Source organism: Cajanus cajan, chromosome 4, assembly GCF_000230855.2.
Source record: "Cajanus cajan strain Asha chromosome 4, NIPB_CcT2T_4, whole genome shotgun sequence".
In the NCBI taxonomy this organism is placed as follows: Eukaryota; Viridiplantae; Streptophyta; class Magnoliopsida; order Fabales; family Fabaceae; genus Cajanus; species Cajanus cajan.
The window spans coordinates 60,604,231-60,676,319 of record NC_138520.1 but is presented as its reverse complement, the minus strand read 5'-3'; the positions used below and the strand labels follow the sequence as shown (position 1 = coordinate 60,676,319).

Sequence of the window (72,089 nt, the reverse complement as noted above, 5' to 3'; positions counted from 1 at the left end):
GTTATCCTTATTCGGGTATCTCTTTTTGATTTTCTGATTTTTACTGCCTCTGTGTAGGCTGTTATCCGCTGGGGATTCTGTCATTGGTTGTGATTGGCCTCTTCTGTTAGGCGTATCAGCTTGACGTTCAATGATTGGCTGAAAAGCCAAATTCCGCTTGGGGAATTGTTATTGATTTTTTCGATTTTTCTCTTTTTTGAAAGAGTGCCTCTGAGTAGGCGAATTATCTTGATGTTTGATGATTGGCTGAATGCCGAATTCCGCTTGGGGAATGATTATTGATTTCTTTTTTGGGTTTTTCCTTTTTGAAGGAGTGCCTCTTGAGTAGGCGACTGGGGATTTAGGGATCTTATGTATCCCAGAGTATTATTTAGGAAGCCTCTGCAGGCTTAGCCTCACTCAGCGCTTGAGTCAGAGAGCTATCTTCCACTGAGGAAGTTTCAAGTCCTTTGACTGAATATTTTGCTTGGATGATCGCGCTTCCATTGGGGATTTTGACGATCTTGCTTTGATAGCTCTCGCTGGGGATTTGTTCCATGAGCTTAAGCTGAGGTTTCTCTGGGGAGTATTATTTCTGCGAGCCTCTCCAGGCTCATTTATTCTGTACAGTTGGGGAGTATTATTTCAGCAAGCCTCTCCAAGCTCAATTATTCTGAGAGAGTATTATTTCGGCGAGCCTCTCCAGGCTCAGTTATTCTGAAAGAGTATTATTTCGGCGAGCCTCTCCAGGCTCAGTTATTCTGAAAGATGTGAAATCTTTGTCTTTTTTTTGTCGACTTTTGACTTTTTCTGTATTTTTGCCTTTTTTGTCATTTTTTGGCTTTTTCTGTATTTTTGCCTTTTTTGTTGTTTTTCGGCTTTTTCTGTACAGAAATGTCTCAGTTATTCTGAGAGAGTATTATTTCGGCGAGCCTCTCCAGGCTCAGTTATTTTGAGAGTATTATTTCGGCGAGCCTCTCCAGGCTCAGTTATTCTGAAAGAGTATTATTTCGGCAAGCCTCTCCAGGCTCAGTTATTTTGAGAGAGTATTATTTCGACAAGCCTCTCCAGGCTCAGTTATTCTGTGGGAGTATTGTTTCGGCAAGCCTCTCCAGGCTCAGTTATTCTGAGAGTATTCTTTCGGCAAGCCTCTCCAGGCTCAGTTATTCTGTATGACGCTGTTGATTTTCTGAATCTTTGCATTTTGTTTGCTGCTGTCATACACAAGCAATTTTTCTATTTTTTCTATTTTATGCAATTGCCTCATGATAAGGTCTTTAAATGTGCAATTAATATGTGTGATGCATGCAATACAATTTTTTATTTTTGTTCATTTATTTAGAAAAGTGAGTGACTCTCCCTATCCTCTTCTTCTTGGAGGACTTTCTGTCATTGACGCGAGGGAGTATTTTTATGAGCCTTTATGCAGGAGATTTATGGATTTTATAGGAACCCCTCCAATTTTCTTTATTTGACCGATTATTAAGAGAGTTTCGTACAATTTTTGAAACATCAATTTAGAGGCATAATCACATGGTCAAGAGAGAAAAGAAATGAATAGATATTTTATTGATATTCGCAAGTGTTTTTACAGAAAGATATACAGAAGGAAATTTCTGAAGAATGGCTGGCCAGGGTAGGCTATATACATTGGGCTTAACAATTATATCTGTAATTGTTGCTCTTTACGTTCCCCTAATTGCTTCGGCCTGAGCCAGGAGTGTAGATGCTGCAAGATGCTTGCTTCTAGAAGATAATCACTTGAATCGCCTTTCGGTTTTCGATTCAAGCGATCGTTGCTTGCTTTGCTTTTACATCTTATTCTTTTGCCCCTAACTTTTGCCTAGGACGTATCCTAGCGGGGATGATTTTGCCGTTGTTTTGCCTAGTACCCTTGTACTGGCAGGCTTTTTATTTTGCCCTAACTTTTGCCTAGGACGCCCTTTTTGGGTTTTCATCCTAGCGGGCCTATGCAAGCAACGTCTTCAAGCATAGTACTTCTTTACCACGTCAGTGTTGACTAAGTATCGAAGTTCTTCTCCATCCATGTTTGTGAGGATCAATGCTCCTCCTGAGAAAGCTCGTTTTACCATGTACGGTCCTTCGTGATTTAGGGCCCACTTTCCGATTTTGTCCTTTTGAGTTGGTAGTAATTTCTTCATTGCCAACTCTCCCTCATGGTAGACTCGAGGGTGGACTTTCTTGTCAAAAGCCTTCTTGATCTTCCTCTGATAGGCTTGACCATGGCATATGGCGTTCAGCCGTTTCTCTGGGATAAGGTTCAACCGGTCGTGTCGGCTTTGAACCCTTTCTGCCTCGGAAAGTTTTGCTTCCATGATTACCCTTATATAAGGTTTTTCGACTTCGACGTGTAGAATTGCCTCCTGAAGTCCTATAATCATGAAGAGCAAAGGGTAACATCTCGTGTCAGTCTTTAAATGAGACAACCATCTTTTGCACTATTTTCTTGATGTTCTTTTTGGTTGCCTCGACTGCCCCATTCATCTTTGGCCGATATGGGGAAGAGTTGTGGTGTTGGATCTTGAATTCTTGGCTCAGTTCTTCCACCATTTTATTATTCAGATTAGATCCATTTTCAGTGATGATTTATTTCTCCATGCTTCCACTAGATTATTCTAAAATCTTTTGGGACAAGAGAGAAAAGAAGGGAAAGATATTTTTGTTTTGAAGTTTGTGTTTTAGAGGGGATTTATTTTTCAAAAATGGTTTTTGTAAGAATGTTTGGCCAAGGTAGGCTTATGTGTTTAGGCTTGTTTGATTAAACACTTATGAAGTTAAGAAAATCTTTGTTTATTGACGTTGTGATTTTGACAACTTGGATAGCTGCTCTTGAACCTTTCTTTTTGAATTCGGTTCATGGTACCATCATGGATTTCTTTTGTTTTTTGATTGTCCTTATTTTTGCCTAAAACACCCTTTTGTGGCGTATTAGCGGACTTTTGTTTTTGTTCATTTTTGCAACCCTAACTTTTGCCTAGGTCACCCTTTTGTGGGATTCCTAGTGGGTCTTTTGCTCTTATTTTTGCGCAGACCCCTTTTTGGGTTTCCCGCCGAGCTTCTTTTATTTTAAAGGATTTCTTTTTATCCATGATGGCACTTATTGAGGCCAAGAAAAGGTGCTCCAAGTTGTCACACACACTTCCACATAAAAATGATGTGGGTTTATTATTATTAAGATGATTTTAACCTCATTCATGTTTATTCAAACAGGGTTAAAAAATGTGGTTTAGAATTTTATTATAAGCAAGAAAAGAAGCAATGAGAAAGAATGATTTTATTATAATCATAGTGGAAACATGTGTCCTTATTTCATCACTGATATGGGTCCCAATGTTGACCTCTTTCAATTCTTGACCCTGCCCCAAATTCACGGTCTCCAATTTCTCTTGACACGGTTGGAGTAGACGAGTTTCTTGATCCAGCAGTCTTTGCAGATCCGGAGAGATGGTCTCCTCATCACTGTCCAACTCAACCCTTTTATCCTCAACTTTTGGATCCCGGTCAGAGCGAACAATTACAGACATAATTATTTTATTGGTTCTGTTTAGGTTTAGAATTTATTAATGTTAATGAGAGAGAGAAAAGAACAAAATAAGAGAATAATGTGTGAAATATGCCTCTTTATTGATATGTGAAAAATGTACAAAAAAAAACCCTTATTTACATAAAAGGTCTCATGATCTTGGGTACTAATCATGAGTCCCTAAGAAAAAGAAAAATGCGGAGGGGCCCTATCGTGGCTTGCCCTTCTCTCTACTCCTGTTTTGGCAGAGGGTTCTTGCTCACGTCGGGCGCTGTCGAATCGAAAGTGACCCGTCCAGCATCAATAAGGTTTTGGACCTTGTGTTTAAGAGCTAAACAATTCTCCGTTGAATGCCCTGGTGCCCCCGAATGGTATAAACATTTGTCCTGTGGCTTGTACCAATCGGGGTAAGGTGGGTCGATCTTTCTTGGTGGAACATAAGCTAGAAGTTTGGCTTCTACTAGCTTCGGCAGGAGATCGCTGTAGGTGGTCGGAAGTTTATCAAACTTCCTCAAAGGGGTGAATTGCGATCTTCCTGACTTCGAAGTGGAAGAAGACGAAGAGATAGTTACAGCGTTGACTCCTCCCTCATTCTTCTTCCTGAAGGTCTTCTTAGCCTCGAATGATTGGGAAGGCTTAGCTAGCTTCCCACTTTTTAATCCTTGTTCCACCCTTTCTCCAATGGTGATGATGTCCGAGAAGAGCGTTGTCGTGTTCCCTATCATCTTGTCATAATAGGGACCGGTCAACGAGTTTATGAATAGGGACACCGTCTCCTTATCCGACAGCGGAGGTTCTATTTGTGCCGCCAACTCCCTCCATCGTTGGGCGTACGCCTTGAAAGATTCATCATTATTCTTGCTCAAGGCTTGAAGATCAGACCTATCGGGTGTTAGGTCGATGTTATACTTATAGCGCTTGAGAAAGGCGTCGGCCAACTGCCTCCATGTGCACACTTGATTTCCATCCAGCTGCATATACCAATTGAGTGCAGTTTCAGCCAAGCTCTCTTGAAAGCAATGAATTAAGAGCTTTTCATTGGTAGCATATGCAGCCATTTTTCGGCAATACATGGTGAGATGACTTTTGGGGCAAGTCGATCCCACATATTTTGGGAAATCTGGCACTTTAAATTTGGGAGGGAATTGGATGTCCCTCACCAAGCACATATCGGCGGCATCTTTGACATCAAAATCATGCCCCTCCATAGCCCTTAGCCGATCCTCAAGAGCATGGAATTGTTCTTTTGAAACCTCGGGCTCTTTGATTACAATTCCAGCCCTTATAGGTATAGCGTGTGGAGGTTCTTCCTCGTGCTCTTCCTCCTCATGATGATGGGACTCATGGTCACTGTGGTGAGACCCATGTACATTATGGTGACGCATGAGTTCCATCATTTGCGCCATTTGTTCTTTGAGCTGTGAGAGCTCGGCTGTAAGCTTCTTATTTTGGTCCTCCAGCGCTTCCATCTTCTTGATTTTCTGTGCGCGTGTGAGGACAGAGAGATGACCAGCCACTTTCTAAAAATGAATATTTAATCTAATTAATTTATGGAATGAATACGCTCTTGACATGAGCTTGATAACCCTCCATTTTTAAGGCGCTGCCTTTTTAAAACAGAGTGTTACCACCCTCCTTGTCTTATGATCTCTCCTCAACGGAGAATCTCTATAATTATGGGTCACTTTTACTCATGTCAAGAGGTATTGGTGAACCTAAAATGCATGGTCTATGAGGATGCATGATGTCTTATTGGTAATGATGTACATGCTCCTCACTTTTATTATATTTCCACACATGGTTTTTCCTCTCATGTCATGGTATTTTCATGCATGGGGATTATTCTTAGACCTTATCACGAGGTTTTTTCTTTATTAATGCACAAACAATACCACATAACGAATGCACAAACAATTCACTCATCCACGAACAGTCACGAGCGAATCACGAGGTAGGGGTCTCCTGCAGAAAAGTGCATATTCAAGGTGGTTCTAACTGTTCTCACCGGTCTGAGGCCCCCAAGGTGCCCCCATTATAGGGACCCAATTCCTCTCGTCGTAAGTCGATGGAAAGCTCCAACGCACTGTCGGACTCGAGTTCATGGTTATCACCTTGAGTGATGTTTTCCGACAACGGTCTACGGGCACCTATAGACCCATTCAACAACCGGCCGTACTAACATCCACTCCCTATGGTTAATCACTCATGCCCCCGGGTATAGAGGGAACTGTTGTGTGCAAAGGTTTGTGTACAGTTTGTATTTCAAACAATTGCGGAATTTTAAACATACAACAGTTATTTAAAGCCATATAATAAATCATGTTATCATACAAGCAAGGGGAAACGAAGTAATTTTTAACTATTATTTGTTAAAAACAATCTGTCACTAAATGGGACTGACTCTCGAAGCTTCCCCAGTGGAGTCGCCATCTGTCGCCACCGGCCCAAACGGGCTTTCGGCATTCGCGAAAGATGGTTGGACTCTTTTATTTGTTTGAAAATATGGATTGCTAGAATGACTTATTCTCAAACTGAGACCTTGTCAAACGAGCAATTTTATTAAAAGGCTCACCAATCCATGTTAATCCCAAGCGGGACCCTCCATGGATTAGTGGTTTTCGTAGTAAAAGGGTTCGTGGAGTCGCCACCAATGTTTTACTCAAAACATTGGAAAAAGGGATAAGGCAATTGATTTTATAAATCAACTTCGGCCATTACAACCAGAGTTGGGTAAGGGAGTCGGTTACGCGTGGGGAAGGTGTTAGCACCCCACAGCGCCCCTTTCGGGTTCCCTATGACAGATTATTTCTAAAAAAATAATAGTGCGAAATTACTAAATTACCCCTATTTATTCTAAGCAATTATAAATTAACTATCTACATGATGACAGTTTAATATGCACACAGAAAGCAGTAAAAGAAGGGATTTTTAGAAAAGAAACCTCTTGAAGCGTGCTTTTTATATATCAAGTAAAACTGGGAAGCTTTTTGGCGTTCCCTCGCTCTACAAGCCCGCTCGCTCCCTCCTAGAAAATTTTAACTATGGAAATCCGGAGGATTTCCCTTCGACTAGGATCGAGACTCAAGCAAATGGCTCGTGACTCAAGAACTTCGTCGGACCAACTCTCCGAGTGATTTCTAGGGCAGAACACTGCTCAAAAACCCCAGAATACTCAAGGAGAGGGTTAAACCTCAGTGTAAAAGTGTGGAATGACGTCCAATTGACGTCATATTTATAGGGAACAGGCCCAATACGGGCTACAGAATCAATACGGCCGTATTGAAATTTTTGAACTTCAATACGGCCGTATTGAGTTCAATACGGCCGTATTGAAGCTCAGAAATTTCAATACGGCCGTATTGAGTTCACTGCGGCTGTATTGAAGCTTCAATACGGCCGTATTGATTTCAGTACGGCCGTATTGAAGTTCAGAAACTTCAATACGGCCGTATTGAGTTCACTACGGCCGTATTGAAGCTTCAATACGGCCGTATTAAGTTCAGTACGGCCGTATTGGGCTTCATTCCCTCCACTCCCTTATTTTAAGCTATTCTAAGACCTCTAGACCTACAGAGAACCCTCCTAGGGCCTTCCAGGAGTCCTTCTGGCTGATCTTCCTTCAGTCTTCGAGAGTCTTCAAGCTTTATTTCCGACCCGGACAATTTTAGGGGTCTACAAAGTTAATTAAGCGATTTGTATTAAGATGTGATGTTTCAATGTTGGCTGATAATTCGTACAATATTTCTAGCAATAAGCATTATTATGGTTCCTTTCTAAATCGTGAGTTCAAAAGTGTTTTACAACATCATTCAATTCTAGGGGATCATGCATTGGGTAATCAAGTCAAAATAAGAATTAAGGAAATATAATTAACTAAATAAAATATGTTATTGAACAAATTGAAAGTTTATATGCAGTAAAGTTAGCTACATCAATCCCAAATATGGTAAAATTAGTCACTCATAACTAACAAGTAAGAAAAGAAAAATAAGTTCTTGAGGGTTCGATCATGATAACTTCTATGTTATTCTGGTCTTTTCAAGTTAACCTAATTTTCTCTCTCCACAAGTTTTGAATGAATTTATGTTTTAGGACCTTTTAGATGTCCTCAAATGTGAACCTTCAAGCTTTAGTTGTTTAAGAGACCAAGATGACTTTACAATTGAGCAAGAGAGTGAGCTTGCTTTAAGCAATTCTTCATGGTTGTGCCTTGGAGTTTTTTATTTCAATTTGATGTGAGGGGACCATTTTTGTCATATCTTTCTTAAGCGAGGCCCCATAAAAAAATGGACACTCATCAACTCTTAAATATTCCTATTCTTTTCATAATTTCTCTTTTCATGTTCCTCTTATATCTAACAATGCTAAAAACATTAAAAAAAATCTTATAAAGAGATATAGGTTTGTGAAATTACTTATTCAAATATTGTTACTTATTTTAGGTAAAAACATGATTCATAAGCATAAGACATGCCCAAGAAAGGCCTAATTGTTCTTTCAAACTTATTTTTTGTATCTTGTTATAAACCACCAACCTCACTATATCACCTAACTTCCTAGATAGTTGCAACATTATGTCATGGACCCTCATCTCCATTTGGTGTCTCACCACCACAAGAATAATCGTATGTGGTTTTCAACACAAATTCTGATGAGAGGTTATGGTTCAACTGGATTTGTTGTTGGAAGGAGAGAAATTGTTATCGTTGAAGTAGTTGTGTTACTCACAATTGTTACTATAATGACCCGAAAGGTCTATACATTTATTATTAGCGGTGTTCAAAACTAAACTACATCGAAAAGAAAATCAAGAACCGATCCAAACAAATCGAAAACAAAAAAAATTGATAAATTTTGGATTTTTTTGATGTATTTTTCAAAGAATCAATCGATTTGGTTCGATTTTCGATTTAGTCAACTGGAATCGAACCGAAACTAATTGAACCATAGTGTTGGTTGTGACTTCATCAGTGTGCGTGAATGTAGGTTAAACTCTAGGTCTCTCACCTCATTCCCAAATTAGAAGTCTTATCTATCAATGTCGCCTCTCTCCCTCTAACCTAAGTGTCCTCCTTCGCTCGTCCGCCATTCTCTCCCTCTCACTTAAGTGCCCTCCTCCATCAATCTCTTCCTCTGGCCTCTGCACCTTCGCCCGTCGCTGCCACTCTGTTTGCTTTTCTCTCACCTAAGTTCCCTCCTCTGTGGCTCTATCATTCTTTGTTTATTTCTCCCCCGACGTTCTCCTTCAACAGTGAGAGTCTCTCTCTTTTGATTCATTTCTTTTTCTTTTTATTTTGTTAAAAATTCTTTCTTTCTACTGTGTGGGTATTAGAGAATAGAACACAGCTGATAGTAGTTGGTTCCATTGTGTGGGTATCAGAGATAATCACAAGTTCACAACATTGACATCACTATGGAGTTAATTATCACTTTCTCTATAATCACAAGTTCACAATAATGCTATCTAATATTTATATATGAAAGTAACTTTCTGGTTCCTATTCTTTTGTGTTTATTATGTCCCTTATAGTAGATGTGTGAAATTTTTTATGTTTGGACAAATAACTTCTCTACATTCATGTTGGTCTTTCATTTATTTGCATTATTTGGGCACGTCACATTTGTATTTGTGCAATAAAGTGTTAAAGTTTATGTTTTGTCAATCTATTGCAGGCTGAAAACACACAAAGTATTGATAAAGAGCAAACTACAAATACTCAATCTGGCAATGCTTCAAATGATCCAATATTTGTGGAGGATCAACATGATGTCAACATATAGGGAAAGGCTTCAAATAAAAGTAAAGCTACAAATGAACCCGCTTCCAATAAAGTAGGAGATTCAAGTTGCAAAAAACCTAGTAGAGCTAGATCATTTAAAAAAAAATAAAGGAATTGATAGAGCTAAATGTAATTGGTGTGTGACACCCTCTATCCCACATACCATGACACATAAATAATAAAATTTGAATAACACAATCTTTCATAATTGAAATACCAAACGTGTTTAGATAGAGAGTACCACATCCATGACTTAAACAAATAACTTAATCAGTGGAAATTACAAAGAAATAATGCTAAGGTTTCCAAAATAATTTAATAAGAATAACATCCTAATCTAATTATATCTATGCCCTGATGTCACATGTGCTATCAGAGCAAAGCCTAACATAGAAGCCTAAGCTTTGACATCACCAACATCCTCAACCTCATGTTGATCACCTGTATAACAATCAAAGGAAAACACAAAAGAAAAGGGAGTGAGAAATATCTCACTCTGGCTCATGGTGTAGGAATACACACCAGGTAGCCAAACACAAACAAACATGTATATTCATACATAGCATAAATAGATTAACAACAATCACATTCCACTCATCAAAGGCATAAAAAAATCACTTTAACATATAACATTAAAATGAACATGTAATGGACACAAACTACATATTATCATGCATGTGGCGCCAGTAACACATATAACATGGGTATTGTCGCTAGCAATACACAAGAGTAGTCTAAGAGTACATGCCGAGTCACACCCTCTGCGCACTCTCACTAGAAGGACATACTACCAGGGTCTTGTCAGGATAGCTAAGCCACACAAGATACATTCCATGCACACAATGGGCAAGACTGAGACTTACAAACTGGGCTATCCCCAAGGACTAATCCCCAAGCTTTTACACAAGGGGGTCTTCCCTGGCGGTGTATTCCATATTGTACCCTTATAAACATTTATACAAATGATGCATGTCAATCACGACTTTATGCATTCTCATAACATATTATCATGTCTCATTATTCATATCACATCGTCATGTCTCATTATCATATCACATCGTCATGTAACATTATCACATATCCTCATATCTCATGTCTCATTCAAATTTCACATTATCTCATCATATTCACATAGTCTCCACAGAGTACTTTAATTCATATCAAAACTTGTCTATTTGCGAAAGTAAACACATATTCGTACATCTCATTCAACAAGGAATACAACAAAACAATCAGAAGGTAAAACAAAAAATATTAGAAATTTGTCTGTTTCTCACAGGATTCCCACAGAACCCACAGAGCACTCTAATTCATACAATAAACATTTAAAACAATACAATTTACTCATACAATTACCTTTTCAAATAATCTCCTCTTATTTTCCCATAGGAACCTATAAAGATCTCAAATCATACAGTTATTTACATAGAAGAGAAAATAGAAGAAACATATATAATTGAGAAAAACCCCTCATAAATGAGCATACAATAAACATAGGATTGGGGGCCAATCCCACTACTCAACATACATTCCCACACTCAAAGCAAGGTTTCTCACTCCCCCTTACTTGGATAAGCAAAAGACGAAGTTAGAGCGAAATCTGTTTGATCTCTTTCTCTTGGTTCTCCGTGGTCTTCAAAGAGTGTGTCTAGAAGTAGTGTCAGAGTCTACTATTTATAGATTTCAGGAGTGGCCAGAATGTCCCGTTTCGAATCCGGAACGACTCGTTCTGGATCCTTTCATCATGTGTAAAATTCACATCTGGAATGGCCCGTTCTAAAACTAGAATGGCCTGTTCTGGAGATGAGTTTTAACTCACAATGGTCATGTTTCGAACGACCCATTCTTCAAACAGAACGGCTTGTTCCCAACTATACTACTAGAAAAGTGTCATTTTCCTGCAAATTTTCTTGCATAAAAATATTTGCAGAAATTTTTTGCGAATTTTCCTGCAAAAAAAATATTCGCAAAATTTTTTTGCGAATTTATTTGCGAAAAATAATTTACAGATATTTCTTACAAATTTTGCTACAACTTTAATAATCATAGAAATTTTTTTCCATGGTAAAAATTTGCAGAAAATATTGTAAGAACTTTATTTTATTTCTTGTAGATTTTCTTGCAAAAATAAATTCGCAAGTAATGTTTACTAAATGGTAGAAAAATCTTGCAAGTAACTTTTCCTGCGAATTTTCCTGCAAATTTTAATCTGCAAGAAAAATAAAAACTTTATATTTAAATTTATAAGTTTAATATTTTATAAAAACGTCAAGTCCCACATCGATAGAAAATAAATCAATTAAAGAGTATATAAGTTGCGGCAACACTTACCTTACAAGTTGATTTGTATGGTTGAGTGTTAAGCTTATAATCTACAATCTTAGAATTCAAAAGATTATGTATCACATGTTGGAGGCATGGAAACAAATGCTTCGGATGAATTCATTGTAAGCATTTGAAAATTGAATAATTATTGATAGAATTTATAGTAATTTATTTAATTTTTTTCGTAAAAAATATTCCTGCAGAATTTCTTACGAAAAAATTCGCAGGAAACTTTCCTGCAATTTTTTTTTGCAGGAAACTTTCCTACAAATTTTTTTCGCAAGAAATTTCGCAGAAAAATTTCCAGCGAATTTTAAAATTCGTAAAAATATATTATTCATGAAGGTATTACCTGCAGATAAAATTTCGCAAAAAAATTTGTAGGAACGTTTTCTGCAAATTTTCATAAAAATTTGCAAGAAAAGTCGCATGTAATAAGAGAAATTATAGTGGTGCTAGAGTTATAGGCCTTTTTAGTAGTTTTGAACGGCTCATTCCAGTTGGGAACGTCCCGTTCTGGGCTACCAAAAAGTAGAGCTGTCAAAACGGGTAACCCGGCCCGGCCCGGCCCACCACGGGTTGAGCATTTAGTGGGCCAACCCAACCTGGCTCATTTATTAGTGAGCTCAAAAAAATTGAGCCCGGCCCGGCCCACCACGGGTTGGTGGGTTAAACGGGTTGACTCACCTAATTTAAAAAAAATATAATTTTTTTTAATATAAAACTAAAGCCCAAAATCATAATTAAATGATAATTCTAAATATAATCAAATAAAATCTAAATAATCTCATGTAAATAAATTAATTCAAAATCATCTCAAATACTCTTTTGGGCCTAATAATTCAAATATAATTCAAATCTTAATGCTCATTTGGGCAATTGGGCCCAATAAAATGAAAGCTAAAGCATAAGTTTTTTTTTTTTAACGGGTTGGTGGGTCAGCCCAGCTCACCCGGGTTGAACCGGGTGAGCCGGGTTGTTAGTGAGCCGGGTTCAAAATTGGCCCGTATTGAAATTTTCAAAATTTTTTTGGCCCAACCCGACTCGAACCCGTGGTGGGCCGGGTTGGCTCACCAGGCTGAGCCCATTTTGACAGCTCTACCAAAAATAAGTCTTTTTAGTAGTCTGAAACGACCCGTTCCAGTTTGGGAACGGCCCTTTCTATGCTACTAAATTACCCTTAATAAATTTTATAAAAATTACTAAATTACCCCCCATAAAAAGTATGAAATCTGGGATGTTACATGGTGCACAAAAGATTATGTTGCTGATTCTCATAAAAATGGCACTAGTAATCTTATAAGTCATTTATTATATAAATGTAAAAAGTTTTCCAAAGAGACACTTGATCCTTCTCGACAAAATCTTGTTTTTCATGCAAATGAAAAAAGAAGATTGGAAAGGAAGTGGTAGTGTTCTCACAGTCATTGTTGTTCATTTTGATGTTGATGCATGTAAACAAGCTTTGACTAGAATGATAATTGTAGATGAGTTGCCATTTAAGTTTGTTGAGGGAAAGGGATTTCATTTTTTTATTAGCCAATTGCAACCTAAATTCCCTATTCCAGGATGAATTACAATAGCTAGGGAATGTTGGAATTTTTACACCAATGAAAAAAATAAGTTGAAGAGTATGTTTACTCGCTCAAATCAGGGTGTAAGTCTTACAACTAATTATTGAACATTTGTTCAAAATTTGAGTTATCTTTGTTTGAATGCTCAATTCATTGATGATAACTAGAAATTACATAAAAGAATTCTCAATTTTTGTCCAATTACTAGTCACAAAGTTGAAACAATTGGTAGAAAAATTGAGAAATGTTTAGAAGGTTGGTTGATTGGTAGAGTTTTCAGCATCACTGTAGACAATGCTAGTGCAAATGACTTGGAAATATCTTACTTGAAAAGTAGAATGGAGGATTGGAATACACACCCATTAAAAGGAAAACACTTGTATGTTAGATGTTGTGCACATATTTTAAATCTGGTGGTTAATGATGAATTGAAGGACTGTATAGTGAATCAATAAGCAGAACTAGGAATGTTGTTAGGTATGTTCATGCATCACCTGCTCGCATGGATAGATTCAAAATTTGCATTAAGGAAGCTAGGCTAATTGACAAATCTATTGTGTAGTTGGATGTCTCCACTAGGTGGAACTCTACTACCTGTATAATGTTTGAAAGTGCACTAAAATTTCAAAAAAGCATTTAAGAGATTGAGTGAGAGATGTGCTGAATATGTGATGATGAGTGGTGGTGTTTTAAATAACAAGGATTGAGATAACGCAAGATGCTTTGTTAGGTTCTTGAAAATATTTTTTGATGTCACTCAAATTGTTTCAAGGACAAATTTTGTAACATTTCTGCAATATTTCAATGAACATTGCAAGATATTGCAAGCATTTCATAAATGGAAAGAGACTTCTGATCCATTATTTGGAATTATGGCTAAGAAAATGAAAGCTAAGTATGACAAATATTGGGAAAATGTTAAAAATATGAACATTTTGATTTTTGTTGCTATTTGTTGAGCTTAGGGGAGCTGAAGACTTTAAGAGTTTTGATGATCACAACAACTTGGAGACAACAAGTGTACAACAACAACATTGAACACAAAAACAAAGTCAAGAAAGAGTCAAGAAAAATACCTTGAAGTATAGCTATGTAATAGAGCTTAGGAAGCAAATTGTTATAAATGAATTGTTATATTTGTGTCTGTGTGTGCTTTGTGCATTGAGCAAATCTTGTCTAGAATCAAGTAGGGAGTAGATGATGATGAGTTAAACATTGGAAAATTATTTTGAGACTTAAAATGAAGTTTTAAGAACTGACTCAAAATAATCGATTATTGTTAAATATAATCGATTATTTTAGCAAGTGGGCTAAGTGGAATGCCTTGCTGTAATAATCGATTATTTGCCAAAATAATCGATTATTTCAGGAACAACTCTCTGGAATAATCGATTATCCAGCTAAATAATCGATTAAATTGTTCTTGATTGATTTCCAGAAATCTGAAGAACAAAATAATCGATTATTCTTTAAAATAATCGATTATCTGGGTTTGAATTTTTATAAATAGTTTGAACTCTTTTGAAACTTCATAACATTGAGTAAGAACTGATAATCAACTGGTAAAAACGTTTTAGAGAGTCTGTGTGACATCTTGGAGAGTTTTCTTTGTGAAATCCAAGAGAAAAACGTTTGTGAAAAGCTTGTGAGGAAATCATCATCATCATCATACTCTTGAAAGAGGAAGACAAAGATTTGTTCAAGAATTCCAAGTGAATTCGTTTCATTTTATTCTTTGTGAATCTTTGTGAAAAATCTTGAGAAGGGTTTCTCAAGTGGTGAAGTTTCTTGTAGTGGGTTCTACAAGGGTTACTTTCTTGGGGTCAAGAAAGTGGTTATCTTTTTGTAGTGAAGTATATGCATGTGTGTGTGCTTGTAAACCTTCTTGCTAAAAGATAGTGGAACAAATCTTAATCAGGTGGTGATTAAGGACTGGATGTAGGTCACATGTGGAGTGGCTGAACCAGTATAAAAGACTTGTGCAATCTTCTTCAACCTTATCTCTTATTTTGTAATTTCTTGGTTGTGCTTTAAAGAAGATAAAACTTGATTAACATGTGTATGTGAATTTTGATGGTTTAAATCTATAATTAGATATTATATTTGAACCTCATTGTCTTGTAATCAAGTTGCACATTGCATTCATATCATTGTAACAAGTCTTTAAGAGTGCTTCATTTGAAAATTCTGTCATAGAAAAGTTTTGATTGAATTTAAGATCCAAAAACTCTGATAAATTTTTAAAGGGTCATTGAATCCAATTCACCCCCCCTCTTGGATTGGGCCATTCTTTTCTAACAATTGGTATCTAGAGCAAGGTTCTTGAGAGTTATTCAAGATTTAAAAATGGCCAACAACAACCTACCCTATGGTGAGGGTGTCTCTATACATAGACCTCCTGTTTTCAATGGTGAAAATTATGTCTATTGGAAGATTAGGATGAGAATTTTCATTGAAGCTATTGATATTGCTGTATGGGATGCTATAGAAAATGGACCCTATATCCCTATGAAAAAGAATGATGATGGTGAGCTTAAGGAAAAACATTGGAGTGAGTGGAGTGATGAGGAAAAGAGAAGAGCCCAACATGACAAAAGAGCCAAAAACATCATAACATCTGCATTGTCTATTGATGAATTTTTCAGAATTTCACAATGCTTATCTGCTAAAGAAATGTGGGACACTTTGCAAGTCACTCATGAAGGAACAAGCGATGTAAAGAGATCAAGAAAGCATACTCTCATTAGAGAATATGAGCTGTTTAGAATGCAAAATGGTGAATCTATTTCTGATTTTCAAAAAAGATTTACACACTTGATAAATCACCTTGTTGACCTTGGCAGGAAATTTGAAAAGGAAGAGCTGAATCTAAAAGTGCTGCAATGCTTGGATAGATCATGGCAAGCAAAGGTGACAGCCATTGAAGAATCAAAGGATTTGACCTCCTTGACATTAGCTACTCTCTTTTGGAAATTAAGGGAGCATGAGAAAAAGCTGCACATATTTGATGAACATGAGCAGCAAGATAAGAAAGGCAAAGGAGTGTCATTGAAAGCCTTAAAATCTGCCAAAGGAAAAGAGGTGTGTGAAGAAACAAGCTCCGATGATTCCGAAACCGAAAATTTCAACTTGCTGGTAAAGAAATTCAGAAAGTTCATTAGGAGAAAGAAAAATTCCCCCTATAAGTTCAACAAAAAATCAAACAAGAAAGAGGAAGCAAGCACATCCTCCTTCAATTGCTTTGAATGCGGAAAGCCGGGACACATGAAAGCTGAGTGTCCAAATCTCTTGAAGAAGCAACAAGAGGAGAAGAAGTCTAAGAAAAATGCAAAAGGAAAGAGAGCCTATATTGCTTGGGAAGACAATGACTCAAGCACAACAACTGAAGAATCCGAATATGAGGAGAACAACTTGTGTTTGATGGCTGGAACTACACAAGACACAATTGTAAGTGACTCCGACCTTGAATCAAATCCGGATTATGACCAACTTCAAGAAGCTTTTATTCAAATTCATGAAGAGGCTGTCAAATTAGGTGCCTCAAATTTAAAGTTGAAAAACAAGCTGAAATGGTATGAAAATGCTTTAATTAAAGCTGAACAAGAACTTGAAGATTTGAAGCATGAGCATGAAAATCTTCAAACTATGTTTAACTTTAGTGAAGCTCTTTCCTCAAAAGATGTTTGTGAACATTGCAAAGTTTTTGAAAAAGAAAATGCTGATTTGAAATCCACACTTGCAAGGTTCACAAAGGGAAATGCAAATTTGAATATTCTTTTGGGAAAACAAAGAAACACTTTTGATAGGAGTGGACTTGGCTTTAATCCAAGTACAAGCATACCAATTGTGTCAAAGAAAGTAGCTTTTGTGAAAAGTCAAAATTTTAGAAAACTCAAAAGCAACTTTTCTAGACAAGCAACTTGTTTTTATTGTTGTAAAAAAGGTCATACAATTAGGAACTGCTATTCAAGAAAATATGGAGTTCCAAGTGGAAAAATGATTTGGGTTGAGAAGAGTCAAAGGCTGAGAACTAACCAACAAGGACCCTCCACATGGGTACCTAAATTTTTCCTCTAAGTTTATGTTGTAAGAATGCTTGAGGGCCAAAAATTTACTGTGGTATCTTGATAGTGGCTGCTCAAGGCACATGACCGGGGATCCCTCCAAATTCTCAAGTCTGAAATTGAAGAATGAAGGGTATGTTACCTATGGTGACAACAATAAAGGCAAAATTCTTGGCCATGGCAATGTTGGTAATTCCTCCTCTCAAACATTGATTGAAAATGTATTGCTTGTTGAAGGTTTGAAGCATAATTTGCTAAGTATAAGTCAACTAAGTGATAAAGGCTTTAAAATTGAATTTGATAACACATGTTGCTTGATTTGTGATAAAAAGAGTAAAGAAATCATATTCATAGGAAAAAGGATCGACAACATATACATGCTAGACTTAGAGCACTCTATATCAATGTCAAACACTAAATGTCTAATAACTCAAGAAGAAAATATATGGCTTTGGCATAGGAGAGCTGCACACATTCATATAGATCACTTGAATAAATTGAGTAGGAAAGAATTAGTGGTTGGTCTACCTAAACTCAAGTTTGGAAAAGACAAAATATGTGATGCTTGTCAAAAGGGCAAGCAAGTGAAGGCTAGCTTTAAAAGCAAAAATCAGATTTCAACATCTAGACCTTTGCAATTAATTCACATGGATTTGTTTGGTCCATCAAGAACAATGAACTTAGGCGGAAACTACTATGGCTTAGTGATTGTTGATGACTACTCAAGATATACATGGGTTATGTTTCTTGCAAATAAAAATGATGCTTTTAATGCCTTTAGAAAATTTGCTAAGCTTGTTCAAAATGAGAAGTGTTCAAACATCACCTCTATAAGAAGTGATCATGGAGGTGAATTCCAAAACATCATGTTTCAAAAATTCTGTGAGGAACATGGTATAAACCATAATTTCTCAGCACCTAGGACACCTCAACAAAATGGGGTTGTTGAGAGAAAGAATAGGTCCTTAGAAGAACTTGCAAGAACAATGTTGAATGAAACAAACTTACCAAAATACTTTTGGGCTGATGCTATTAACACAGCTTGTCATGTGTTAAATAAAGTTTTGATTCGGCCTATTTTAAAGAAAACACCCTATGAAATCTATAAAGGAAAGAAGCCTAACATTTCCTATTTTAGAGTGTTTGGTTGCAAGTGCTATGTGCTGAACAATGGGAAAGAACAACTTGGGAAGTTTGATGCAAAGGCTGATGAAGCAATATTTCCAGGATACTCTACAAATAGTATGTCTTATAGAATTTATAATAAGAGAACTCTAGTTGTAGAAGAATCTGTTCATGTAGTATTTGATGAATCAAATAAGCAAGAGACAAGGCAAACTGAAATTAAAGATTTAAATGAATTGCTTGATCAACCCCTATTGGAGAGTGAATCACATGAGAAACAAAAGGAAACATGTGAACAACTGCCAAAAGAGTGGAAGACTTCTAGAGACTTATCAATGGATAACATAATAGGAAATATTGGTAAGGGTGTTACAACTAGGAGTGCTATAAAAAATATTTGCAATACTATGGCATTTGTTTCACAAGTTGAACCTAAGAACATTGATGAAGCACTTAAAGATGAGCATTGGTTAATGGCTATGCAAGAGGAACTAAATCAGTTTGAAAGAAATGAAGTGTGGGATTTAGTGCCATTACCAAAAGATTATCCAATCATTAGAACCAAGTGGGTTTTCAGAAATAAGCTTGATGAATCTGGAATAATTCTTAGAAATAAGGCAAGACTAGTGGCTAAGGGGTATAATCAAGAAGAAGGAATTGACTATGATGAGACTTTTTCCCCTGTAGCAAGGATTGAAGCAATTAGACTACTTCTTGCTTATTCTACCATAAAGAATTTCAAGCTTTATCAAATGGACGTAAAAAGTGCTTTCCTTAATGGGCTGATACAAGAGGAAGTGTATGTGGAACAGCCACCTGGATTTGTGGATTTCAAAAATCCTAATCATGTGTACAAGTTCAAAAAGGCACTCTATGGCTTGAAGCAAGCTCCTAGATCTTGGTATGACAGGTTAAGCAAATTTCTAATTGAGAATGATTATGAAAGAGGAAAGGTGGATAATACATTGTTTGTCAAGAAGTTTAAAAATGATACAATGTATGTGCAAATATATGTGGATGATATTATGTTTGGATCTACAAATATCTCTCTCTGTAAAGAATTTGCTAAAACCATGCAAGGAGAATTTGAGATGTCAATGATGGGAGAACTTACCTTCTTTTTGGGATTACAAGTCAAACAAATGCATGATGGAACTTTCATAAGTCAAAGTAAGTATTGCAATAAACTTTTGAAAAAGTTTGGTATGGAAGGGTGTAAGGAGGCTGCCACACCAATATCAAACAATTGCAATCTTGACTTAGATGAGAAAGGAATTGCTGTTGATAATTCAAAATATAGAGGTATCATAGGATCACTCTTGTACTTGACAGCAAGTAGGCCTGATATAATGTTTGATGTGTGCCTATGTGCAAGATTCCAAGCTAATCCTAAAGAATCTCATATGAAAAGTGTAAAGAGAATCCTTAAGTATTTGAAAGGTACAACTAATGTTGGTTTGTGGTATCCAAAGGGAGTCTCACTAAGTCTGATAGGCTACTCAGATTCAGACTATGCTGGGTGTAGACTAGATAAAAAGAGCACAAGTGGAACTTGTCACTTGTTAGGTAGTGCACTTGTTTCATGGCATAGCAAAAAGCAAGCTTGTGTTGCTTTAAGTACAGCTGAGGCTGAGTATATTGCAGTTGGAAGTTGTTGTGCTCAAATTCTTTGGATGAAGCAACAATTAAGAGACTATGGAGTTGAGTTGAACAAAATTCCTTTGAGGTGTGATAACACTAGTGCAATAAATCTGACCAAGAATCCAATTTTGCACTCTAGGACTAAGCATATTGAGATAAGACACCACTTTTTGAGAGATCATGTTCAAAGAAATGATTGTGCTGTGGAGTTTGTAGAGACAAGTAAACAACTTGCTGATATTTTTACAAAACCTCTACCTAGAGAAAGGTTCAATCAATTGAGAATTGAGTTGGGAATAATTAATGAATCAAGTTTGAATTGATTGTGTTGTGAGAATGAAAGTAAGAGATGTATGAAAGATTATATTTGAAAGTGGCAAACAAGTCTTGGTAAAATTTGAGAAGTTAAAATTTTCAGAGAAGCAAATCTTCACTGGAATAATCGATTATCTTAAGATATAATCGATTATCTTAAGTGATTTATGGAAACAATCGATTATCTTGGGAAATAATCGATTATCTGGAACATGAAGAATTCCAAGAGTTTCTGAAATAATCGATTATTTGGGAAATAATCGATTATCTGGTAAGAAGGAACTCAAAAGTCACTGTAATAATCGATTATCTTGGGTAATAATCGATTATCTTAGTAGTAGAATCTGAAAAGTCACTGGAATAATCGATTATTCTGTAAATAATTGATTATCTGGGGAGTATAAGGAAAAACGACCTTCTGTAATAATCGATTATCCTTAAAATAATCGATTATCCACATCAGAATGTGTTTTTAGCTGAGTTTTCTGATGCAAATAATCGATTATTTGCATAAATAATCGATTATCTGGGCGATTTTGTTTGAAATTTCCTGAAACGGTTATTTACGCGCCAACCCTTAAACTACCCATAACTCTTATACCCACAACGTGCTAGGGCTTCAAAAACACTCTCATTCTCTCATTCTCTCATTGTTCCCCAAACCCTTAAAACCCTAACCCTCTCAAATCCTTTCACAATTCTTCATCTTCTTCATCTTTCTCTAAGACCCAACCATGGCATCTTCTTCCAAAAGGCCCAAGAAGCTCGAAGTGAGGGGGAGCAAGCGTCCTCTTCCCTCTGGGCAGCTAATCACAAAGTGGTTTGCGGATGAGAAAGCTCAAGAATACTACTTTGAGTGGTACGTCGGTCGGAGAATCATTCCTCCGAAGACCTTGAAGCTTGATTGGTTCAAGAACGAGGGGTTTAGCTTTCCAACCCTTTTAGAGCATCAGGAGTTGAAGGCATTCTTGGAAATGGAAGGACCCTATTATCCGGAGCTAATCAGGTTATTCCTCTGTTTTGCCTCCACTAATGATGGTGTTATGCAATCTGTGATTAAGGGGAAGTTAATCAGGCTGGATGGACCTACATTGAAAGCGGCTGCTGGGCTGAGCGGAACCGGAAAGGAGAAACCCCAACCATTCAATTTCGGGGATTTTGAAGAACTGACAACGTTCCGGGACTGTCAAAGGGTTCCATCTAACACCAACTACGAGAAATTTTTGGCGGGAGGTATGAAGAAAAACTCTCGTTTAATTTCTTTCATTATTGCCTGGATGTTAAAACCGAGGTTGCAGAACCATGCACAAATGTCTCGGGATGACATTTTGTTAATGCATGTGATTAAGAAGAAAATTAAGATTGATTGGGTGTCGGTTGTGAACGATTGTATCTGGAAGGCAAGGAGAAAGGAAGATGGTCTGATTCCTTATGCTTTACTCTTGTCTAAAATTTTTGAAAATGCTGGAGTAGATTTGACAGGTGAAAGAAAGATTGTTTTACATGCGTCAAATAAGATTGAGAAATCTTCTTTGCACCACATGGGTATGCTGAAGCAAGAAGATAAGTGGGTTTTTAAAGGAGATGTTCCTCCTACCCCAGAGCCAGCTACAGATGAGGACGGTGCTCCTTCTCATGATGAGGATCAGTCACCACAGGTGGAAGCTGAGCCTAGAGAAGCTGAGCCGGAGCTGAAGCCGTTCTCACCGTTTGAACAGATCATGATCAACAAAATGGATGCTATGATGGAGATGTCACGGAGACATGAATCCATGTTCTCTGGAATTCTTGATAGGTTTGACGACCTAGATCATGAAGTCAGACTCATCAAGACGCAGCTTGGTATTCCGGAGGATGAGGAGTGATTTCTGTTTTTGTTATTTTGCTTAGGTTTTAAATTCAAGTTTGGAACAATTTTTAAGTTCATTTGGGTTGTAATGATTTTAATTCCTGAACACTTTTATTGCTTTTGATGTTGAACAATTTAAATTTGATGAATTTGAAGTTTGTTTGTTAATGTGTTGGTTCAATTTTGATTCCAAAGCTTGGTTTGGATTGCTGATGCAAAATGCTCTATTTTTGGTGAGCATATATGTTGGAATGTGATTATTTGTGCTTTGGAATACTCTGTTTTTGTACTGTGAAAATGACTATCTTGACTTGATTTGGTTTGGTTTGTGATATAGTGCACAATTGACATCACAAATTGGTTAAAATTTGGTTTGAGTTGCAGAACCAAAATTGGTTCATTTATGATAATATTGCTGGAGAGAATCTGTACATGGCAATTCTTTGTTAACCTTGGCTTACTTTGTTTTTGATAATGCCAAAGGGGGAGAAATGGTATTGTGTATTGTGTGTTTAGTTGTTGTTTGCAGGTATTGTGCTTGTGTGTGTGTGTTGTGCAGGTGGTTCGTGGCACAATATGGCACAATAAGAAGTTAAGTGAATATTGGTTCATGGATTAGTTCATGGGTTGTCATCATCAAAAAGGGGGAGATTGTTGAGCTTAGGGGAGCTGAAGACTTTAAGAGTTTTGATGATCACAACAACTTGGAGACAACAAGTGTACAACAACAACATTGAACACAAAAACAAAGTCAAGGAAGAGTCAAGAAAAATACCTTGAAGTATAGCTATGTAATAGAGCTTAGGAAGCAAATTGTTATAAATGAATTGTTATATTTGTGTCTGTGTGTGCTTTGTGCATTGAGAAAATCTTGTCTAGAATCAAGTAGGGAGTAGATGATGATGAGTTAAACATTGGAAAATTATTTTGAGACTTAAAATGAAGTTTTAAGAACTGACTCAAAATAATCGATTATTGTTAAATATAATCGATTATTTCAGCAAGTGGGCTATGTGGAATGCCTTGCTGTAATAATCGATTATTTGCGAAAATAATCGATTATTTCAGGAACAACTCTCTGGAATAATCGATTATCCAGCTAAATAATCGATTAAATTGTTCTTGATTGATTTCTAGAAATCTGAAGAACAAAATAATCGATTATTCTTTAAAATAATCGATTATCTGGGTTTGAATTTTTATAAATAGTTTGAACTCTTTTGAAACTTCATAACATTGAGTAAGAACTGATAATCAACTGGTAAAAATGTTTTAGAGAGTCTGTGTGACATCTTGGAGAGTTTTCTTTGTGAAATCCAAGAGAAAAACGTTTGTGAAAAGCTTGTGAGGAAATCATCATCATCATCATACTCTTGAAAGAGGAAGACAAAGATTTGTTCAAGAATTCCAGGTGAATTCGTTTCATTTTATTCTTTGTGAATCTTTGTGAAAAATCTTGAGAAGGGTTTCTCAAGTGGTGAAGTTTCTTGTAGTGGGTTCTACAAGGGTTACTTTCTTGGGGTCAAGAAAGTGGTTATCTTTTTGTAGTGAAGTATATGCATGTGTGTGTGCTTGTAAACCTTCTTGCTAAAAGATAGTGGAACAAATCTTAATCAGGTGGTGATTAAGGACTGGATGTAGGTCACATGTGGAGTGGTTGAACCAGTATAAAAGACTTGTGCAATCTTCTTCAACCTTATCTCTTATTTTGTAATTTCTTGGTTGTGCTTTAAAGAAGATAAAACTTGATTAACATGTGTATGTGAATTTTGATGGTTTAAATCTATAATTGGATATTATATTTGAACCTCATTGTCTTGTAATCAAGTTGCACATTGCATTCATATCATTGTAACAAGTCTTTAAGAGTGCTTCATTTGAAAATTCTGTCATAGAAAAGTTTTGATTGAATTTAAGATCCAAAAACTCTGATAAATTTTTAAAGGGTCATTGAATCCAATTCACCCCCCCCTCTTGGATTGGGCCATTCTTTTCTAACACTATTGTGTTTGATCCTCGGAGTAAGTTTAAGGTTGTTCAGTGGGGCTTAAACAAATTTTATGAGAAGAAAGTTGATGAATTTTTGTGTAATAAGGTGAATGAGGCATTGCATGACATGTTTAATGTGTATTTGCTTTCTACTAGTAATGGGCCGTTAACTGAAACTCTACACAACTTTCTTCTGATGTGGGAATCGATGATTTTAATTCACCTGAACTTTTATTTGTTATTGAATTTGAAAGAGACATGAATCTTAATAGCAATCCTGAGAAGAATGAAGTAGATTTGTATCTCATAGCGAGTTTAGAAAGAAAAAAAAGGATACTTTGACATCTTGATGAATTCTAGTAAATATCCTATTCTTAGTCAAATTGCTAGAGATTTGTTGGTCATGTCTGTGTCTGCTATTGCTTTAGAGTCTGCTTTAAACACCAGAGGGAGAGTACTTATTCTTAAAGGAGTTCTCTTACTCATAAGACAGTTGAAGCATTGGTTTGTACACAAAATTAGTGTCGATCTCTTCCATGGTCAATGGACATTGAAGACCTTGTGGTAGACATTGAAAGACTTGAGATGGGTAATATGTTATATTTTAATCTCTTATTATTTAATTGTTCTAGTCTAACTTTTTATTTGATGTTGACTATTATATATTATATACTTTTAAAAATTGGACCAATTCCAACAATTAGTGAAGAAAATTATGATATTGAATCTGATTAGATTTTACACTTGGAGTTGAAAACTTGGACTTGTGGTATGATTCATCACTTAATTAACTATTTTATTTCTATATGTTTGGAATTTATATTTAAACTATAAATTAAATATATTTTTTTTAATTTTGTAGGATTTATCATGAATTAGAAGCTCCTAAATGATTTATTGAAATATGTTATTTTTATTGTTATCATTTTAATTTTCTATGTAGAACATTAATTTATTGTTATTTGAAAGATAGTTTTATTTGATTTAGAACGTATAATATTATAATGGTTGAGACATAATCATGACATTTCATACAATGTAGTATTATTTGATGTTGTTATCATTTTAATTTTCTATGTAGAACATTAATTTGTTGTTATTTGAAAGATAGTTTTATTTTATTTAGAATGTTTAATTTTTTTATCGGCCAACAAAAGACGATAATATATATTAAGAAATACACTAGAGGTGTTCAGTTATGTACATGGATAATATTATTTAGAATGTATAATATTATAATGATTATATGACATTTGATACAATGTAGTATTATTTGATGGTTTGTGACCTTGTGTAGTGTTATGTAATTATGATTGTATACAAAAAAAAATGTGAAAAAATCGCAAAAATCAAACCGTAAACTATTGGTTTGGTTCAGTTTGGATATTAAAAAAAACAAAAATTGAATCGAATCAAATCCCACGTATTTTTGTTATTTGATTCAGATGACTTTTTAGTTAAAAATCGAACTGAATTGCAAACACCCCTACTTAGTATAGCTCAGCGACTCTACAACAAAAAATGTAAATATAATCTAACCTATTATTATCATACAAGCAATACCTAGATATTCATGCAGCAATGTATATGAATAGAAATAAACAATTGAAAATATTAAGATCCATCAATGAGATTACAACATAATCCTATATACATATATATATATATATATATATACAATATCAATATTTACAAAACATAAAATCTTAAGTTGTCGGTCAAGCAACAACTTGTTATTCCACAATAGCCTACACCAAACATCACCATCACCAAAATGACACAAGATCTTGCTCGCCCTTTAACCTAATTCTACTCTGCTCCCATAATAATATGATTATCATAGTTTAACAACATGGAAAAACAAACGTAATATATAATAATATAGAAGCAAAAAAATTAACTATATAAACAACTTCACAACATGAACATAACTTCACCACTTAGCAACTTTGTTACATGACTTTCAACTCAACATTTAAAAATGCATACAACCTTCAATGATATTTCTACTAGACAACACAATAATTCATTATACAACTTATCAACATATAGTATGATAACTTAACAATGCAACAACTTTCCAATTCAATAACTTATAACATAACAACTTTTCAATGCAACAACTTTACAATACAACAACTTATCAACATATAACATATCAATTTAACAATACATTAACTTTACAACACAACAACTTATCAACCCAACATCTTAACAACATATTACTTTTATACATCATCATCCATTTCAACTAAAATATCTTTTACAACACAAATGAGTAGTTTAAGTGACTTAACCCTACCAAATCAGCACAACACTACGTTTTTGGTTTGCTAGGTCAACAACAAAGTTTGGATATAAATACATTTTCAACGCAACATGATTTCTCGAATTTTACCATTTACACTAGGAAAGTTCATGCCAATCGTCAGATATAGTATAGCTTAGGTATGAGTTTGTCATAATATTGACATGTATTAAACAAGTCACTTATGAGTACAGCCCGTTAACTATATCACAATACCACACACCCTTCTAGCAAACAATTAAAATTGTTACCTTTTGACTTCAAACCTTACTCAATTTGGTTGCTTCTAGACCAATATGGCTCAACCTTGCCCCCATACAGTATCAACTAATAATTTAATGGAAACACAACACTCCACTTCAAGAACTAGCTCTCTCAAGAAGGATTTTTCAACATTTGGGCTCTTAGAGCACTACAATACATATCCACGCAATGGGATATCTTAGATTTAAAAAATAACAATTCTCCTCTAATATTAAGTTCACAACACATCTTAATAACATGACTATATAACACAACTTAACAACATAGCTATAAAATACAACTAAAAAATATGGCTATGCAACACATCTTAACAACATAACTATACAACACAACTTAACAACATAGTTATACAACACAACCCAATACAACACTAGAATCATCTCTAGTTCAACTTCCTACAACATGATTCATTAATCATAACAACATATTACAACATATTTTAATAGTATTTCATCTTATCTTCTCAATAAATATCATATAAAGTATTAAGCTAGAAAGGTCACAAAAAAAGACTCTTGTTAAGCGGAAGTATCCCCCTAAGCGAGTTGAGCTATCTGGATCTCTTCTCTAAGTGACACTACCATCACTAAGCAAGGGAAATGTTCTACCACTTTCCTTGCTAGGTGGGTTATTGGCTCGTTGAACGGCTAAGCTCTTTTGGATCTTGTCGTTGAGAGACTAAACTCCCCCGGAGCTTATTGTTGACTGTCAAAATCTCGTTAAGAGACCAAGATCCTTTAGAGGTCCTCTCACCAGGCATGACCTATCTTACTGAGCGAGATTAGCCATAAAATTGTTCTCATACTAAGTGGCACATCTGCCACCAAACTAGAATGAAAATTTGGGCAGATGTTCATATAGGAGCACTGAGCACCCTAAACTCTCAATTGGTGAGAATAGGGTTTTCACCCACAGCAACTCAACTTCTCTCTTCAATTTCTACATCATCAAGTCATACCAACTCAATAAGAAATCCACAAATTAGAATATATATATATATATATATATCTCAAACAACTTAGAATCACCAAGATAAACAACATGCAATAATATCATGATCTAGGATCATTAATTTTCCTCCAAAACAACCAAAAACCTAAAGAACAAGGTTTTTCACTTTTCAATCCAACACCAAAGCCACCAATGGGAAAATTAACACAATGATCAACACATACAACATAACAAGGATTAATCCACAAGTTTTCCTTACCTTAAATCAGCAAGAAACAAGGAAAGGAAGAAGAAAACTAGAAGAACCCCAAACTCTCGTATGATGACTTCTCCATTTGATTCTTAGCTTCTCAACTTTGAATCTTTACTCAACCATACAAAGAAGAATCAAAGCACTTCTAAAAGGTTAGAAGAAAGAAAGATCCCTTTTAACTCCAAAATCTATCTCTATAAAAAATTTCTCTAAAAACTCTAAGAAATGAATTTATGAAATTCAAGTCTTTAGAGAACCTTATATACATTCCCCCAAACTTGGTTTACTTTGATCTCAACACACAACAACTCCAAACAACTAAACTCTTACGAATTCCATAATCCTTAGAGAGTTATAAAATATCAAATATCACATCAACACAAATCAATTAAATATTAAAATTTAAAATAAATAACTATCCACAACACAATATTATAGTTACAATTGCGTTAGCATATATGTTTGCCATTTTTCTTGGTGGGTATGTTCTCCATAATAGGACGTGTTTTTGGTCCAAATCTCAATTGCATATGCTAAGGATGGTCTAATGATAAGGTCAAAAACCTCAGTTAAGAGATAATTGATGTCCTACTGGGCATGCCAAAATTATGTTGGTGTAAAAATTCATTAGCCATTATTTTGGCTAGTAATTTACCACAATGATCCCCACTTTAGGCAATTGACTTAAGGAAAATATTTTGTCCTTATTTTACTCCAAAGAGCTTCTTAGCATTATAACTCAAGAACTAGTCAAAGGTTGGCTTCAAAAACTAAATGTAAAGGTTGAAAGCAATAAACAAATAAAAGTGGATGATAAAACTATAAATGAAAGGTTCAAAAAGGTAAGTAGTAAAAAAATGATAAAAGGAACATGTAAATGGATGAAAAATAAAATAATTTCATTGATTTTGGTTGTGGGCAATGTTTAGATTGTCAATTCTCATATTTATATTAGTTCATAACTCCATCGTAAGAAAAACTACACACTACACGCTTTTTTAGGCACTTGCCAAGTGTCATCCTTTCATTAAAGTTGCCTTGAGGCATAATGAAAATGTCTATTTTTCAAATTGGGTTAGTAAAAGTTATCACACTTAGGTTATCTTTCAAGGCAATTATAACTTTCATTGACTTTTTAACTGCATACATCATGTCATAGTTATTAGTCGTTGTCACAACCAAGTAGGCCATTAGGTGTATGGATCATAATATAGTTGACTAGCGGTGTAAGCGGGTAATGATTCACTCATGAACTTACCTACCTAAATCAACCTAATTACATTTTTGCAGGTTTTGTTGGATCATTGTGTTGGGTAATTTTTATGTAACCCGATTATAATTAGGTTGGGTAACATATCAAGGAATTTGCTATCTGATAAACCTGAACCAACTCAACCTTTAATAATTTATTTAATTGAACTTATACACAACACATAATACATTCCTCTGCCTATATTTAATTCTACTTTTTTTTTTCATCAAATATTGTAATAATGAATTGAATGACTAAATTGAAGAAGACATAGAGTGAGAAGAATAATTTTACTTGCTACGTAATTCAAATTTTGTTAGTTAGTGATATAATGTTTGCCTGGTTGGGATATTTGTGATTTCTAATGTATGATTGTTGTAATATTGTTTGTACTTTGAATCATATATTAAAATTTAAATTAAGTATCTATTTTTTTTTGTTATTTGTTTCATTTTTTTTTAAATATACTTATTTTTTAATTTATCAACCTAATAACCCTACTTAACCCAACTCGATTCTAGTTGGATTGCTTATAAACAAGTCCACAAAGCCAACTTAACTCAATCTAACTAAATTTAATTGGTTTAAGTGCTAAAATAGTCTAAACTCAATTTAACAAAACTCATTTACACTCCTATAACAAACAATTATACATGGGGTGTTACTTCTTCCAATAGTGTTTCCAATAATAGTGTTGAGACCAACTATATTATTCACACTAATGATGTATTTTGTTGAGACAAAAGAAATAAAGTAGATAAAAATAGAAAAGAAAAAAATTGATATGTGAAAATAAATAAAAATATTATTTAAAAATTATAATAATTTCTAACCACCACTTTTTATTTTCTTTTACTTTTTTATTTCTACCATATCAAACATCTGTTATTATTTTAGTACTTATTATTTCTTTGCAGCCAGACAAGAGGTAAAAAAAAGTAAGATTTTTAAGAGTAGGAATGAAAAGGTAAATTTTGTATAACTATGAACCGTAGTAATTAAAGCAAAATAAAACTAAATTGAATACATGGTGACGTCATGGTACAAGATAAGGTAAATGGATAAGAAAATCTAAAATCTGACAAAACAAAACGTAAAAGCATCAAACCCGTATTTAAGCGCAGCAACAAGTGAAGCACGACACAACCACCACCTCAACACAGTGTCTGGTCTCAGCAGTGACCGTGACGGCGTGTTTAATAACGTTGCTGAATCCTTTGTTAAGTTGAAGACTTTTCCACATTCTTCTTCTCTTCTCACCCACTGCACAATGCAACTGTGCGAACTACTTTGATGGGTATGGCGACACGTGTCCCCTTTATCTGTGCTGCCACTACCCCCAACCACTGTCATAAATACTGCATGGTGCCACCGTCACTTCCTCTACCGGTTTCTTCCTCCTCGTCATTAAGGCTTCCCTCTCTCTCTTTTTCTCATTCTTTTTCGTTGTCTCTTAACAAAGAGGGTGTGAAGAGGGTGGGAAGGAGAATCAGTGTTGTGGCCATGGCTGAGTCTGGGAAGAGCACTGTGCTTGTTACTGGAGCGGGTGGTCGCACAGGTGAGGTCTTTTTGTCGTTTGTTTTCATGGGTTCTCTTCAAAATATAAAATTTATTGCTTTTTGGACCAGAAAATGATGTTTCTGCTGTTGCTTTTTCGTGTTTTTGTTTTTGGGTTTTTCTGTAAAGTGAAGGATGTGGAGTTTGGTGGTTTGTTTTATGCTTTGATGGGTTTTCTTCAATTTTTTTTTGTTGCTTTGGAGAGAGAATTTGGACTGGAATGTGGGTTTGTTGCTTTAGGTGAATTTGATATTTTTGAGTCAGGGTTAATGCTTCTGAATGGAATATGTATTTTTTTTTTTTTTTTTGACACCCCGTTCTTAACGTTGAGCTTGGGATGAGGATACACATGATATGGTTTGACTGTTGTTAGGGTGTTCAAAAGTGTTGAATTGAAGTATTGAACTATATGAGAGTTGAACTGGAATGGAAAACAATTCCTCCGAACTAACTGAACTGAAAAATAGCTCAGATTCAGACTAATTGAACTAAACTGTTTTATTAGTTCAGCGAATTGATTTTAATTGAATCGATTTAAGTTAACTGAACTATTTTTTTTTTTTTGTTATGATAAATATAAGAGAAAGAAATGATTTTTTTTTATCCCTTTATAAGAATAGTTCAGTTTTTATAGTTCAACCTAGTCAGTTTGGTTCTCAACTAGTCCAGTTTGGATTTTTTTTATAAAAATAGTTCAGTTCAGTTTTTTATTTTTATTTTTATGAAAATAGTTCAATCTCCCCTATATTTCGATTTTTTAACACCCCTAACTGTTGTTGCTGTATTTTATTAAAGGGTTGATGATGTTTTTGTCCTTAAAAAATGGGTCTTTTTTGGTATTAGTCCCTGCCTTTTAGAGCTACTAGTTTTCGTTCTTGTATTTTTGAAATACTCAAATTTTAGTAATACTGCAGGGACGAAAAACTTACTGTTCTCGGGACTAAGTTTAGATATTTCAAAAATACGGGAGGCAAATTTATGGTTTTAAAAGTCAGAAACTAAAAGCTCAATTAACCCTATAAAATTAAAATTCAATTAGGATATAATGTGGAAAATATTTATATAGTAATATCACTAGTAAGTAGTAAATTTACGCAAACTAATGGTACTCTGCCTTCGGCTTGCTGATGGAAATGTATGTCACTATGCAAAAGTTCGGTTTTTAAAATAGTAATTGCACGGGTAAGTTTTTGTTTGATAGGAGAGGGTTACAGTATTTGGATTTGATTTTGATGCACCACTCAATTGGCTTAAGGATGGTGTATATTTCATTGTATAAGATATTCAGTTATATTAGTTTCAAGTGGATAAGATTTTTGGTTCAGATTGGACCATACGGATACGGCCATATATTTGGGCCTGCTACTTTCAGTCACTTATATGATATACGTTACTTAGGCAAAAACCAAAGATGACTTGATCATGCAAAATGTTATACATTCATCTTTCTGATAAATCAATACTCAAAACATGACTATGCATTTGTTGTCGGTAGCTGAAATAATATATATACTAAGTTTTTTTTTTATCACAAACTGAGAATTGGTTCACTTTTCAGGACAAATAGTTTACAAAAAATTAAAAGAGAGACCTAACCAATATGTGGCTAGAGGTCTAGTTAGAACAGAAGAAAGCAAACAGAACATTGGTGCTGCAGATGACGTTTTTGTTGGGGATATAAGAGACTCCGAAAGTATTGTTCCTGCAATTCAAGGTATAGATGCTCTTATAATTCTCACAAGTGCAGTGCCACAGATAAAGCCTGGGTTTGATCCAACCAAAGGACAAAGACCAGAGTTCTATTTCGAAGATGGTGCATATCCTGAACAGGTACTATCACAGTTTCTGTGTTATGCTCAAGTTATTTTTTACATTTACCTCCTTTTTGATTAATATTTTAGTGATTTTTACATTTAGGTTGACTGGATTGGGCAGAAAAATCAAATTGATGCTGGTGAGAATACAAACTTGCATTAATCAAATTGATCCATGTCTTCTTTCCATTAATCATAGATTATAATACAAACTTGCACAATCTCGTGATATTGAACTTTTTTTTTTTTTTGTATCTATATGAACAGCTAAGGCTGCTGGAGTGAAGCAGATTGTGTTGGTAGGGTCTATGGGTGGAACAGACCTTAACAATCCTTTGAACAGCTTGGGTAATGGGAATATATTGGTTAGTAATGTTTTCTCCTTCACTTCTGAACTACCTCCACACATAACATTCTGGCCTTGTTTTTATTTTATTTAGTCATTTTTACATCCTTGTGTCTTTCCATTATTCCCCCCTTGATAGGAAGAATGTTGTTTTCATATTGACTGCAGGTTTGGAAAAGGAAGGCTGAGCAATACCTGGCTGATTCTGGCATCCCATATACAATTATAAGGTACACCAATTCTACTCATACTGAAACATATAACATTCATTTCTAGGTTTCTTGTGTGTCTCCCCCTCCTCACCCGACCCGTTTATGTGCCTTTTAGTTGGAATAATAGACTGCTTGACTATTTCCTTGGGATTGTATTTTATATAAAATCCTAATTCTTTTAGCCCTCGTAACTTAAAGAATGGACCAGAGACACCTTCAATCAACACTATATAATCTTATCTTTATACGTAGTTGTTTTTGTCAAAACACTCGTAGAATTTTTGGTGTTAGTTTCTGGCAAAGAAAGGAAATATTGATCGGTTTAATTGTAAAAATGGAAGTTATCAAATTGTGATCTTGAGTTTTATTAAGTGTTCAATGTTTGCCTCACATTTTTTTTAAACATTTTTCCTAGGTAACATAATAGAAGTATCTTCTTCTAGAGCATATATTATTACTTATAAATTAGATTTATAAAGTAATGCACGTTTGATGTCAGATAGGAAACAAAAGAGAAAATTAGAAGAACAAGAAAACAACCAACTCAATGACTGTTAGGAATTCACCCTACGATTTATGGAGTCAAGATAGTGAGCTCAATTTGCAAGATGAATTAGTAATAAACTCGAATTAACTTTCTTATATTTATCGAAGGCACCTCTTTATAGAAGTGGCATGCCATCTTCCAAGAATTAATTATCTTTTCTCTTTTGTATACTTCTTTATTGACCATACACTTTCCTAGTGTTGGGAATGAGAAACTAATTTTTTTCCTAAGAGCACATGGCATATGTATTATAAATGCAACTCTAGAATTCTCCATTGTTCCCCTGGTTGAAAAAGTTCAGCTCTTCTTTTCTAATTCATGGGAAGACAAGTCAGAGAAATTGAAGGTTGGCAATGCTCCATAATCGCTTGGTAACTCAATTTTGTATTCATTTTTTCCAATTATATTCAAAACTCTAAAAGGGCAATTAGGTCTAGGCTTGAACTTCCTTAAACCATCCTTTTGGAGATTGTTCTTCTCAAAGATGAATCTACAATTTCCTTGCTTTAAACTTGTTTGCTTCCCAAAAAATTATGTTGTGATTAGGTTGGTGGTGTTCCATAATCTCTTGCAATCATCATGAAAGGTCTCCCCAAAATTATGGGTACCTCCAAATCCTCCTCCATGTCCATAATGACAAAATTAACCAAAAAGATAAACTTATCTAGCTTCACTAGCATGTTCTCTACTACTCCATGGGGGAATTTGATGGAACGATCTACTAGTTGGAGGGTTATACGTGTAGACTTGACTTCTACCTCTCCAACTCTAGATAGCATGGATAGGGACATTAGGTTGATGTTAGCCCCTAAATGAAGCAAAGCTTATAGATTCCCAATGGTGATGGGAATAGTGAAACTTCTAGGATCCTTTAACTTAGGAGGTAAAGCCTTTTGAATGATGGCATTGCATCTCGCCTCCAATTTAATAGTGTCCTCCTCTATAAACTTCCTTTTTTTGTCAATAGTTCCTTCATAAACTTAGCATACATAGACATCTGCTCCAATATGTGTCAGAGAAAGGTATGTTAATCTAAAGCCTCTTGAAAATATCCATGAAGCGAGCATATTCCCTTTCTTTATCCTTTTTGGTAGATACTGAAGAGTAAGGTAGCTCTTTTGTTGTTTTAGGAATTTCACTCTTTTCTCTCTCTTGTACTAGTTGGTATTTAAACTTCCTTTCACCTTCTCCTTCACTCACTATTTCTTCTATTTCTTTTTCTTTATTTTTTCTTTCTCATTCTTTTTTTTTCTACTCCTTCATCATTCTTTGCCACTTCTTGTCACTATGGCACTACAATTCCCGTTGCTTGGGTTCGGTTGTGTGAACAACAAACTTACTAGAAAATCTCTTTTCCAGTTGGGTAGAGAGTTGCTCCATTTTGACCTCTAAGTCTCTAACTGCAACATGTGTATTCTTTTGGTTAGTGGTGGAAACTTGTATGAATTGGTTGAGGGTATCCTCCAACCTTGTCTGACAGTCCTACAGGTTAGGCTTAGGTGCTAGGGGAGATGCACTGGAAGTGTCTGTACCAATTTGATTCCATCCAAAATTCTGATGTTGTTGCCCCCCTCCTCTATTGAAATTTCTGCCTTGATGACCTACATATCTTCTTTAATTTCTCATTATTTAACTTCCTACCGAGGTTCCTCCACTACTGCATCACATTGTTCATGCAGATGAGTGCCTCCACAACTTTAACAACTACTAATATAGTATGCAGAAGTAGACATAAGTGCCTCAGATTGTAGTTGGATTTGTTGTGGCAACTTCTTTATTTTCTTGTTTAATATCTCGATCTACTGAGTCAAAAGTTTGTTTTGGGTCAATATAGCATCATTGGAACCCAACTCATACACTCCCTTCCGAGGTGCAAATTGCAGTCGTTGTGATCCACTATGGCTGCTAGCAATGCTTTCTATGATGACAACTGCTTCCTTTGGTGTCTTATAATTAATAATGTCCCCAGTTGAGGCATCTAGAATAAGCTTGGTGTCATATAGAAGCCCATCTAGAAAAGTACACATCTAGTCCATATCATCAACTTCATGGTTTGGGCACTCCTTTAACAAATTTTTGTATTTGTCCCATGCTTATGATAATGACTCATCTACCTCTTGCTAAAAGTTGTTGATAGCCATCTTGCACTGCATGACTTTCTCAGGTGGAAAGTACTTCTCTAGAAACTTATTGGCTAGATCAACCCATATAGTGAAGTTATTGGGTGGGAAAGATTGAAGCTAATAACTTGCTCTCCCGGAAATTGAGAAGGGGAATATTGCCAGTATGATGGCGTCATATAGAACACCATGATATTGCATAGTGTTGTAAATCATGATGAACTCAAATAGATGTGTATGAGGGTCTTTGTTGTTAGCTCCATAAAATTAATTCCCTTTACCAAGTTAAGCCAAGCCGGACCATGATGTGTCACGTGGTTAGACATCCTCCTCCTCTCTAGTTGTGGAGGAGGAGGAGGACGGTTTGCTCCTTCTTCTACCATTAGCTCTGATGCTAAAGTGTCTTGGCTTGCTTGTATTCATCTCCTTCACTGAGCTTTGTTTCTTCTGCAAGTCCTTTCCAACTCTGTTACCAAGTTTCACCTCGCATAAACAAAATAAAACAAGTCAAATCTAATAAAAATTAAAATAAAATTGATTGAATTTAAAATTTAACAAATCTAAGAAAAACAGAAAATAAAATTTAAAACTTAATCTAGCATCGTATTATAATTAAATAATTATAGGACGGAAGTCCCCAACAACGACACCATTTACTTATACACATTTAACAAGTATACTAATTGTCGTAGGTAGTAAATCCAAAAGTCCAAGTTATCGAATCCAACATAGACTTGAGTTATAATTTTTTAATTAAAACTTGGTACTACTAAACAGATGAATTAATAAAAATTTAGAATTGTTCAACACAAAACATAAAAATTTGTGAAAATATAAGAATGCAGAAAATTATAAAGAGTTTGAGTCTATAATGAGAACAATCAAAGATTAATTCACTAACTTTTCCTATGCAAGTCCTCTTAAATTTCCATTCAATATTGAAATTATACCGTTAATTTAACGACCCGTAATTATATTTAAACTTTAATTCCGTAGGCGAGAAATTCTTTGTTATTAAAGGAAAATTCTAATTCCTTGGTAATTTTTCTTAAATAACCTACATTAAGGTCTGGGACCAAAAGTCTACTAGTAAGGTTTATTTTATTCCTAGCAATAAATGTTATCATCATTTTACCTAGATCGTAATTTTAAAAATGATTTTTCAACCTCAATTAAAAATTATAAAAACAATTGATTGAATAAAGATTTTTAATAAATGAAAACACATAAATTACAGAGGTACAGTAAATACCGCGATCTCCAACTGTAGAGACTTACGCACTCATGATTGAGGATTACATAAGAAAAGAGGGATCTTTAAGCGATCTGTGATAACAAAAATGATCTCATAAGAACTCTCTCTAATCTCTCTAAAATTGTGCTAAAAAAGTATGATACAGAGATTTCCTAACAACCCTATTTTATAACATTTTATAATGGGCTTTTTTCGTGTAAGCTCGCTAAGAGCGCCCATGTAGCTCATTCTAAGCCAGCTTGTGCGATCCTCCATGTGTTCCTATGGTGGCTTTGAGGGAATTTTGCTTGTTCAAAGCGAGAAGTTTGCTCACTTTAAGCAAGATAGTACCATCTTTAGAGGAAGCTCTCTATCTTGGCTCGCTTCAAGTTGGGGTTTGTTCAAAGCGAGAAGTTTGCTCACTTTAAGCAAGATAGTACCATCTTTAGAGGAAGCTCTCTATCTTGGCTCACTTCAAGTTGGGGTTTGGTCGCTTTGAGCGAATTTCACTTGCTCAAAGTGAGCATTCTACTTGCGTAAGCGAGTTAGCTTGATCTCCCAAGTATAGTCTCTTACTTGCTCAAAGCAAATTGTTGACCGCTCTAAGCGAATTTGTCCCACTGAGTGTGTGCCCAGCTGGTCTTGAAGCAATAGTTTCTATTTGAGACTAGTAGCTTCCAAATTGTATTCTCTTTGTATTCCATCTTAATAAAGAAAAACTACTAAAAATATCTAATATTAAACAATTAAACCCTAAAATAAAACTAACTCTTGACTAAGTGTTTTGTGGCCAGAAACAAAAAATTGAAGCCTAAGATATATTAATAATTGTCGAAATTGAATAAAAATTGTATACATATTTGGCAATTATCAATACCCAACAATAGTTGGAAAATTCCATTATCTTATTACTATCTTACAATCTGACAGCAAGTCTTCTCGGACCATTTCATCTTAGGATCATTGAATACTAGTTAAAAGACGTACGACAGACATGCTGCTCTAGAATTCTCCATCAACTCAGTAAGGTGTAGAATTGAGTTTGTGATCAACAGTTACCTTCTGCATTTTACTCTCTAAACTTCATCAGAGGTCCAAATCCATATTACTTTCAATATCTCAATAACCACTTTGTCTAAAGTTTTTGATGAAATCCAAAATGCAAGTACAATCTGACTAGAAAATCACTTAAAATTTGATTCTTATGCTTTGCAATATACATGTAAGCAGTTCTGGTTTTTATATATTACATTTAAATTACACGGTTACTTATCTCCATTATAATTTTGATATAGAGAGAAGTTGTTTTCAATATTCATAGTGCTAATGAGAGTAACAGTCTGGGGACAGGATCCTTAATATGAACAGTGTTTTTTTTAATATAAATTTTTCCCATCTTTTCTCACTTTCTATACTGAGTCAGGGCTGGTGGCTTGCAAGACAAAGATGGAGGTCTTCGGGAACTAATTGTAGGGAAGGATGATGAGTTTATCAAGACTGATACCAGAACCATAACTAGAACTGATGTTGCAGAAGTCTGCATTCAGGTATCTTATTTTTATTATTAACGCTCAAATATTCCACCATTTTTTAATTCCTTCTCAACTCTTGAGATTTTGATGCTCTTTCATTCAATTGGTTTAACAGGCACTAAATTTTGAGGAGGCTAAATTCAAGGCATTTGACTTGGCATCAAAACCTGAGGGAGCAGGTTCAGCAACCAAGGACTTCAAGGCTTTATTTTCCCAGATCACTACTCGCTTTTGATTTTGAATGGGATTGTTCTCATGGTCTTAAATTCCTTCTTGTCTACATTTGGGGTTGAATTACATGGCTATTAATGCTATCTGAAGAAATTTACATTGTGTCTTGTTAATTCAGTAAAGGATTGGTTAAGACAAATTATAGACCTACTTCACCAGTACAGTACTACAAGCCTTGAGATCATTTCATTCTCTTCATGTTATCAAGTGTAACTCTTTGCAATTTCTTTCTAAAAGTGATTTTTTAGAGTTTCTGTATTGAAAATGCTCTAATATAAAAAATAAAAAAAAACTCCTGGCATATTTCTGAATGTTTTCAATTGCATAAGATAATAAAAAATAAAATAAAAAAAAGGTTTTCATGGGGACAAAACGGAAAACTGTCTGTTTCATGAGACTTGATGTTTACTGGTTTTCAGCACTGATCAACTTACTATTATGATTGCCAGCTGATTTCCTTGTGGGATGCACATGCATTCTTAGACTGGGCCCATGTGGCCACCAATTTGAGTGACAGGAGAAATATTTCAGAACATTTATAATTTATTAAATTTTTACTTTAAAAAATTATTTAAAAAAATTGTACAATACCTTAAAATTTTCAAGAGTCACAATACATCGTTTGTTCATTAAATATGCTAGTAATTTAGTTCATTTGAACAGGCTTGACTAATAGCTGAGTCACTTATTCGACTGGAAAACTTGTTGAAACACACTAGATCACGCAAATTTAGCATTATCTCTAACAATCAGCTCAGACTTGTTACATTAATGGTTTCTCAATCAGGTTGGCTTGATCGGCTAGTCCAAATCTTTATAACAAGTTTAGGTAATTTTTAAGGTGAGTGAATGGAGTTGATTTGAGTGTGGATATACTCAAATTTTGAAAATATTTGAAGTTACAATTCTTTTTTTTATTTATTTATACACAAATGTTAATAATTAGTTGGTATATTGATAGAAAATGTTAACATGGATTGATACAAATGGTTAAGGTTTTGGATCGAACTTTCACATTTCTTATGACATGAGTGGGAGTTCAAATCCTTCAGCCATTTTCTCTACTTGGTGGAAAACCCTTCCAAAAGAGATCCTCTAGCCCTTAAGGACTAGTTGAGTAATTGCAATTAGGTAGAATTATGTGGTTTGGGAGCCTAAGCAGTAATCCTCTAGGTGAAAAATATTAGTAAGGCAATTCAAACACATTCCTTTTTTTTTTTTTTTTCTTTTGTAGATACAATTTAAAATTGATTTTATTTTGCTGTTTAAATAAATTGATAGTTCTAAATTTATTTTTAACTTAAAAATGTTTTGTTACTATAGAAATGAGTGAGATTTTATTCTAGTCCGGCAAGTTTCTTTTTATTTTCATCTTTCAAAAACGTGAATAATTGTTTTTGCTATGTGGTATTTGTGATCATCTCATACGATCTACATTAATACCATATTAATGTGACACTGTAATTTTATTTAGATATTTAAAATAAATGCTATCCACCTCAAAATGAATATTAAGAATCAAATATAATGATTTTTAATTTTTGGAAAGATGAAAATTAAATAATTTTTTTATAGGGACTAAAATCAAACTTCACGCATTTTAAGAGGTGAAAAATAAAAGAAAAAATTGCAGAAAGTAAACTCAAATTTTTATAAAGAAAAAATATATTTAAATTTTTAATTTTTTATGTTATTTTTTTAAAATTGGTTTTACTAAAATCTAAACCAAAGCCAAACAAAAGTATTGCAAGATCCCTCCTTAATCGGAGATACTAAGAGCAATTCCAATGGAAGTTGCTTGGCTCATCAAGCAACTCCAACATCAGTTTCTTACCATTGGAGAGGTGTGAGGTGGCAGCAAGAGTTTCTTGCAGAGGAGAGAGGGTTGCTTAGTGAAGCAACGATTGCTTACTGTTGTGAATTGAAGGAGGTGTGGCGGAGGCGCGCGGTTGGATGGCGGAGGCCCGCGGTTGGACAGTAGAGGCGCGCGGGTGGACAGCATAGGCGCGCCGATGGACGTTCTGCCGCGGGTGGACGTTCTGGCTGGACTTGCAGGCGGCGGCAGTAGACGGAGTTTGAAGGTGGAATTGGAAGAAAAGGAAAGGCGAAGAAAAATGAAAAAACCCTCTAACGAAAAGAAGAAGAAGAAAAAAAGACGTTTTAAAGAAATAAGAAATAAAAATTAAAAATTAAAAAATTAATGAAAAATATAATTTATGCATGTATCATATTGTATAACATGATTGTCGAGGACGAGCGATACACCTATCAAAATTATATTGATTATGATGGCGTAGATGATGACATGTCAAGATTTGAAATATTTATAGGTGCTCATCCCAATTTTAGAACAACATACCTTCAAAAGAGAGCATACGTTCATGACAAAAGAATACACCGCCAACTTCAAGCAGATCTTATCGAACATATTTGGGAACGTTTCAGAAATAAGAATGATGAAAATTAATTTCATATAATATTTATGTATTTACTATTGCTTTATTTTATTTTTAATATCTACTTATTGTGTATTTTTTTCATAATTTATTTTCTTTTATTATAGTGCAATTGTTTTTTTAATAAAAATTTTAATTTGGTTCATAAATAATTTGAAAAAAAAATTTAAAAATTAAATTTTTAAAATTTCTTACTATTAGAGTAAATTTCTGTTTGAGTTGCTTAATATTGACATGCACACTAAAAATCACTTTTTTCGTTTTTTTAATAACTCAAACGAGTTATTGGAGATGCCCTAACTACAAAAGAGAGGGCGACACGGAATACAGGAATGGAGTAGTGTCTTTGATATACGAAATTGCAATCAAGTAATTAAAACGTACGAAATTATTGATTGATGCTTTATTTGTCATCTACCTAGTTTTGCCAGGAAAAGTCATTTTCCACCATAATGGATCAAACATGATCTCACCTTTCTCACCAAAATAATTTCCTTGTTTTCAATTTCCAAGCACGTTGTGTTGACTTCATCAATCTTCTTGTTTTCATTTATGCGTGCGTGCATCAATCAGTTTATCCACGTGAAAGTGATTTTTTTTTTAAATGTAAAAGGGGAATAATAAGTTCAAGAATATCAACAGCTAATACTGCAAGAGCATTGTGTTGTATAAAATAAATTTTTAGGATATGTTTGTTTTACATTTTAATAAAAATATTATAAACAAAATTATAGTAAAATGAACTGATTTAAGAAAATGAGTTTTGTTTAAATATACTCACGATATAGAGATGTTTTACACTTTAATTGAATCATAAATTATCATGTATGATGAAATTATTGATTTTTATAATGATCAAAATAATCTTAGCACGTTGAAATAAGTTAAGACTTTATAATTGATGATAATGAATATTGGATGTATAAAGTCTCGCATAATTAGAATGAGAACAATAGGAGATAAATGAATTTATAAGCATATAAATGTTTGCATTAGTATAAAATATTTTGAATAATGACCAAAAATAAATTTATGAAGATTTATACCCAAAGTAGATAATATCATGCTAATGTGTAGACATGTTTATTTCATCTTTCTCTCAATAGGATGTGATCCGAAGATAAATCAAGTGAAAGTTATCAGATTTATAACATATCTAACATAGTAAAATGGTATAAGGTCATTTAGATGATGACCAAAAACATATTTACGAAAGTTTAAGTCAAAAGTGGATAATATTATATTAACATAGAAATATATCTAAACATTTGATACACATGAAAACTAATTCAAAACTCAATCAAAAGGGTACTAGGATTTTCTTTAGTGATAGGTTAAAATAAATATTAAATTATAGTCGTTAAAAGCCTCACATTATTTATCTAAATTATGAATATTATTATTTTAAATCACAAAATCATAAACAATATAAAATGCCATTTTCTAATAAATTTCTTAATATAATCATATATTTAACATAAATAAATTTATTATAATATTTATTAAGAAGTCAAGAAAGAGAGAGGTGGGTGCTTGCCCCCCTTGGATCCATCCCTGGGTGCACAACATTGATTGATCAACCAATGTGATGCTTGTGGACTTGTAACGTATATAGCACCCATGAAATTTTTTGGGTGATGGGAAAAAACAAATTCATAAATTTTTAGATTTAAAGCGAATATCATTCCAAAATAGAAATGTGTGTGAACCTTCATGCACACCAACTCGTTATGTGAACTCCTAATGAAAATGTGATGTATGAATTATGAATACAGTTTTGATTCTTGTGATGCAGTCCTGCCACCTAGTAAAACCCATATGAACCTTTCCACATTAAAAAGGTTCAATTTTTAGTGTGAATCTTTAAAAGAAGAATTCGAGACAGGTGGGTCCCCCACATGAGGTCCACCACTATATATAGTGTTCTATACCATTAGGATATACATGCATAAACAATTGACTTACCTTAGTCCACTATCATTATTTAAGAAAAACGTTTTACATTAATTTATAGCATTCAAACACTTAATGAAACGACAACATTAGAAATTTTTTATTCATACACGACAACACAAGATTTGCACTATACTGTAGACAGTTTAACAGGGACAATGAATCAAAATTAAGCCCATAAATGCATACACAGAATTACTTTTGAATTTTGATCCACTTTCAATAGCTATAAGTTACATGCAATGAGCTAGTGATGAAGGGTTTCAATAGCATGTCCAAATTAAAAATTATAGTGCTTCCGCTGTACCAAAGAACAACTTTCATCATCTATCCACTAAAGGGAAGGTCAAATGATGAATGGTGACCAACTATAGATTTGGTTGCAGGACCAAACAAGTACTAAACGCACACCATATTTAGCACGTCAAATTAAATCATACATTGAGAAAATGATTCTCCCCGGTAATAATTCAACAAGGAAATATATGTATCAACAACAGTGTTCAAAATTCCAAATAGAGGAGGTCCCCACCACCCATCATGGGTCAAATGTTGAAACAAGTCTTCAAAAGCAAATGTGAAGAGAACTTCTATTTGCACAGCACGTCCACACTTGCACCAATTACAGCATTTAAGCTACATGGACCTAACCAAACTTTTGCTTTTGGTACAGTTTGAATAGCAACACGCCATCTGGTGTGCAACAAGTATTTCTCCAAAATAAATATTCCATCAATTGTTAGGAGGAAATACGCAAACTATCATCTTCAGTTAAGTAAAATGTACTGAAATAGAAAGGTCAAAATGAGTAACAGCAATAAAGGTTTGGTCTTATTACATGCTAAATTCATCTGCAGTCTGCAACATTATATTGGATCATGTTCATTTGACAACTCTCAAATTAGCTATCACAAAACAGACTTCCTAAATGATCTTATGGGAGAATAACATGCATTATCTACTTTCATACCAGGCCATTCAGTAACCAAGTTTTCCCCAACTGAACTCACAGCTTCAACCCTTACTTTTAATCTTGAACCCTACATATTGGGCACACCCTGGTCAACTATCAGATTCATGTTAGTTCAAGATGTGTCAAACTCAAACAACAATGACAAAAACCAGCATTGTTGAAAAGAACTGAGAAAAGGGGTAATTGAAGTACCTGAGCTCCTCAGAAGTGAAATCAATTCACAAAGCCCTAGTGAGATGCACTTGTACCTTCTTGGTTGTCATGCAGGTTTCCAACAAGAAAGGGCGTAAACAATTCGCCCCTTCCAACCTTGCAACAACCATTGACTATCTTCATCAATTACAAAATCTTTGTGGTAGCTAGTCCTTACTTTCTCTATTGCCCTCTTTACTAACTCACGCTCAAAAGATTGTTGCAAAAATCCAGCCCTTAGAATCCGGGCTTGCCACTGCCTATATGTCTCTGGCCTCTCTACTCTCTCACAGCCTTCACAAGCTATGACATTCAATGCTTCCCTCCCAAATATCTCTTTCTCAATTAGCATCCTCTCCCAGTCCTCGCGAGGCACAATGGTTTCAAGCATGTCAAAAAGTGAAGAGTAGTGAAACAGTGCCTCCCGAAATCGAGTAACAAAGAAAGGTGCATTAAAGGCCCCGTTAGTAATGCCATGAATGAATAAATCTGGGTTGATCTTCCTTACCAAACTCAGGAATTTATTCCTTGGACTGTCCACAACCACAGATTCATCCAGCACATTTTTACCACGATAAAAACAGGTAACAACAAGGTACTCATCCCTATCAATCTTGAGTTCCTCAAGTTGAATTGTTTCCCATTTTTTTGCTATTGCATTGTACTCAAATGGAACCTTAAAAGATTCAGCATATGCTGCTAGCCGGCGTCCAGTTTCAATAATTCTCTCAGCAGGCCTGAAACCAGGTTGTGGGAAGTCTATTCCTGTAATCCGAAGTTTACCTCCAAATGTTGCAGAAAGTCTCTGAATCAAAGTTGGCCACTGGAAACCATAAAGGATACCAAAATCAATAACATGGAGCCTAGCTGAATTTTCTGAAGATTTCCTTATTGTAACATTAGAGATAAAACTAGCCATCTTCCTAAAAGGGCAAGCAGCAAGATATAGATGAAAGGCCTTCAGAAAATCCGCAGCTGATGTTCTTTTACTCACAAGTCCTTTGTAAATCTGGCTTCCAGTACCAGCCAATCGTGCTTCAAGGCCATCTGCGAAGATATGAGCCAACCTCTGATTTCCATCCCCAAAAAGGTTTGAGTGCTGTCTGATCCGCTTCAGCAACTCATGTGCCCCTTTATAGTCATCTGCAGCAACAGTTTGTGCACAAAGGACCAAAAGTGTTCTCAAATCAACCACTTCCTTTTTCCCATTGTGTTTCTTACCACGTCCCTTGCCACTATTGGAAGCCTTTGATTTACCATTTGACAGCACTATCTTGTCATTCTTAATTTGCAAAGCCTCACGACGGGCTATGTAATGCTTCTTGCCATCCCCTAAACTATAAAGCAGGATTATATCAGTCATTGTTGTTCGCAATGTAGGTTCGGAGAAAATCGCGGCTTGCTTGCTGCTTCTATTTTCTTCAACATCCCCCTCTTCCCTGTGGTGATGTTTCCTTCCTTTGGCTCCAACAAGGAAAGGCTCACCCTCATTCTTCTCCACCTTGACAGACAATTCATCACTCCCCATTTTATCCTCTACTAGTGTTGAAAAATTAGCCACATCCAAATTAGCAAAGAGCGCATTTCCACTTGGAAGAAACTTGCTAGCCTCCTCAACACCCTTCTGAAATTGCAAAATGGATTGATTCTCACTGTTCAGATCAGGAGCCTGGAGAATACTGCTTGGAGATTCCACAGGCCCTTCCACACTACTTATCACACTGTTTGAAGAACTATAAGATAACTTTGAAATGCTATTATTGCCTTGAAAATTTAGGTTAGGAGGTTCCCCCAAGTTTCGGCGCAAAGAATTGTTAGTAAAAATGCTACTAAGATCACCATCATTATAAGAACAAGAAACATAATTATCAGAGAGAGTATTATCCCCACCCCCATCATATGGATCAACAGGACTTGGATTTCCTAAAGAAGAAGAAGGGTACTTTTCACCTATGACCTCATAGAACGATTTCTCAGCAATTTGAAGATCCAAAGAATCTTTCAACATGCATGTCTTATCCTCCATGTCTTCTTCCATAAGGATCTGACTGATGTAACTCAAAATAGCATCAGAAAACTCACAATCCTCCGGGGAAGGTTCTTCCTCATGAGTCAAAACCGAGGATGAAGGTATGTTGTTGGCTGGTACTAGATTGGATTGAAGGTAACCAAATTCCCTAGATTGGTCAAAAAAACCGTTTTCAAATCTCTGATTCTGCAGAATCGGCAAAGACTGATTCCCCAACCGGATTTCATTATGGGAACCATTAAACCCACAAAAACGTGGATCCATTATCATCAAACTTTGCATAAAAACTCAAACTTTAGTCCTAAAAACTTCAACAAACAACCCTTCTTCTCATCTCTCTCCTTTGGAATGAAAGTCCTTCAAAAACCAAAACAGAAGCATCAAAACACAAACCATTAAACCAAACCCTCTGAACACGTGTCTTGACTTTCAAATGCCTCAGTCTGTGCACAAAACAACGAGGAAAGTAAAACAAAATGGAGAAACAGATATACTTCACCAAAACCATTAAACAAGGCAAATAAAAATGAAAACTAGTCACTAGTCACCACACGTTAGACGACACCAAGAGGCTGCGTTTCAAACATGAAGCTCGCTAAGTGGAAGAAAATCAAAGACATAAAGACAGAAACGAAAAAGGATGAAAAAAAAAATGAAAACTCTTAGCAATGGTGAAGGTGATAGCATCAGCAAAAGGCAGAAGAAAAAAAAAAAAAAAAAAAAAAAAAAAAAAAAAGGATTTTGACCCAGAAGAGAGACAAGGTTGCTTACCTTGTTGGAGACCCACCAGAACACTAGTTCCAAGAGAAAGCAAAAGAGGAGTTAGGGAGAAAAATAAGAGAGAGAAGAAAAGAGAGCGCCAAGAGGTCATGATGAAGCATATATTAACAGGGTTGAACTTGAACCACTTTGTTCTTTAATTATTCTACAGAATTATTAGGTTTTTTATTTTTTAAAATTGATGTTCAATTTTAATTTTAATTTTTTAAAAAAAAATTAGATATAATTTTTTAAGTGTTATTAATATGTAGAACTAATGAGATCGGCATTAAATAAAAACATATATTATCAAGATAAATTTTCTTAATTAAAAAATAACATTAATTACATATAAAAATAATTGTGATTAAATTTTATTGATTTTTAATTAGAATAATTTTTTAACAATAATATTAATACCAAATTTTCCTAGTCGCAAGTCAGAATAATTTTATTTAATTTCAATATTTCTTAAAAATATACTAGGTATATATAAAAGTAATAAAAATACAAGGTGGTATTGTACCTATATATATATATAAATATAAAGAATTATTTGGAAGAAAATACTATAGTCTAATAAAGCAATAATAAGACAATAATATTATCCAGATCATATTGATAAAATAGCATGTGACTATAATTTCAGTGTAATTTTTAAATGAGTCGTAATTAAATTTATTAATTATTTTATAAGTTACTCCTTTAGTTGTATTTTATTTAATGATTAAAGTTTTGATATAAAAAATAATAAATGCTATCGATATTTTAAATTTTATAAAATTAATATATTTGATATTTATATTTTATGACTCTATAATAAATAATTAAAGAAATAATGTAATGTTTTTATTAATATTATAAAATGAAAATGAAAAGAGAGTGTCGATAAGTGATGTTTTGACATGATAGAATAGTGTGTCGTTGTGAAGAGGAAAAGGTGTGGTGGGGCCAGAGAAAAAGTGAGGAGCAACAGTAGCCGTTGATTATGGTGATGAAAAGGAAATGGAGAAAAGTGAAGCATGATAGGGGCGTGTGCGGAATTCTATAAAGCTTCAAATCGTATACGAGGGAGACACGTGTAGCGCAAAGTGGGGGAGTCCAATGTTGTCGCTCAACTTAGAAATTACTACTGCTATTGCTATCATCGTAAATCTTACTAAACTATTGTCTTCCGCCGACATGAATCATCGCAATCACATAATTTGATGTTACAATCGTAAATATATCACTTTTTAATAAATGTTAGAAATTTAATATTAATTAAAAATAAAATTTTAATAATATATATTTGTGAAAAAAAAATTAAAAATTGATTTTATAGAATTAAATTAAATCTTAATTAATTTTTTAAGATATTATTTAAATTTATTTTAATAATTATGGTTGTTGAATTTATCAGGTCATCCATTATTGAGCCATTATCAAATCACATGTTGATATTTGGTTTTATAAACACCATGTTCAAGCTATCTAAATTTTTGCATAAAAGGGATGTTTTAGACATCCTATATCAACTAGTAATATGATCGTATTAATGATTATAAGTGGGAGTAGAAATGAGACAATTCTCACCTTATAAACCTTGTAAAATTCTATCATATTTCTCATTTATTTTCATTTCTTATTTATCTATTCCGTGTCTCCATTCATCTTATTTCTTTCCATTTCACCAAACATATCATTAAGATCAATCAAGAAAGTTGGCAAGAATGTATGTGACACCCTCTACCCCAACATTAAAACACAATAAATGTAAACAATAATTTTTTTTTCCTTTTTGAGTAAATCAAGTCTTTCATAGTTGATAACCTTTTTCATGGATAAAATAATTGTCTCAATATTATAAGGTAGAAGATTCACATTCGTAACTCATAAATCATAAAAAGTCAACATATAAGTATCAAAACTCAAAAAATCATATAAAGAAAAATATAAATTAATTCCAGCAAAGGTGGCAGTGCCTCCTAGTTAGGAATTGATTTATAACTTTTCAAATCATGTAATAAAAATAATATGACAAAGATGTACATTTTGATTTTTTATCAAGGACGTTCAAAATTACAAAAGAAAGATTACAAACTTTATTTACGTTATTTCTTTGCTAGAAATTACAAAAGAAAACAAGCTAAAGTTATTAAAAACAATAACATATTAGACTAAGCTAGCTAAGCCCCGATGTCACATCCTATCAGAGCATGTCCAACTGAAGCCTTAAGCCTCATCACCAACATCATGATCACCTGCAACATAATTTAAACATATACAAAAACAACAAGGGAGTGAGAAACATCTCACTCAGTTTCAGGTGCAGAAATAAAGGTTAGATACCACACACACGCACAACAAATATAAGTCACATGTAAACAATACACATAAATAATCAACAACACATACACTTATTTATCATGCAATGATATCATGGACTCCACTCATAAATGCATGCATGTGGCGCCATAAGGAAGCTTCACATATCATCACTGGTGACCCTAAGGTACACCTGGTTACATCACTAGTGACCCTAAGGTACACCTTGTTAGCAAGTTACATCACTGGTGACCCTAAGGTATACCTTGTTAGCATATTACATCACTGGTGACCCTAAGGTACACCTTGTTAGCATGTTACATCACTGGTATGCGGCCTTAGCGGCACATCTGGAATAATATATGCATATGATGCATGTCATACATTCATTATTTCATTGACTCAACATTTAACTTATTACAGAATTTCATTAAGTACATCATGTCATTATTTTTCATAGTCTCATAATCACAGCTTGTCTCAAAAGTCTATTCTTAGGTCTCATGTCATTTGTCCATATTTCACAAGGTCATGTCATAAATACTCCTTATAAGGTCCGCACAGGAATTTACACACTTATTTATCATGCAATGATGTCATGGACTCCACTCATAAATGCATGCATGTGGCGCCATAAGGAAGCTTCACATATCATCACTGGTGACCCTAAGGTACACCTGGTTACATCACTGGTGACCCTAAGGTACACCTGGTTACATCACTGGTGACCCTGAGGTACACCTTGTTAGTAAGTTACATCACTGGTGATCCTAAGGTACACCTTGTTAGCATATTACATCACTGGTATGCGGCCTTAGCGGCACACCTGGAATAATATATGCATATGATGCATGTCATACATTCATTATTTCATTGACTCAACATTTAACTTATTACAGAATTTCATTAAGTACATCATGTCATTATTTTTCATAGTCTCATAATCACAGCTTGTCTCAAAAGTCTATTCTTAGGTCTCATGTCATTTGTCCATATTTCACAAAGTCATGTCATAAATACTCTTCATAAGGTCCGCACAGGAATTTACACACTTATTTATCATGCAATGATGTCATGGACTCCACTCATAAATGCATGCATGTGGCGCCATAAGGAAGCTTCACATATCATCACTGGTGACCCTAAGGTACACCTGGTTACATCACTGGTGACCCTAAGGTACACCTTGTTAGCAAGTTACATTACTGGTGACCCTAAGGTACACCTTGTTAGCATATTACATCACTGGTGACCCTAAGGTACACCTTGTTAGCATGTTACATCACTGGTATGCGGCCTTAGCGGCACACCTGGAATAATATATGTATATGATGCATGTCATACATTCATTATTTCATTGACTCAACATTTAACTTATTACAGAATTTCATTAAGTACATCATGTCATTATTTTTCATAGTCTCATAATCACAGCTTGTCTCAAAAGTCTATTCTTAGGTCTCATGTCATTTGTCCATATTTCACAAGGTCATGTCATAAATACTCCTCATAAGGTCCGCACAGGAATTTACAGAGATCCACAGAAAGCATTCTTATTCATATAAAAACTCATTTATTTTTAATATTAATTCCTTATTCATTTATTACTTCTAACAAAGAACAAAGTAGAGCAAACAGAAAGTAAAACAGAACAACAAGTAAGGGATTGGGGGCCAATCAGACAATCAAACTATCCAACAATTATCCCCACACCCCCGAGCGAGGTTTCTCACTCCCCCCTTACCTGGATAAGCAGGAGTTGAAACTTGGACAGGGTCTCCTGCTCTGGATTCCCTCTTTCTTTCCCTTTCTTTCTCTCTCATTCTTTCTCTTTCTCTCTTTCTCTCTCTCTCTCTCTCTCTCTCTCTCTCCTTCTCTTTCTCTCTCTAAAATGTTCACTTCTTACTCAGTTATAAAATTTTCACCCCCGCCCCTATTTATAGGCATCCTGGCGCACCCGTAACGGCCCGTACTGAATTCGAAACGGCCCGTTCCGGAGCCTTCAAATATACATAAAATTTTAAACTGGAATGGACCGTTCCAAAATCGGAACGGCCCGTTTCCAAAAAGCAGAACGGCCCGTTCTAAAATTAGAACGGCCCGTTCTGAGGTTCGTGTTACCACTGATTGACCATAAACAGAACGGCCCGTTTCTAACTTAACTTTTTAGGCGTTTTAAGAAATCCGGAACGACCCATTTCCCTTTGGGAACGGCCTGTTCTAGGAAACCCAAAAATGTGCCTTTTACAAATTTGGAACGGCCCGTTCCAGTTTTGGAACGACCCATTCTACTTCTTCAAAAACAACGTATTTTCTTCGTTTGGAACGACCTGTTCCAATTTTAGAACAGCCCGTTCTGGCGTAAAAAAAATAGAATTTTACAAATTTTTTCACAAATAATTGAAATTATTAAAAACCCTTACAATATTTTATAAAAACCCCTTTTAATTAACTAAAATAAATATATGAAAATAAATAATAATCAACATTGTATGAGTAGAAAATTCGGGTGTTACAATATACGAAACCGAGATAAAAACAAATGTAAATAATAAACAATAGCATGTATACAAGAAATATCATGTAATAAATACATAACTTAAATAGTGTGGAAAATAAAAAATTAATTTCAAACATTTATTTTGATTTTTGATCACCAACAAGTTATGATCTACACAAAAATCTTGTTCAAAATTTAAGATTTTCTTATAATAAAATTATATATTAAAATATATCATTGCATTGTTTTGGGATACTTGATCCAATAAAATTAGCTAGCAAGGGATATGTTTCTCTTTTCATGCTTAATAGACATCTCACCCTCTAAGGATATCTCACTCCTCTCTTTTTTAGCTATCCCTCTTACAATGTTTTTAAGTGTGCTCATTATTTTCATTTTTGAAGGATACCTCACCCTTTCTCAAACAAAAATAAGAAACAATAGAGAAACTTGTAAGAAAATTTGTGTTACAAGTTGGAATATTACAAGTAATAAGATATATATGATATATAAGTTGATCCCTTTGCATTTATGAGCATAAGAGTTTTATTTTTTAGCTTGTTCTTTATCTTTATCAAGTATTGGGAAGACTAATGGAGATTATTCATACAAGATCTTAAGGATATACAAATGTGTGAATCTACAAAGGGATGAGACCTTTACAAATCTTGTGTTATTGTGGAAACTATCCCTGTATAAGTAATAATTATCAAATATGCATATAATTTTTATTTAATCTAGACAATTGTTAATATATATTATACTTCTAAATCTTTTTTGACCACAAAACACTTAGTTAAGAGTTAATTTCAATTCAGGATTTAATTTCTTAAATATTATGTATTTTTAATATTTTCTTTATTGAGATATAATATAGGGAGAAAATAATTTGGAAGTTACAAGTCTCAAAGGAGAACCATCACTCAAAACCACATAAAAGACTCACTCCAAGCTAGGGAAATTCGTTTAGAGTGACCAATAACTCACTTTGAGCGAGCCAGGTGATAAGTGTCTAATTAGTCTGATGAAATATAAATTTGAGACACTTATCTAACACAATTTTTGTATATATTGATATAATTTTGGCCAATACACTTAGAATCAAAAAGAGGCTCTTAATTGAAGTCATTATATGGTGTGATGATTTTTCTTATCAAAATTTCCCTTTATTTTGCAGATTTTGAAGATTGAAACAAGAAAAGAAGTTTGGAGGCAAACAGCTTAGCCATTCTAAAGGGCTGAGGGATTTCAAGCCAGAGAGCTTAGCAAGTGCAACAGAGGAGAGGCACTCAGCTGTCCCTAAGCGCTGAGCGATTTTGGCTCTGGAAAAATGAGTACTCTCTGCCTCCTAGGCGCTCAGCGGATTTCAAGCGTTCAACTCCTTTGCTTGCTTAAGGATGAAAGAGTCTCCCAGGCGCTCAGTCGTTAAAAAGGGCTCAACCCTTTTGGTTATTTCATGATGAAGGATTCTCCAATCTGTTCAGCCATTTCCAAGTGCTGAGCGGTTTCTTCTCTTTCTTGCCTACTTTATTTTAATTCCAACAACTATAAAAGGGGCAGAGAAGAGAGAAAGCAAAAAAAAGAAATAAAAAGAACAAAGCAGAGAAAAGGAAACAGAGCACCTTGGAGCTTGTGGGAACGCAGTTCTTCGGATGATCTTGTTCTTCTACCTTTCTTCTTGTTATTTTGTGTTTTCTTCTTCTATGGAGAGCTAAAGCTCTAGGGTTGGGATTGATGTAGTCATCAAACTCCTGTGTATTCATTTTTGATTCATATCAATATATATATATATATATATATATATATATATATTACATCTATTACTCAGTGTTAGTGATTTGTATTTTGTTCATAATGCTTTGATAAACTGATCATTTATCTTTGATCTTGGATTTAGAATTTGGTTGGAAAATGTTTTCTGAATCTAGATTTGAAACAAATTACCTATTAGTTTTGAAAGCCATGGATGGTTTCGAAATTAATAGTTGCAACAATAATTCTAATTCTTAATGCAAGACATTTAACTGAATGAAGTGAGGAATCATCCATTGAGTTAAATATCTTAGAATTTCTTATGCCAAGGAATTGGGTCTGAAAGAATATAGAGAACTCAATGACAATGAGTAATGGAATCATTTGAAAGAATCAATAGGAATGCATAGGAGGGAGATTGATGAAATCTAATCCCAACTATTTATCATATCTGTTTTCTTAAATTTAATCTAACTTTGGTTACTTAAGTTTAAATCACTGCTCATATCAAATATTTAACATGTGTGATTATTCAAGCTTTGAATTTACAAGTAACAATTAGTATAATAGAAATCAAAATCTACTTCACAAGTCCTTGAGGACCAACAATCTTTTTACTATATTACAAAGACTTGGGTGCGCTTGCTCATAAAACCAACACCAAGTTAGATAGCACCCTTGGAAGTATACATATGCTCGCTTAGAGCGAGCTACTTGGGCGCTTTGAGTGAGCGAAATTCTCCCATAACTACTATAAAAGCGCTTTGAGTGAGCCAAGTCAGAGAGCAACCTTGAAGGCATGCACATACTCATTCAAAGGGAGTTACATGAGTGTTTTGAGCAAGTGTATCAGACCTAAAAGACCATCATAATTATTATAAAAATAGGGTCTTTAAGAAGTCAATGTATCTCATTCTTAATCATCAACATTCTTCTTAGCATAATTCTAGAGAGATTAGAAAGAGTTTTCTTGAGGTCAATCTTGTAAACATAAACCGCTCAAAGGTCCATCTTTTGTCGTGTAACCCCTAGTCATGAGTGACTAAGTTCTTTATTGTTAGAAATTGAGATAGTTAATTGAATTGTATAATTTTGTTTGAGTTTTTCCTTCAATAAAGTATTTATTCAATTATTCATTTTACTCTTATACTTAGTGTTTGTTGTGTCTTGATCAACCTCTTCATGATTTTGTAATTTTTAATCGAGGTTGGAAAATCCTTTTAAAATTATGACCTAGATAACATGTTAATAATAGTTATTACTAAGGAATTGGGATAAATCTTATTAGTTGATTTTTTTGTACTTAACCTTAATGTAGGATTGTTTAACAAAAGTTTTCAAGGAACTGGGATTTCCCTTAAACAATCTAAACTTGCTAACCTAAAAAATTAGGGTTTAAATATAATTGTGAGTTTTTGAGTTAACTATATAATTACAACATTAAATGAAAAATTAAGAGATTTTATATAAGGAAATTTAGTAAATCAATTTTTTACTGTTCTTCTTATAAATTCAAATTCATCATAATTTACTAGTTTATCTTTATTTTCATTAAATTTACATATTTCTTGTTGAACAATTTCAAATTCTCATAAAATTATATGTTTAATACTAAAATTATATATTATACAATTATGAACTCAAGTCTATGTGAATTTGATAACTTGAACTTTAATTCAATTTACTTTTTACGACAATTAGTATATTTGCCAAATGTGTATTGATAAATATTTTGACAAATTCACAATTGTTCCATAGGATTAGATTCTATTGTGTCAACTAAATGATTTTTGGCATGTTCCGTTTGATGACATAAAGCCTAATGTTGATGATATACCATGTTGGAAATATTACTAGTTGATCGCCTAAAGGATAAGAGTCTTCATGGAATCGAGTATGTTACATGCATTAGTTATCGAACATTCTTAAGATAGTAGGTTAGGAGTCTAACTCAACTTTACAAAATCAATTAATAAGATGAGAATTTTTCTTTACTTATATATATTATTATGATCTTATTTTTAGTTGATTTAAGATCTCCAACAAACATATTGCATTGTTTTGTCTCCAATACTATTATATGGGTTAACTAGTGATTTTCTATTGTGTATAATTATTATTTATTGGCACATGTTTCTCCTTCTTGTGCATACATAAAGTACATACTTTCATTATATCATTATTTTGCATGTTTATTCTTCTTACTTGTGTTTGTATAATAATTTTGACATTTGTGTTGTGAAAGCCCATAATATCACTATTTAAGTTGGAAAATTTAGACCAAGGATTGAGAGATACCAAACTCAATCTCTTAAATTCGAGCCTTATGGATGAGAAAACATGGTTGAGGGAAGAGACCCCACTAAAAGTGACAATCGAGCTTCTCAAGGAAATCAGTTATCAATGAAACCAATGAATACTTTATAGTAATAATAGAATATAAAATTTTAGAAAATTTTGTATCAGTTGATTCATACGCTCTTAGTCAAAAATTATACTTTTATATAGTGACAAATGTGTGTAAAAATCATTTAGAAAGAAAAAGATAAATTTTTCCTTAAAAAATTAAGGGTTATTGTTTCGTAGAAGGACTCTCATTAGAGAATCTTCAATGAAATAACCACTAAGAAAACCTAGCAACTATCCTAACCTAGAACATTCAAATGAATGTAACCTAATTCTAACATGTGTATTCCTTCCTATATATTCAACCTAAAATTCCTATCAGAATCCCTTATTCATTGTCATTAAATACATATGTCAACATCATATCCAAATCTTGACATTTATGGCAATTATCTAGTGCACATCAGTAATATTATGTAATTTTGTAAATTGTGGTGCCTTTATTTTGCCTTAGAATGTGTCATCCAAAGAATGAGACATACAAGGAGTTTGTTAGGTCGGTGTGTGGATGACCTTCCTTACGCAACAGTCAGTAAATAAACAACTCGCATGGTACATAGCTTCGTAGGCTCAAATGCATAAGCACGAAGAGTCTAATAGTTGGGAGTTTGTTGGGTCGACTGGTAGATAACTTTTCTTATGCAATGATTGATAAATAGATGACCCACATGGTTCAATTATGAAATTAATTTGCAAAGTAGTTAATTATCCTATTTATTTATTTAGGTTAATTTTGTTAACTATTCAAAATGAGTTAATTGATTACCCTAATCAGTTTTCTCTTTGCTATTTCAAAAGTATAGCCAATAGATGGCTTGGGTTTGTCGAGTCAACTCAAAATTGTTAAATAATTTATAAGGCTTTGGTTCTAAATTGCAAGTCTGAATTAAATGCAAATTTTCTTAACTCGATTCAGTAAAACCCATGTCATAAACAAGTTCAAGTCGAGCTAGTCTATTTGAGCCACGAACTACTTACTTCTTTTTTAAATTTTAACATTTTATATTTTACTTGTTATTGAAAAGTAAAAGAGAATGACAAAGAGTCTAAGAGTGAGAAGTCTAAATGACTAAAATAAATAACATAAATAGGTTAAATACTCAAACTTTCAGCCTACTCATACAGTCATACTCATAACCCTCTTTCTTTTCTTTCATAATGGTGTTGTTTTTGAATTGTATTGTGACTGGTTGGGGCTTGTTATGACTTGCAAGCCTGAAACTTTCCCTCTCAATTATTCCTCTTTATATGATAAAACAATCTAATTCTGAACCATCAAATGTTTTATATTTTAAGTTTTACAACATTGATTTTGCATATTTAATTTGTGAAGGATGAAACCAAAGTTCCAAACTTACACTTTGTGCATCTATGGTTACTAGTTAGTGTGTAATTTATGTGTCTGTGGAGAGATAGAGAGAAGGGAGGATGAATCCACTTACTCACAAAGTAAGTCTTGGCAGACTTGCCCCACTCAATAACTCATGTTCTACATCCAATTTTAATGATTCAATCGTTGAATTAAAAAATTTTAATGTATAGAGCAAGTCTACAATTTTTTTAAAAAAATTGGCAATCATATGATACATTGTTATATAAATTCAAATCAAAGTATAAAATATTTTTATGATTATCTGTCAATTTGAATTAATGTAATGAAGTATTATATACTTTTTCATTTCTTTAAAAATTTGTAGACTTAATCTATACATTAAGAACTTTTAATTTAACGATTGCAACATTGAAATTTGATATAAATTATGAATTATAGAGTAGAATAAGTATGTTTTTATATTTTTTTAATATTTGTTTACTAAAGAAAATGATAAATAATACGACACTTTAATACTATTAGGTAAGCGCCTGAACCGCAAACAAGGAGATTCAAATTGACACCTATAGAGAAGGTAAAAGTTCGATCTAGGTCTCTAACCACTTGTGTCGACCCACCTTGAAATGTGATTTTTAATTTTTTTAAATTAAGTTTGATGATGAATAATTAACAATGTTGGACGTTTTATTGTTATAATATGCGAAGAAGTGATATATATATATATATATATATATATATATATATATATATATATCACAATAAAAAAATATACATTTCTAATTTTATAAAAGATGTTAATGATAGTTAATTAGAAATACTAGTGTCAAATATTCACACTAGAAAATAAAAAATGCTACAACTCAAAAAGCCTATAATCAGAATAAGCCAAACTTTGACATTAATTTAAAAGACTAAATTTAATATAGGTCTTTTTAGTTAACTCATTATAACATATGACCTACATTAAATCAGTTTGTAATGAGTTGGATACCTCGATTTGCCGGCTATAGTCAAAAAGTTGCTATGTGTTATATGTTAGAAATTTTATTTCTAATAATTATTGTGGGCTATATATATTATTTGTAGTATTTATATTAGTTATTTATATTTGGTTGGGCTCAATAAAAGTGATCTAATTTTAGTGAGCCTTTAGACTGCCAACAGGAAAAACTGATATGGGCCCAAATAAGTGGAAACTAGATTTGGCCCGTTAGGGATTAATGGGAAACCTAATAGGTTTAAAATCATAAAGATGGTCATGGTCCCCGATATGCCAAATCAGAAACACACGTCTCTCTGTCTCCCCATCAGAAGAGTAACATCAAGTCCCATCAAGGAATCCAGTGATTTGGCTGAGGAAGATCATTGCACCAAAAGACTATTCCGCTGCAACCTTTTGATTAACGTCAATGGATACAGGTACGTATTATTTACATTAACTCTGTAATCTGAGACAACGGTTCTTAATATTAATTAATGGATAATTTCTATTTGGCTTAAGAAATTTATCCCAACAAGTGGTATCAGAGCCGCCGTTGTTATTAGGTTATGGGGTTCTAAAGCGTATTGTTACAATTTTTTTTTCTCTCTTCATTGATAATACGTGTATTTGAATGCGTTGGTCATTTTTTTTTCTTCTTCAATTTGGTTTAATTGATTATACGGATAAAGAGATCGATTAAAAATTGAATTTTTATTAAAGAGAATTTTTGTGAAATTGTATAATTTTCTGTGAATGTTATAAATTTGTATATGTAACAATTTTGCAATGATCCTGAAGACATTGTCAAATGTAGAAATTTTTTGAATTTTTAATTTTCTCACCGGAAGTGAGTTAATTGTGCAAAAATGCAATAAAGGAATATTTTCTCACTAGAAGTGAGTTAATTGTGCAACAATGCAATAAAGAAATATTTTCTCATCAGAAGTGAGTTAATTGTGCAACAATGCAATAAAGAAACATTTTCTCACCAGAAGTGAGTTAATTGTGCAACAATGAAATAAAAGAATATTTTTCTCACCGGAAGTGGAAAAATAATATTGTATTTGATCTTTTGAGTACCACCAGAAGTGGGAATTTTTGTTTTTTTTTGTCAAAATCATTGTTGTTATATTAAATGATATTTGGGAAAATTATATAATTAATATATATTGAATTCCACATTATCGTTTTTTTAATGACATTCGCGTAAGAATTATTTTCTTGAAATTTGATTGATATTATGTTCAAATTTAAATTGATATTTTTTTATATATATCAAATTTGAGTGTGAATGTTGGCAGATTATAGACCCTCTTTATTAATTAATTTGTCTGGTAATTTTTAATTAAATAAATTGATGTAATATATTACCAAAGAAATCCCTATTATAGAAGTTAATTTGATTAAAAAATTACAATAGATGTTAGTATGAGATTATTTATGCGATTTGTGCTCATCCCAAAGGAAGACACAATTTGGCCAAATAATAACATGCCTGTGATAATAAATATGTGACAATTATAAAGTTACAATCATGTGAATAATAGTCGGTCCAAAGAAAGGCTATTATTTGACACAATTAATTGTCAATATTTGATCGTTGCATTGATAGTACCACTAACAAGTTAATTTGTATGTCCAAAGACAAAGAATTAATGTTGTGCTCGGTATCTTGTAATGGGTCTATTATGTAAATAATCTGCATGTTTTATTTATTTTATTTTACTGTGAGCATGTAATTAAATTAAATTTTTTTTATGTTCTATTACAGTTGCTGTTGCTAGTGCTGTTAACTTATCTGCTCAAATTAATTGTATACCTATGCTTAATGGGACAAACTTTAAGGCCTGGAAGGAAGCAGTTGAGATAATTCTTGGCTGCATGGATCTTGATCTTGCACTTCGGGCTGAGAAACCCACTCCAAATCCGGAAAACCCGGATGAGGATAAGGTTGAAAAGTGGGAACGCTCAAACCAAATGTGTTTGATGATCATGAAGCGATCTGTTCCAGAAGTTTTTCGGGGCTCTATTTCTGAGAGCCACAATGCTAAAGGTTTCCTTGATGCCGTTGAGCAGTATTTCACCAGTAATGAGAAAGCTGATGCAAGCAGTTTGCTTGCTAAACTTATCTCTATGAGATACAAATGTAAAGGAAATATAAGGGAGTACATTATGGAAATGTCTAATCTCGCGTCAAAACTAAAAGCACTAAAGTTAGAGTTGTCTGATGACTTGCTCGTGCATCTAGTTTTGATTTCTCTTCGTACACACTTTGGACAATTCAAGGTGAGTTATAATACTCAGAAAGATAAATGGACCTTGAATGAATTGATTTCTCACTGTGTGCAAGAGGAGGAAAGGCAGCAAAGAGAAAAGACTGAAAGTGCTCATTTAGCGTCAAGCTCTCAGAATAGGAAGAGAAAGAATAATAAGGATGTTGTAGAAAGGACTTCTCAACTAAAGAAAGTCAAAAAGGATGAGAATACACCTACTTGCTTCTTCTGCAAGAAGCCTGGGACATGAAGAAAGAGTGTCCCAAGTACGCCTCTTGGCGTGTAAAGAGGTAATTTTCTCTCTTTTGTTTGTTCTGAAGTTAATTTAGCTTTTGTACCACGTGATACTTGGTGGGTAGATTCTGGTGCTACTACTCACATTAGTGTATCCATGCAGGGTTGCCTTTGGAGCCGACCGCCAAGTGATAATGAAAGATTTATAAATGTAGGTGATGGCAACAAGGTCACAGTGGAGGCTATTGGAACATTTATATTACAGTTAAAAACTGGATTTCATTTGGATTTATTTGAGACTTTTGTTGTACCGTCTTTTAGGCGGAATTTAATTTCTGTTTCTAGTTTGGACAAATTTGGTTTTTCTTGTTCATTTGGAAATAATAAATTTAGCCTCTATCAAAATTCAAATGTTGTTGGTTCTGGTTCTTTAATTGATAATTTATACTTACTAGATGTAGTTAGTTCAAATAAAGAAAATTTTAACATCTCGTGGTACGAAGCGTAAAATAAATGAGAACTCAGCCACCTTATGGCATAAGCGTTTAGTCCATATCTCTAAACAGAGAATTCAGAGGCTTGTGTCGGATGAGATTCTTGAACCCTTTGACTTGTCAGACTTTGAGGTTTGCGTTGAATGTATTAAGGGTAAACAAACAAATTCTAGAAAATTAGGTGCCGAAAGGGCTAAGGACGTTTTGGAATTAATTCACACAGATATTTGTGGACCATTCCCTATGTCATCTTGGAATGGACAACAATATTTCATTACGTTCATAGATGATTATTCAAGGTACAGCTACCTATTTTTAATTCATGAGAAGTCTCAATCCCTAGATGTTTTCAAATCTTTTAAAGCTGAAGTTGAGCTTCAACTTGGAAAGAAAATTAAGGCCGTCAAATCTGATCGTGGTGGTGAATATTACGGTAGATATGATGGATCAGGTGAACAACGTCCAGGGCCTTTTGCACTTTTCCTAAGGGAATGTGGCATCGTTCCTCAGTATACTATGTCTGGGAAACCAAGCATGAACGGTGTTGCAGAACGTAGAAATAGGACTCTTAAGGATATGGTGAGAAGTATGATTAGTCATTCTTCCTTACCAGAGTCATTGTGGGGAGAAGCGCTTAAGACTACAGTCTACATCCTAAATAGGGTACCAAGTAAAGCAGTTAACAAAACTCCTTATGAGCTATGGATAGGTAAAAGGCCAAGTTTAAAACATTTACACATTTGGGGTTGTCCGGCTGAAGCGCGTCCTTATAGGCCGCATGAAAGTAAGCTGGAGTCAAGGACTGTTAGCTGTTATTTTGTTGGTTATCCTGAACGCTCTCGGGGCTATAAATTTTACAATCCCACTACTAGATCATTCTTTGAGACGGGGAATGCGAGATTTCTTGAGGATGTTGAGTTTGGGAAGGAAGAGAACATAAGAAATGTTGTCTTTGAGGAAGAACCTGTCATTGACAGTGATCAAGTCCTCGTGCCTATTACTATTCCAGTACCTATCCTAGTAATAGGTGACAATCATGGAGTTATTCCTGACATTGTCCCTACACAAGACAATATTGAGGTTCTCCCTCAAATACCTATAGAGCAAGCTCAACAATTTCAAGAAGTGCCATTAAGGAGATCCACTAGAGAAAGGAAAAGTGCAATTCCAGATGATTACGTTGTGTTTCTTCAAGAACATGAGGATGGCATTGGTTTAACAGAGGATGATCCAATCAACTTCTGTCAAGCTATGCAAAGTTATAGCTCTCAAAAGTGGATTGATGCCATGAAGGATGAGATGAAATCTATGCAAGACAACGATGTTTGGGATCTCGTTGAATTACCTGAAGGTGTGAAACCTATTGGTTGTAAATGGATATTTAAAACCAAGAGGGATTCAAAAGGTAATATCGAGAGATATAAGGCTCGTTTAGTTGCTAAAGGTTTCACTCAAAAGGAAGGCATTGATTACAAAGAAACCTTTTCTCCGGTTTCTTCAAATGATTCTTTTAGAATAATAATGGCACTCGTAGCTCATTATGATTTAGAGCTCCATCATATGGATGTTAAAACTGCGTTTCTAAATGGTGACATTGAAGAAACGATTTATATGATGCAACCAGAAAATTTTGTGTCTGGTGACTCAAAGTCCATGGTATGCAAACTAAAGAAATCCATCTATGGTCTCAAACAAGCTTCCTGTCAATGGTATCACAAGTTCCATCAAGTTATTACCTCATATGGTTTTGAGGCAAATATAGTTGATGATTGTGTTTATCATAAGTTTAGTGGGTGTAAATATATATTCTTAGTGTTATATGTCGATGATATACTGCTTGCCAGCAGCGATATAGGCTTATTGCACGAAACCAAGAGATTTTTAACAAAGAATTTTGAAATGAAAGATCTTGGTGAAGCCTCTTTTGTATTAGGTATTAAGATACTAAGAGATCGTTCTCATGGTATCATAAGGTTATCACAAGAGAACTATATCGATAAAGTTTTAGATAGATTCGGCATGAAAGATAGTAAACTAGGAGATACCCTTATAGCCAAGGGAGACAAATTTAGCCTCAAACAATGCCCTAGTAATGACCTTGAAAGAAATGAGATGCAAAAGATTCCTTATGTTTCAGCTGTGGGAAGTCTAATGTATGCTCAAGTTTGTACTCGTCCTGATATTGCATTTATAAAGAGAGTTTTGGGCAGATACTTAAGTAATCCTGGGATGCAGCATTGGAAAGCAGTAAAGCGTGTAATGCGCTATTTGAAGAGAACAAAAGGATATATGCTCACTTATCAGAAGTCTGACAGTTTAGAGATCATTGGATACTCAGACTCTGATTTTGCCGGATGTCAAGACAGTAAACGCTCCACATCTGGATACATCTTTATGTTGGCTGGAGGAGCTATCTCTTGGAAGTCTGTTAAACAGACTATTATAGCTTCATCAACCATGGCTGCGGAGTTCATTGCTTGTTTTGAGGCATCCAACCATGGGATATGGCTGCAAAATTTTATCACTAATTACGTGTGGTTAATGGCATTGAAAGGCCATTGAAAATCTATTGTGATAATAACTCTGCAGTTCTTTATTCCAATAACAATAGGAGTACAACCAAGTCAAAATTCATTGATATAAAGTTTCTGGTTGTTAAGGAAAGAGTTCAAAATAAGCAAATTTCTATAGAACATATAGGGACTAATTTTATGCTAGCTGATCCACTTACTAAGGGTTTGGTGCCTAAAGTCTTTCATGAGCACACTGCTCATTTGGGTGTAATTCCTTATAGTACCTTAGTTTAGTGGGAATCTCATTTATGTTTTGTGTCTTCTTTATTTTTTTTTTAATTTTTCTAGATATTTGTATTATTTGGATTTTCTACAGAAATAAAGTTGATGTTCATAATTTTATTCTGAGCTTGTTTTTGTGCAATATATATATTGCGTTTTGAATGGATCTCTATAAAGAATAAAGTTTGGACCAGTTGGAAATAGACATGATTAAGATCACGTTGCATGTAATTTCCATGCCACTTATCCATATTTGATCTATGTCATTGAGTGCATATAATTGTGGTGATCATTGTGGTTTAGTCACATTAGATAATGATGAAAGCTGTAGTGGTTCCTTGTTGTTGTATGAGATGCACCAGATTGTTTAAGGGGAGTCTAAAAGTAAATAGCATACGGTTGCGCGCCTAAAGAATTTTGTGATATAAATACTTAAATGAATATGAAGCCCAAGTGGGAGATTGTTAGAAATTTTATTTCTAATAATTATTGTGGGCTATATATATTATTTGTAGTATTTATATTAGTTATTTACATTTGGTTGGGCTCAATAAAAGTGATCTAATTTTAGTGAGCATTTAGACTGCCAACAGGAAAAACTGATATGAGCCCAAATAAGTGGAAATCAGATTTGGCCCGTTAGGGGTTAATGGGAACCCTAATAGGTTTAAAATCATAAAGATGGTCATGGTCCCTGATATGCCAAATCAGAAACACACGTCTCTCTGTCTCCCCATCAGAAGAGTAACATCAAGTCCCATCAAGGAATCCAGTGATTTGGCTGAGGAAGATCATTGCACCAAAAGACTATTCTGCTGCAACCTTTTGATCAACGTCAATGGATACATGTACGTATTATTTACATTAACTCTGTAATCTAAGACAACGGTTCTTAATATTAATTAATGGATAATTTCTATTTGGCTTAAGAAATTTATCCCAACATTATAATCTTAACCAATTAGTTGAAAGAAAAGTCTGAAATTTAAAAAGAAATGAAACTAATCAAATTGATTAGTTGCTTTTTACCGTATTTTCATGAAGAATATAATGTATCTAATTAATTAGGTTAATTAATTAGTTAGGTTTTGAAAACAAAATTTCAAAAGTAGAGTTCATGTAATTGTTTTTGTGTCACTTGAAAATCAAAGTCCAAATTCAATCTACTCTCTTGTGATATCTGTAATTGATATGGGTGGCGCTTATTCATCCACAATTTTGTTTGGACAAGAAAAAAATGCTCATGAAGAAGTACATACACAAAAAGTGTTTATTCTCTCTTATGATTCCTTGCCTAGTGTTTATTCTAATTTAAGAATCAAAGTACGTATCTACTCTCTACTCTAGAATGGAATAAAAGATCGGAGCATAAAAAGTGTCTCAAAAGAAAAGGAGCAAAAGAATCCTAATAATTATTTATAAAAAAAAAAACCTAAACTCTAAACACTAAAAAAATATCCTATTTCTTATGGCATTTGACATCTAATATTGGTCTCTAACATTTAAGAATTGAAAAGATTAAATCATACTTTTTACTTTCTCTCCTTTTTCTTTAAATTCCAAAGAAACGAGCAAGATAATATAGTAAAACCATAAATCAAATGTCTAGTTTCTTATTTAATAAAAAAAAGTAGTATTTTAGTACATTTAATTTACATAATAAATATTTATTTTATATAACTAAATATTATAAGAGTTTAATGGTTATGTTTGTAAAAACGTTAACACTCTCAATCAATGTCGACGATAAAAAAATTACTATGTATACAACTTTTATAAAAGTTTAACAAACTTGTTATAGATGATTATTTGTGATTAGATAACACTTTTACATTGTTTGTTAGTCTATTTTTTCATTTTATAATAAATAAATAATTTTGAACATACAAAAGTATATTATAATCAAAATTTATAATAAATAAATATTTTGACATATAAATTATATTTTAGATTTATAATAAATAATTTATATTTGATGTAAATTATTTTTAATCATTGATATTTTTTTTAAAATAATACTGAAACAAAATCTAGGAAAAAATAAAAATGATAAATTAAAAGATACAAGATGTTAAAGAAAAAAATATTTAAAAGTATTTTTGTTGGGAAAAAAAAAAAAAAAGACCTACAGATTACAGACGCTCCACAGAAGTATATTTTGGAGTGTTTCCGTCGACAATGGTTTTTTGAGAAAATTTTCTTAACTTAATTATTTTGATCTATCATTTTAAATTAAAATTCAATATATTATAAACTAAACAATCAGAAGTTAAAAATAACTTTATATTAAAATATAATTTGTTTATAAAATCAAACGAAAATAATTATATATCTTAAAAATTATTTAATTATTATAAATTTTAATTATTACATAATTTATATATTTACAAATATTTTTTATTATAAAATTTAGTTATATAAAAAAAATATTTACTTGACTATATTAAAATAATTGTTCAATATTAGAGTTACATACAAATCTTCTCTTCTTCTTTTATCAGTAAATACAAATCTTCTCTAAACCATGAATTCAGATATTTTTATTTAGGGGATGAGAGAAATTGATAAGTATGATTATACAAATAAGAAAAGTATGTAACATAGGTAAAAAAAATAAAAATTAGACGTCAAAAATCAAAATTGTTTTTTCTAAAACAATCAAAAATGTTTTGAAAATGGTTACTGAGAGTTTCTTGTAAAAGGAATGGAATATAATTATGAGATTTTAATTTATGAATCTTTTTTACACCAATTATGAAATTTTATTATATACATTATAAACTTGAGATGTATTGTGATAATATATAGGAACTATTTAGTTTGAGAAAATAATATATTTTTATTAATAGTTATAAAAATATCACCATTAAATGAGAGTAATTTTGGGAATTAATTTGTACGCTCATTAAGTCACGTGACTTATCCTATCTAGTGTATCAATCTTTCAAATTTATTTTTATTTCTTATTTATTTCAAATATATTTCTTTATTTAAATTCTAAATTTAATTTAATTTTAAATCTTAATACAATGTATCACATTGAGAATATTTTTCTCACAACTAAAATTACTATATCATGATGAAAATAGGTTAAAAATTTTATTCAAACAATGTCGTTAACTTAAAATAATAAAAATTCATTGATAAAATGATATTACTGTAGTGAAATATAAAATGAAAATTCGTATTAAAAAATAAAAATATGAATTGTGAAATTTTTTGAAAAACATATTGTTGACAAATAAACTTTTAATATATACTCCTATATTATAAATTACAGTGAACAACTTGGAAAGTGAGGCACACACTCATTCAAGTTTCAATCAAATATTTTTAATATTCTCTTTCTTATTTTCTTTAATACTATTCGCAATTAGTAAAAAAAAAAAGAAAAAACTTTTAACGATATGTATTTGTAATCTTTTAATTTAATATTTCTTTGAACAATATAAAATTGTAATCCTTTAATTTTGTATTATATATTTGATCTTATTTCTTTTGATATATTATCTTTTTATTTTTAAATTAAATTTTAATATTTTTAAATGAAGAGTATTTTACTTACATTAAGAATAGAACTTAATATAGTTATTCTATTTCATGACATCATTAAGTAAATTTTTTTTAATAAATATATCAAATATAAATTTTTTAATAAAGTTTGAAAATTATTCGATAGAGTTCTTAAATCAATTCAAATTAACATTATTCATAAAATTATATTATATATTGATTTGAATTTATGTAATAGAGTATTCTCTCTATTCTCTATGATAAAAAAAAAACATATTTTGTTCTTAAATATTAACAAATTAATTTAATTACTTTTATTTCATTGAGTGATACTCTCTAAAATATTTTTCATTTAATGCACGACCTTTCAATTATACTACTTTTTTATATTTATAATAAGAATAATTTAGGAAAAATATTATAAAAGGAGTAAAATTTAATACAAATAACTAACTTTTTTAATATGCATAAAATTAATTATTTTTATTTATAATAGATAACAGAAAGAGTATCATATAGTCTTAAAACTTACTAAAAGATTATGCAAGGTAGAGGTGAGCCATAAGTCCTAGAAGATCTTTTGTGACATCTGGATCTCTAAATTTTAATTTTTTAATGCATATTAGTCATTTCATTATACTTTGTTAGTTTTTTAAATTAGTCAGCAGTTAAGGATCAGGTTGATACCTATTCACTCTCTTAGTTGGTTGTTCTCTCTCCTATAATCACCTAAATGGACTACAATGCAAGGTTTTGGTACTTTCAATTAACAATAGACACTTTGTCAAGTTTAAATATTTTTGTCATGAGTGTTCAAGTCAAAATGGAAGGTTGTTGTTACGTTTCGTAAGGTTTCTTATAGTTTTTTTTTTTTTTCTTAGTCATACTTAAATTCTTCATTTGTTCTAGCTATGGGTTTACAATTGTAAATCCTAAATTATTGAATTTGGGGTTAGCAAAACTATTAGTAATTTTAAAAGATCTTAAGTAAGGATACATCATTCAAATATGGGTTCTTCTGTTTTATATAATGAATTGAAAAATTCTTATGGCAGAAGTGGGGGAGAACTTAGTGGTAATTGTAACGTAGTAATTAGTTATTTCAAAAGGCCCAAAAGCCTAGTATAGGTGATTTAGTAGCCCAGAATGGACCGTTCCTAAACTGGAACGGACCGTTCCAAATTACTAAATTGACCTGTAAATCATAGTTGAGAACAACGTTCTAGATGGAGTACGGGTCATTCTGGATGGAGTACAGGGCGTTCTGGAGGGAGTACAAGCCATTCTAGATGGAGAACAGGCCGTTCTGGATGAGTCCCAGAACGGGCTGTTCTGGTTTCAGAAGGTCGTTCTGCATGTGATTTTTACACATGATGAAGGGGTGCAGAACGAGCTGTTCCGGATTCGAAACGGGCCATTCTGGCCACTCCTGAACTTCTATAAATAGGGATTGTGGGTAGTTGAGGAGAATGAGAGGTTTTAGAGAGAAGTTCTAGAGAGAAGGACTCTGGGTCTATGGGCTCCTTTCTCTCTCTAATTTCTCTATATGATTCTTCTTCTCCTCTAGACCACTAATATCTTCTGTCTTCTCTTGAATTTCAGATTAGAAAGCTTGTTTTTGGAGGATTGAAGTTCAAGAGTCAAGCTTGCAGGATATTTCTTCTTCTTTTTCTTCTTCTTAGATTCTTGGCTTTTTAGAGCCAATCTTCAGGTGAAGGAAGCTAAAATGTAGGTTGTTTAATTTCAGGAAAGTTAGGGAAGCTTTATGCATGGTGTTCTTTTGTTGAAATAGTTGAGTTGTTGGGTGCTTAAGTTGATTTATGTTGTTTATATTGTGTAAGTTGACATGATAGATGAATTTTAAATATGTTGTATATTGCTGAAGTTGTTTATAAAGTTGTTAAGTTGCATTAAGTTGATATTGTAATGACTATAGTTGTTTAATTAAGTTGTTTGCATGTTGTTAAAATTATTAAAGTTGCATAGTTGTATAAATGAATAAGAAGTTGTCAAGATGGTATATAATGCCTATTGTTGTATTGTTGTAAGTTGTCTATTGTTGTAAGATGCTTATTGCTGTAAAGTTGTTAAGATGTCTATTGCTGTAAAGTTGTTAAGATGTCTATTGCTGTAAAGTTGATAAGATGCCTATTGCTGCAAAGTTGTTAAGCTACTTATTATTGTAAAGTTGGAAAGTTGGGGACATATGGTGAAGATATATGTCCTATGTTGAGATACATAGTACTAAGGTGATAAGTTGAAAGTTGTTTTAAAGTTGAATCCCTTAGTACTGTGTGGGCGACATGGAAGTAGTTGATCCATGTCATGGTTGAATGACCAATTTGAGTAAGGTATCTAGTTAGAGATGTAGTCTTTGACTAGATACTGGAGGGTGCATGGTACTTGGAGGATAGTGGGTGGGCTAACTCCATATGTGGATTGGTGATGCTAGCTAAGGCCGTGGTAGGCTCATACCCAAACCCTTCTGTCCTCACAGTAGTACTGGACCTCTGAGTCTAAGTGGCACACCTGAGCAATCACCTATTGTTGTCTATACCTGGTTCTCTTCGGAGTTCCTAACGCTGTTCTATACCTGACCTGGTTGAGATAGGTCAAACGCTAGATTCGGTAGGGTTTATGCCACCTAGACTGCTCAATCTCAGTTGTTGGAGATCTCCCAGTTGTATATGCGTGACGACACATTAAATATTAAGTTGTATATTGTTGTTGTTGTTGTATTAAAGTTGCTTCTAAGTTGTATGAATGAGTGGGGTTTTTATGTTGAACTGTATGGTCTTTTGTGATGATGATTGAATGAATGAGTAGTATAGTATTTTCCCTATACTTGTATGGTTGTTTATTGAACTCTAGCTTACCCTTCTGTTTCCATGTGAATGGACTGTTATGATCATACTGTGTATGAGAACAAATCAAGGCTAGGTTGGAGCTGTTGGCTGAGCCTGCTGCTAGAAGTGGAATTTTTTTTGGTTCCTAGTGTCAGAGTTACCACCTTGGGTATAGTTTTGTGCTTGTCCGACACTAGGAGATAGTAGTTTTAGATAACTGTATAATGCCTAATATTTAAAAACTTAATTATTCTTATATATTTTCCATATTTTTGTATTTATGAGTTATCCAATTTTATTATTTATCTTAGTTCACTGTTTTTAGTGCGATTCCACTAAGTGTAGGGACCACGGCGAGTCGTTACAATAATGAAAGCAAGTGTAAAGAAATAAGTCATTTAAACATGACTTCAATTATTTAAAATTAAATTAAAAAATATACCTTACTTTGTCATGTGTTTAAATCTATTTAATTTGTAATTGTTGCATGCCAATTAAAAGAGAAAATACGTGTCAATGTAACAATTAACTGTTAACTGGTCATGAGATTAATCAAGTTAATAATCGAGTATAATAGAAAAACTAACGTGCATAACAAAATTAAAGTTTAGGGACCTAGATGTCACAAAAGATATTTCAGGATCGAATCGAATGCTTAATTTATTCATTAAGAACTTGTATTTTAATGGTTGAATTGTTAAAATTTAAGTAGATCATGAGTTATCGAGTGAAATGACTTTATGAAGAATTGAAGTAAGTGAATCTCTTTCCTTTTAAATTATTAATATAGTTAAACTAATTTTATATTGTGCTAAATTATTTATTACAAATTTAATATATAATTTATATATTTAAATATATTTATTTATTATATTACAATATATATAACTTTATAAATTTTAATATATAAAATTAAATGTTCATACCTTATATGCAATGTACAGTTGTCCACCAATAGATATTCATATAGAAACAAATAATTCTGTTATGGACTTTAATTTTTTATGATAAAATTGTCCGTTTATCTAACAATATTCTATAAAGGACTAAGTTATCTAGTTTTCGATCCAACTAGGTACTAAATTTTTGTTTCTTTTTATATCCAAGGGGTTCGAGTTTTTAAGTAAAGGGCAGATCATACATAACAGAAAAAAGTGAACTTTTGCATAAAGAGAAAATATCTAAACTGATAAAAGCATGGCGACAAGAATGGCGTAATTATAGATGGAATCTGCCTCTGACATTATCACGTTAGGGCTTTATGGTTTATTTTTCAATGTTTCAATAATATTTGGGTTGAGTTTTAAAATTAGATGTATAGATTCGTTGAGGATAGAAATGACTTTTGGTTTATGTGCTATTTTTATATGTCAATAAATACATAATATAAGGTCAAAATATAAAAAAAGATTATAATACTTATCTTTTAAAATACTATTTAATATTTTATTCATGTATTCAGTTAGATAATAATAATTAAAAAAAC

The 72,089-nt window shown here is 33.4% G+C and overlaps 3 protein-coding genes across 14 annotated transcripts; 2 read left to right on the top strand and 1 right to left on the bottom strand.

Annotated features, from left to right (window-relative positions):
* The first annotated feature begins 30,333 nt into the window (after positions 1-30,333).
* On the top strand, positions 30,334-39,004 carry LOC109816609 (uncharacterized protein At5g02240). Its single transcript, XM_020381681.3, has 7 exons — positions 30,334-30,771; positions 32,329-32,600; positions 32,688-32,724; positions 32,852-32,949; positions 33,099-33,160; positions 38,467-38,590; positions 38,691-39,004. The coding sequence occupies exons 1-7, from the start codon at positions 30,507-30,509 to the stop codon at positions 38,808-38,810; spliced, it is 978 nt and encodes a 325-aa protein (XP_020237270.1). The 5' UTR covers positions 30,334-30,506; the 3' UTR covers positions 38,811-39,004.
* A 4,393-nt stretch (positions 39,005-43,397) lies between these two features.
* On the bottom strand, positions 43,398-47,308 carry LOC109816616 (scarecrow-like protein 9). Of its 12 annotated transcripts, none has more exons than XR_002241270.3 (4): positions 47,181-47,308; positions 44,381-46,852; positions 44,186-44,281; positions 43,398-44,000 (listed from the first exon to the last, which is right to left on the bottom strand). XR_002241270.3 is itself a non-coding variant. In XM_020381687.3 (2 exons), exon 2 carries the CDS (start codon positions 46,689-46,691, stop codon positions 44,448-44,450), a length of 2,244 nt encoding a protein of 747 aa, XP_020237276.2. In that variant the 5' UTR covers positions 46,692-46,852; positions 47,181-47,308; the 3' UTR covers positions 43,398-44,447. The 12 variants fall into 12 exon arrangements, 1 of the variants encoding a protein (XP_020237276.2); XR_014433249.1 differs by having other exon boundaries at positions 43,398-43,908; XR_002241271.3 differs by having other exon boundaries at positions 44,186-44,273.
* Positions 47,309-58,875: 11,567 nt separating this feature from the next.
* Positions 58,876-60,971, top strand: LOC145957412 (uncharacterized). Its single transcript, XM_083073665.1, has 2 exons — positions 58,876-58,885; positions 60,220-60,971. The coding sequence occupies exons 1-2, from the start codon at positions 58,876-58,878 to the stop codon at positions 60,969-60,971; spliced, it is 762 nt and encodes a 253-aa protein (XP_082929791.1).
* Positions 60,972-72,089: the final 11,118 nt, after the last annotated feature.

What these genes read in the sequence shown, in the direction of transcription:
- LOC109816609 (XM_020381681.3), top strand. Translation starts at nt 30,507, where the DNA reads ATGGGTATGGCGACACGTGTCCCCTTTATCTGTGCTGCCACTACCCCC. An exon ending in TGGGTAATGGGAATATATTG is followed by an intron (nt 32,950 to 33,098) that starts GTTAGTAATGTT and finishes TATTGACTGCAG; the next exon opens with GTTTGGAAAAGGAAGGCTGA. An exon ending in TTGCAGAAGTCTGCATTCAG is followed by an intron (nt 38,591 to 38,690) that starts GTATCTTATTTT and finishes TTGGTTTAACAG; the next exon opens with GCACTAAATTTTGAGGAGGC.
- LOC109816616 (XM_020381687.3), bottom strand. Translation starts at nt 46,691, where the DNA reads ATGCAAAGTTTGATGATAATGGATCCACGTTTTTGTGGGTTTAATGGT.